This window comes from Rattus norvegicus, chromosome 4 (genome assembly GCF_036323735.1).
Source record: "Rattus norvegicus strain BN/NHsdMcwi chromosome 4, GRCr8, whole genome shotgun sequence".
Lineage (NCBI taxonomy): Eukaryota > Metazoa > Chordata > Mammalia > Rodentia > Muridae > Rattus > Rattus norvegicus.
Window position 1 is genome coordinate 160,787,247 of NC_086022.1, and position 72,089 is coordinate 160,859,335.

General features: G+C 43.1%; 2 long non-coding RNA genes across 3 annotated transcripts; one reads left to right on the plus strand and one right to left on the minus strand.

The window, feature by feature from the left end:
* Positions 1-2,726: 2,726 nt before the first annotated feature.
* Positions 2,727-50,682, minus strand: LOC102546745 (uncharacterized). 2 transcript variants are annotated; one of them, XR_005503895.2, is made up of 5 exons: positions 50,604-50,682; positions 42,949-43,074; positions 33,088-33,214; positions 32,809-32,951; positions 2,727-3,761 (listed from the first exon to the last, which is right to left on the minus strand). It is a non-coding gene; the product is annotated as an uncharacterized LOC102546745 (long non-coding RNA). The 2 variants fall into 2 exon arrangements; XR_005503896.2 differs by lacking the exon at positions 32,809-32,951 and having other exon boundaries at positions 50,604-50,680.
* Positions 50,547-52,899, plus strand: LOC134486842 (uncharacterized). Its single transcript, XR_010066267.1, has 2 exons — positions 50,547-51,031; positions 52,203-52,899. It is a non-coding gene; the product is annotated as an uncharacterized LOC134486842 (long non-coding RNA).
* The last annotated feature ends 19,190 nt before the right edge of the window (positions 52,900-72,089 follow it).

Genomic DNA, 72,089 nt, shown 5'->3' on the forward strand with positions numbered 1-72,089 from the left:
TTGTGAAGAACAGCTAGCTATTCACAGTGGCACATACTAAGTTCAACCTGATGGTCTCAATGACTTCAGATCAGTAGAAATTGCTATCAGAAGCTCTGTGTGAGAAACAGGTGCAGCTGGGCACAGAGGGAAAATTATTTTTTTACCACCAAGAAAGTTAGAGACTTCCTTAAAGAGATACTTCTCTGTGCTTCACAGAGCTCTATAGGTTATCATGGAAAACTGACTGAAGTCAAATCAAACATTAAATCATCAATATCGCATGTTCCTAGAGATTAGTAATACATGTAACATGTTCAAGGCTCAGAGATGTTCCCAACAAAGGTGCAAGATTAGTGCCTAAGACCAGAACTCTTTTCAATATGCAATAACATATTGCTGCTATTCAGAGTGCAGTTTGTGAAACAATACCTTGGGGTTAATCATCTTATAGTTGCCCTGTTAAAATGCTAGGAAAGGAGGCTGGTGAGGAGACGCCTCAGGGGTAAAGAACATATCCTGCAAAGAATCCAAGTTTCATTTGCCCCTCCACCTGCGTGGCACAACCTCTTTGACTCCAGCTCCAGAGGATCCAATGGCCTCCCATGGTCTCTGGTGGCACCTGCAGTCACTCATGTGCATACCCATACACAGGACTCTGTTTGCTGTGTAGTTTCGTGATAAACCACCATGACTAAAAACAACTCGGGGAAGAAAAGGCTTAATGGCTTACATGTCCCAATCACAGTCTACATTGAACGATGAGAAGACAGGGACAAAAGGGGAAGCCATGAAGGAATGCTCCTTACAGGCTTGCTCCTATTGGAATTGCTCGGCCTGCTCTTTTATACAATCTAGGACCACCAGCCCAGGGACATAACTCATTCATTCATTCGTTCATTCATTCATTCATTCATTCATTATTCATTAATTAAGAAAATGACCTACAGGCTTGCCACAAATATTCTGATGGAGGCATTTTCTCAACTGATGCTTCTTTTCCCAGGTAATGCTAGCTTATGTGAAGCTGAGGATAAAAACTAACGAGGACACAAATGCACACAGATATGTACATGCACATGCACATGCATGCACACAATTAAAAATAAAACAAACCTTTCAAAACTGCTAAGAACTCTTCTCACCACTCAAAGTTTGAAAATTGTGTACTTTAGATAGTTCTGTGGTAACTTCATTGTGGACAGGTAACACAGACTGATGGTGACCTGTGTTCCTACAACTGCCCTATAACATTCCCACCTTCCTGGGGCCCCTCCTCCTAGCTTTGCCTTGAAATGTATGCCTTGTGATTTCTAAAGTCCAATAATCCAGTGCAGTATTGAAAGATGACTATGACTTAGGCTGGAACCAAATCAGAGAAACTCAAGATTGGTCTTTGGAATTATTTTTCTCTTAATATAATAGAATTAATTCTTCTTGCTTGGAAATGGGGATGAGCTGCCTCCTGGTGGGCTTTAACTATTTTTATTGATGGATGATATATTCGGAGATTGAGAGAATCTTAAAAGAAGAAGCACTGTAGACAGCTCTCTCCTGGTGTCATAGTCTGGAGTTTCTGTGAATGAGTGTGGAGCCCCTGACCTCGGAGGGCCCCATTGAAAACCATGGGCAACTTCCAGACTTTGAAGATAGTATTAGAAGGGCACCCTAATTCCACCTACTTTATTTCTTTGAAATAAAGAAAAGTCCAGCTTCATTCACTTATAAACATAGAGCATGTAGGTTGATCACCATTCCTAAGATGGGAGGGGTGGACCTAGGAAGACTTCCAAATATCAAGGTTGAGATAGACAAAAAAAATCTGTCTTGGAAGGAGTTAATATTCAGTGGGGCCACTCTAGGTACCAGGGGATAATGAATTGCAGAGATAGATAGGCAAAGAAAATAGCCCTGTTGGTTATCTCTTATCTTCTGTACCACAAGTACTAATGAATGGAGAGTTGTTCTGTTACAGTATATGTAATAAATGCAAAGGCAGGAAAATAAACATAATGCTTTTCAAGATTCATTCACATAAGATAAAGGAGGTATATTTAAGAGAATAAGTGTCTCTTCCTGAAATTCATTTTTTCCATATTGAGAGATGCCCATTAGTGTAATACACATGGCTTAGGTATGGAGAGAGAACTTGGAATGAAAAACTGAACCTGTGTGACTTGTCTCTTCCCTTCTTTGGGACATTAACTGTTCCAAAACACTCAGTCTAGTTCCTACACATCAGAGGTAGGGGATTTTCTTCCTGGAGAAGGGGTACACCCCCACTCAATTACTTTCTTGTAGTCACTTAACTGGTAGTTTGGTGTTAGGAAGTCTGTTATTGCCACAGTTATAATTTCTGTTCCTTAAGAACTAAATTGTATAATAAAGACATAAAGACATCTGACTCTCTCTCTCTCTCTCTCTCTCTCTCTCTCTCTCTCTCTCTCTCTCTGTGTGTGTGTGTGTGTGTGTGTGTATGTGTGTGTGTGTGTATGTGTGTGTGTGTGTATGTGTGTGTGTGTGTGTATGTGTGTGTGTGTGTGTATTTTCATCTTAGGATAGGAAAATGGGAATGTTACAAACCAATCCACTAATTTCCCAAAGAAGTTGGAAACTTACTTTGTTATTTGCTTTGCATCTTGCAGAGGATGGGGTAGCATCTTTGGTAGGACCAAGAAAGCCTGCCTTATAAGGATCTAAGGGAATCCAATCAATGTTTACGAAGATAATTTTTATTGTGGTATAAGATACTAACATGAAAAATGGAGAACAGTGACAAAGGGGATGACCAGATGAACAGAACTCGTGCTCCTGGTCTCCGCACTGACCCTGAGTTCTTGGTGATCTCTACAGCCCTGCGTCAGCTACTGAATTAGTGATGTGCTTAATGCCCTGAGCCTGAACCATTTCAAAGTTGATCGTCTCTATGGGTCTCGAGCACTCTTCTGTTTTCAGTTCTAGGGGATGTGGAACGCAGTTCCTGAGAGGGCATTTGGGGAGCATCTACAAGTGACATTTGGGACTGTGAAGATGGCCATAAGCACTCCTAACAAATTGACCTTTTAGGAAATAAGAAATGGAATGCTGCTGGAGTATTTACTCAAGTTCCTAAGAGATCCCAAACATACCGGCTCTGATAATCTCAATCAAAACAAATGCTTCCGTGTCTTAAACAGATCCTTGTATGCAGAACCTTTCCCTTTACTAAGAAGGAAACATGGTTCGAGTGGCAAAGTTGTGTTGAAATTAATGGTGCTCAAAAGGATAAGCAATTCTATTTAGAAGTTCTTTCTGAAACACATCTTCTCTCCCAAAATTTCCTAACCTTTAAAATATGTGTGTGTGTGTGTGTGTGTGTGTGTGTGTGTGTGTGTGTGTGTGTGTGTGTGTTCATCTTAGGATAGGAAAAGAAAGTAATATTTTCTCCCCTGCCACTGCTTTGAAAATTAATGCATCGCTATTTATTAAGTAATGGCTGAAAGACGTTGTGTAAAATATCAGACAGCATCTCCTTTACTCTGTTCCAGTGTTCATCTGCCACTAATAAAAGCCTGAGCCTCAGGCACAGTCTTTTGTATTCTTGTCTTTGGAGAGAATCGCCCACACGCTTGCTTTACCCTGGTGATCAAATGTCATTAATAATTCCTCCTTTGTGCTATCGCAGACACGGGGCCAAGGCTGAGCTGCCGTAGGTGTTGGCAGTCTCCGTACCGCTGTCTTGCTCTATCGCCTGTTATTTACAGTGTGGAACTGAGTGCCCAGGAAAGATTCTTCCATGAGTTCTGAGAAGGAAAGGAGAGACTCTGTTAGCTGACGTGAACCCATGGCTTTAAGAGACCTGCTTGGCACCTGCCATTCTGAGAGCTCCACCAGAGGTAGCCATAGATGAAGAGGAAGGAAGAGGCAGAAAGCCAGGGGGGTGAGCGCTAAGGTAAACGTTTTTCTAACTCACCTGCTCTGGTTTATGGAGGACTCGTTTGGTAAGTCTGAGCTTCCCCTGGCCCCTGTGGGCTCTGCGTGACTCTCACACATGTTTTTCACTCAGTAGAGACTCACTGAAGGAAAGGATGGTCAGAACTTTTCTCTATGAAACCACAGGTTGGAGGCGAGGAAGATGGTTTCCAGTCCTGAGTTCTAAACACTGGAGCCCACGTGGTAGAAGGAGAGAATGGACTTTTACAGGCTGCCCTCTTATTTCCACATGCGTGCATGCCCTCCAATCTACCAAAATAAATAAATAATAAAAAGGAAAGAGTGCCTCCTGCCTAGAATTTAGAATCATCACGACCGTGGTACCATCATGCTCCTACATCTACTTTTGCTATTAGCAAGTGTCTGCTCTTAGGACAAGACTTCAAACAGTGTGTGGGAGTCTAGGGAAAAGGCTCAGCTATTTAGAGCATGTACTACTACTACTACCACTGCTACTGCTACTGCTACTGCTGCTGCTGCTGCTGCTGCTGCTACTATTGTTACTACTACTACTACTACTACTACTACTACTACTATTACTACTACTACTACACTACTACACTACTACTACTACTACCACCACCACCACTACTACTGCTACTACTGCTGCTGCTGCTGCTGCTGCTGCTACTACTACTACTACTACTACTACTAGTACTACTACTACTACTTCTGCAGAGCACCCAGGTGAAGCATCTATAGCAGGAGACACACCACTTCTTGTAACTCCATCTCTAACTTCTCTGGCCTCTAAAGGCACCAAAATATATACACATCCCCTGACTCTTGTTTACGCTAGTTAAAACTAATAAAAATAAATATTTAAACAATTTTCTGAGTGTGCTGAGACAACCCCAAGAGGTAAGCACCAGGGCCAAAGAAGCGACTCGCAATCCTGAACTGCAGCAAACCCTGACCTAAGCTGCCTGCTAATGGCTGGTGAGTCGCTAGGCTTCAGCAGAAAGATGGCAAGTAGACATCCATGTCGACTTACAAACATCACAGAGAATCACAGGATGTGTGTACTTCCAGAAGGCCACTCTGTACAACCTCTTCATTTTATAGAGAGGAACTGTTTAACTGTAATATCATATTTATTGTTACCAAAGGCAAAGCTCTCATGACGTGGGGGGATTCCCAGGATCCCAGTCTATTCCTATTTATTTATTTATTTACTCATTTTATTTATTTCTTTTAATCTTTTTTTTTTACAGTCTAATCATTATTCCCCTCCCGTACTGCCCTCTGACAGTCCTTCATCCCATTCTTCCATTCCTCCTCTCCTATCCCCACACTGCCACACCCCACATCCCCACCAGGCCTCCGCATTCCATGGTTCCTCAAGTCTCTCAAGAGTTAGGTGCATCTTCTCTCACTGAGGCCAGACCAGGCAGTCCTCTGCTGTATATGTGTCAGGGGCCTTGGACCAGCTAGCGGATGATGCCTGGTTGGTGGCTCAGAGTTTGAGCGATCTTGGGGGGTCCAGGTTTGAGATTGCTGGTCTTCCTATGGGGTGACCCTCCTCAACTTCTTCCAGCCTTTCCCTAATTTAACCTCAGGGGGTCCCTGACTTCAGGCCATTGGGTGGGTGTAAGTTTGTTCCTTTTTAATTGTGTCCTCCCATATTACCATAAGCTACATTCTCTCTAACTGGGTCATCATTCCACAATAATGAAAGAATCAACGCCATCTTGTGTAGTCCCCCAAACCTAGCCTACAATGTTTCTTTCATACTTACAATCTGTAGGGAGGTAGTCAAATGTCTCCTTGCCTGCACTAGGCCCTCAGTTATTGTCCTCTCACACAGTAGGCACTTAATGTAATCTCACATACTTGAATATCATCAGTCATCTTTTTTTTTGTGAAAAGAAGTCAGAAAACGCAAGCTGTGGAAAACGCACACCATTTGAAAGATTTGCCTTCAATGGAAAATCTAGTTAAACTGCTGAATCAAGAGATGTGGCGAAGAAGCTATATGTTGGTAACTGTAACATGATTAACTTTTAGCTTGGAGTTTGTGCTGTTGCACGGTATTTTCAATTTCAGTCATTTCATGTGTGGTTTGTTTTGAGCTCATCCCCAGTTTTACTGTGTTTGGGGCCAATTTGAGAGGAGAAAACAAAATCAGCTCAGGATCAACCAGTTTAGCAATGGTGTGAAGTCATCTCGGCACTCACCCACCATCGCACAAACACCGAGACAGTGTTACAGCACTGAATACGAGCCTGCTTTCCAGCGGGGCACTCAGGCACAAGGAAGTTAGTGAAGGCTGTACGGAATGGTGGCTCGGTGACGGGGAAGCATAGGAGGGCACAGTGATGATGAGCATTAGCCCAGGTCAGGATCGGAGGCCAGTGCCACTTTTACCAGCTTTAGACCTGTGACCTTAGAAAACTCTTGAACAGCATGAAAGCCCAACTTTACATCTTGTTGGTTTTTTTTTCTGAAAATACAGCCCTAGCAAAAGGCAAACAGTTGATCCATGGATGGTATGGCGGCCTTGTTTTGATGGCCAGAGATCACGATCAAACACTTTCTTAGTCGTTTACATACCCTGTTCCACCGTGTTCTTGTTCATTTTAAGTCTCTAGTTTACAGCAAAACCAATACATTTGAACTCTTGTCTCTGCCACTCACGAACTGTAAGACTGAACAATTTTTTAACTTCTCTTGGACTTTAGTTTCCAAATCTGAAAAATAGAAATGCTACTAAAGCCTACTCCATTCTGTTGCAAAGAGATCCGGTTACCCAGTGGGCTAGTGAGTTTGGACCATTCACTGGACACAACCCAACGTCATTTTGGAAGAGCATCTTAATGAAGAATTATCTAGATAAGGATGCCTGTGGACATATCTGTAGGGTATTATCTCAACTCCTGATTGAATCAGAAAGTTCACCCTGAATGGTAGGCGTTACCATCTCATGGACTCGTCTCTGGAATGTAGAAGACTAAAGAAAGCTCGCCATGCAGGCAGCAAGCAGGCAGCATAGGTGTGTTTATTTCTTTCTGCTCCAGACTGTGAATGAGATGTCTAACTGCTTTTGAGTTCCTGCTTTGACCTGGCCACAATAATGGACTGAGGCCCAGGACTCTAAACCCTTTCTTCTACTGCTTCTAGTCAGGATGTACTATCAGAGCAACAAAAATACAGCTAGAACGGGGGGGGGGTTGGGGGGATATGATTGATTTAGAATACATTTCCTTAATTTTACCTAGTACCCATTTTCTGACTTTGAGACAACACCTTCCTATGGCTGTGTTTCTGTTAATCTCAGTTTCATTCTGTTGGCCATCATGTATGAAGATCCACGCATAAGCCATGACAAAAGTGAGCTTTCACATGAAGCACCCAAGGAGGCAGACATATATGACAGACTACATGGGAACACTTAAGCTAAAGCAAAGCCACCCAGGGGGAAATATTTAAGTTCTATTTTCAGAGATTTTCCAGGGCAAGGTCCCAAGTACAAGTAGACGGAATGTATTGGTTATTTTTTATTGTGTAGATACTGAGAGCTTGTGAGGTACTCAATGCACACTTAGTAGTGTGACACATAGACAGACTCCCCTGCTTACATGCCAGTCAATTTCTTTAAAAGATGTATTTACTAAAGAATACATTTCCAATGGCAGACCCCACCGAAAGCACTATGTTAAAGAGGAAATGAATACTGCACAGCTGACTTAACCACACCTCTACACCCATTCAGTAATCTCTTTTCTTTGTACGTGTGTGTGTGTTCACATGTGTGTTCATATGTGCATGTATGTGTGTGTACATGAATGCACATACCAGAGGTCAACCTCAGGTGTCATTCCTAAAGACTACATCCACCTTGGGTTTTGAGGCAGGGTCTCTCACAGAGCTGGAACTCACTGACTAAAGTAAACTGGATAGCCAACAAGCCCCATGGATCCAGCTATGCCCTGTCTGTCTTAGCCTTCCCAACGCTGGGACTCTAACTACATACCAAGTCTGGCATTTTCCCCCATATAGATTCTGAGGACTGTCTAGTTTCAGGTCCTCATGCCAACATGGCAAGCACTTCACTGAATTATCTAATCAGTGAAATAGGACATTATTTTAAATTCCACCACGAGTCCTCTCCAATTTTTATCCAAAGTAAACTAGTCACCAAGACATTGCTGACTAAGGTCTTCTCACCAAAGATGAGTTTAGATACAAGGTGTCAGGTTTTTGACGGTAGACACTGGCCACTCTTAGAAGATTCTTCAAGTTAAAGACTCTAGCCAAGACAATCCTTGTCGGTGACATGATGCATAGCTCTTGGAAATAGTTCTGGCCTCTGCAGCATTATAGAGACTTGACGTGCTTCCTCTCCTCGACCTGGTCAATACCCCTACATTCATTCCCAATTAGCTTCCCAGTGTCCAGCCTGTACTCAGAGAGGGGCAAGACCCAAGTCTGAGGCTGCTTTCTTGCATTCAGATGTCACCATTGTCCCAGTGTGACCACTGGCTCCCCAGTATCTCAGTGACAGTGTGAGACTATCACTCTGGCCTTTTGTGGATTTGGTGAGAATTTCTGTTTTTTCCCAGTTACTCTGGAAACCTCTTCCCACAAATAAATATTTAGATAAGAATGAGGAACAAGCATCCTTAAAGATTGTGTGTATCTTATTGAATGTTGAAACTATTTAGTTATAAGAAAGTTTAGCTTCTCTGGAAGTGGCCAACCCTTCTCAGGAGTGTCCCTTCCCTGGCCAAGCAGGCGCCTTCCTTATCCACACTGGTATATAGAGCCTCCTCTCCCCCATCCTCTCTTCCCTTTCCTTTCCCCTTTGCTCCCTCAGCAGTCTTTTCTTCATCTTTGTGCCTCTTTCATCTTCTCCTCCATTTTCCCAATTCGTCTTCTCTATCTTTGAGGCAAAATTGACAATGAGATCTGTAGCTGTTTGATCCTCTGTGGTCCTTGAGACATTGAATGACAGAAGACTGTCCCTTGGCCACCTGTCACAGGTTAGGCCTGTGGCCAAGACCCACTTCCGGTGCTTGCTGGAGATGCTGAGAAGTCCTCCTGGCACGTGGACAGATGGTGGGTGATGGAGTCCGGATGCCGAGACTTAGGGTGGGTCAAAACAATGATCACTCAAGTGTAAACTGTGCTAATTGCCTGGGACAAAGGGAGAGCCAGGTCCCAGCGGAGTGTGTGTGAGGGTGGAGAATCGGAAGCAAGGATGGTTGACATTGCTCACAGATTAATGTCCAAGTCCCAGCCTCAGGTCTAGTTGTCTTTGTTTTACTTTTCCTTTTATTGATGCAGATGGGTACAGAGGTGGGTCTCTACCTTTTATCCCGGGGTATAGAAATTAATCTTGATGCCTTATAGAACTCTTCTCAACATCTCAAAGATGTTGAACAAACAACATCTTTGTTCAGGGAAATGTCCTTGAGTATTACAGACAGGAAGACAAGCACATAGATGACAGATGCTTAATACACACATACACATCTATATACATATACATTTTATTATAAAATAAATGAGAGAAATAGAAAATATGACGTGTATAACTTAATGAAGCAGTACAAGGGAAAGTTTTGCAAGTACTTAGACCAAGCCCTCCCTGGCGAACCAGGCTCCTGTTTGCCTTTTGCTTTCTGTGACCCAGGTGTGAATAGGTCTTATGGCTGTTAGTGATTGGACCCATCTGCTCTGAATTATCGATTAACTGTGGTGTAAGTGTTGTTTATGAAGGTTTGCTATCTAGTTACTTTAACTCCATTCAGTGTATGAAGTTGGGAGGGGCCAGAAATTGTGCTGCTGCCACTTCCAGCCTTCTAAATTTCAACAATTGATTTTTTTCTTATAAGTGATCAATGAGTGTGTCTCTGTGTGTGTGTGTGTGTGTGTGTGTGTGTGTGTGTGTGTGTGTGTAGGGTATGTAATCCATATTATTTAATGACGTATTAAGGCCTTGACTGTCTTAATTTTTTGGTTGGAATAGCATTTGTATCTTTTTGAGGGGGGGTCTTCCAGTTTAACACAAGGATGCAATCAGTGGTGGTCAGGTCAGAGAAACTAGCGTCTCCATGTCCTCAACCATCTCTGAATGCTGGAAAGCTTAAAGTGTTCTCTAGTTGCTTTGAATATAGCAGTGCTGTCATATGGTGCTCTACCACACGGAACCACGTCCCTGTGTCCAACTGCACTTGATTCCCATGAGCTACTCTCTAGCCCACTTCTTGTCCCCTAGTGGCCTCTGTTCTACTCCTAAAGTCTACAAAGTGGCTTGAAGAGCCTTGACAGTGGCACAGTCCTCTATTCAACACCCAAAGCTCTTTCTTCATGCTCATCTCCCCCAGGTCCTTTCTAGAATCCTCCCTGGCCCAGCTTCAACTTTCACCACAGTAAGTCATTTTATGAGTTCTCTAGACACATATTAATTTTTACCTGTTCTCAGATTTTATAAATGGAACCATATATCTTCTACTGATAAATTATTACTGCTTGTTTTTTAATGCCACAAATCAATATCAAATTTTATCAGCTACGTTTCCCGCTTATATGAGGCAGTTATATAATTTTTTTATCCTCTTTTCTTTTAGTGCCTTGAATTATACTGATTGATTTCCCAGTCCTTAACCTGGTTTGTATTCCTGGAATAATTCCCACTTGGTCACAAGATATGATTTTTTTCTATATTCATCTTTGATTTGCAAACGCATTTCTATGAAATTTCATTTGATTTTTAAGGATATGATGTCAGTACCACATCTATTGAAATATATTCCCCAGAATATCATGTCAATACAATTTTGTTCTGAGAATGACTCAGAAAGGAATAATTCCTGCTCTATATTTTGGGCTTATGTGAGGTCGGTGCCACACATTCTAAGCATGTTTTAGTAGGTTCATCATCTTAGCTCAAATCTTATTTGGTCAAAAGATTTTTACATTACTGATTCAATTTATTTAAAAAAAGATATGATTACTCAGATGTAAATTTCTTCTCACAAGTTATGTTTTGTAACTTTTGTTGTTTGTCTTCTGGAGCTGAGGATTGAACCCAGGGCCTTATGCTTACTAAGCAAGCGCTCTACTACTGAGCTAAATCCCCAACCCCTGTAACTTTTACTTTACAAATATTTTTCCGCTTTATTTGTGACTTACATTTCCATAAAATTACATGTAAAAAGATTCACATTTGTCCCTTAAGTGTGCATATGGTAAGAATTGATCAGAGTTTGTTTGGGACATTTGTAACTCATCTTTCTTTTCTATGATTGCAATAGATTTAGCAATAAAGAAATTTGGGGCAGGTACTTTCTTTGAGGAAAATTTTAACTGAAATTCAATTTCTTCAGTATATTTAAAAATTGTTCTTATGTGTTTCTTCCTGCATTAACTTTGATAGTTTCTTCCTTACATGAATTTGATCAGTTCATTCAGACGGTTTAATGTATTAAAACACCGTTTTTCACTGTGTTCCCTTGTGTGTTTAATGTTGGTAGTTCCACACTGATGCTTCTTCCTTAATTATCTTTATTGGCAAACAATACCATATACTTTTATTTATCTTTTGATTGTCTATGTCATGCTCTATCAGTTTTATCAATGTTTACAAATGTTTAGCTCTAGACTTATTTATTTTCTCTGCTGTCTTGTTATTTTCTTTCCAGTGCTCCTTTTATCTAATGTTTTACTGTTTTCTTCTTACTTGTCAATTTAACTAGTTAATAAAGTCATTGATTATTTATTTATTTATTAATTTATTCATTTATATTATGATTCAAGGGATTGAGCAGAAGGTCTCAAGCGTGGTAGGCAAGTTCTCTCCCACTGGCCAGCATCCTGATTTTCTCTTTTCCTTTTCACTTTCTGTGTAAGCAGCATGAGCTCATTGATCTGGCTCCCTTTCGTTGTATGACCGCTGTGTAGTTACAGACACCCTCATTGCAATGAGGAAGGTGGAGGCATAGAGGGTGACTGTTTCACCGGAATGATTGTTTCCCTGAATTCACTCTATCAAGTGCTTATTTTGGAATCTCTAACAGCCCATTCAGGTGCCTTTCCTCTAGCTGAAGCCTCTTCCAGAAAGCTCTTCACATGTGCCTTAATTTTGCATTTTTCTTTTTCTTTAATGTTCTCCCCATTTGAGCATTTCTACATATTCATTGGACACACTAAGCCTTTAATTATAGGAGAAGGTAAAAAATAATGTTAAGTCTATCATAGTTTCACTCCCCTCATGAAAAAAAAATCCAACCTTATGACTTTAAATTCCATATTTATAGGCTGATTGGCATGCCAGTCTTTTTCATAATTGCAGACAGTGAGTTTATCATAGTGCTTTGAACAAAGTATGCATTGAGGAATAAACTGTGATAGACCCTGTTCCATGATAACAATATAGTAGACTCTTGACCGAGTCTCGTGTCTAGGCCAGTACATGGTTAGTAAACTGTGAGCTGGAGCTCTTCCCAGCTCTGCAGCAGAAGTGCAGTGCAGAGAAGCCAGCAACTGACACGCAGAGACTCAGGCAGATCAAGTGCTAGACGCTGCTGCTCGGCCGACCTGACTACAGTCAACTAAAATCCTTCCATCAAGGAAAGTCTCCAGAGAGCTCTGCTCTCCAGGAAAAGCTCCCAAATGCAAGCTATGGCTCCAGTCTATAAGGTGGCTAAGGATTCAGAGAGAGAACCAAGACAACATATTGATGGGCAGGCCTGATGGGTGGTGATGGTTTGAATCCTGAATAAAGCTTCTTAGAACTGTTGTGCCTTCAACAATTTCTCTCATGTTCCTTGTTTTTAGTTTTCTCTGCTTGGAGACTAGGGGTAATGGCAACAACCTCACAGATCTTCAGGGAACTCAAGAAATAATGAATGAGGATGTTTCTGGTTCTGTAAAGAGCCTTTAACCTCTTGTTGATCTGCAACTCTGGCAGGTGGTCTTCGCTTTGGTCTACTCACCATCGCTGTCGATGCTCTTCATGGCGACCACGTTATAGGAGCATTTATAACATTTGAGCAGAAGGGGTGATTACTTGACGGCTGCAGTAGCTGGCATTGTTGACAGGCAGTGCCGTCCACCATTTACTTTGTGGAACTTGAGAAACAACTTTAGATCAAAGAAGTGGCTTTGGGGATGTTTTTGTGCTTGGAAGCAATTAAACTGATGTTGGTCAGCCTGTGGTCACCGAGGAGTTCCCCGATTCACGCACACACATGCAGAGGGTACACAGCCTTTCTCCAGCCTCCTTAACTCTGCTGATGGCCTGGCATCCCTTTCTGAGAAGGGAGTGGCCCAGCAGCATACTCTCCGAAACACCCCCAACCCTCACACCCCCCCCCACCAAGCATCTCAGTGGAAAGCCACATGATGTGCCAGCAGGATAGCAAGCAACTGAAAGTCACACTGGCCTGCATTTGCATAGCTTGTTATGGTTGATGGACTGGATCGAACGCATGAACGGAGAACAAAGCAAAGCCGTTCTTTATAAGGGCCATTCCTGAAGCTCACTCATCTGCCAGACCCTGGCTTTCAACTCTGCTATTGAGGAGGCTTTGCAACACATGTTACCAGCTATATCTGCACAGAGGCAAAAAGCTGACATAATAACTTCATCAGACACTTTGACCAGACCACTGAGCTAGCTGCTTCTCATGTCTTCGCTGGATCGTCTCTGAGATGGAGTGTTCCACCTCCCTTTCCACTCTCAACCTCCATAAACAGCAGCAGAGAAGAAAGACTCATTACTATTTTTATTATGAACTCACCTCTTAGCAAGAAAAGAGGACACATGTTATATGTAGAAAAATAAAGCTTGAAACAGATAAGCATGCAGCTGTACACACTCGGGCTGCCTTTTGATGGAGGCTAAGACAATGCTTAGAACCCTATCTCTACTCTTGAATTCCTTGTTGCGTTCTTACTTCTGTAGTGCTTTGAATCTGTTTCTGCATCGAATATTGATCAGTCATTACTACCACTGTAATTTTGAGTACACAATCATTACTACTAGTAGTTGTAGTCTCACCATCTTTTCTTCTCAGTAAGAACACAGATGCATGCAGAGAACTATGTTTATGACACCCAAATGTTCAATGATTTTCCCTTGACCTGGAAGGAGGACATTCTACGAACGTTCACAGCTTTCAAGGAATTCTCAGACATCTTTGGAAGTTCCTTGCTTTACATTTCGAAGGCATTTCTTTCTTGCAATTTAACTGGCAATTGCCTTTCTACTTTACATATTGCTTGTCACTTACTGAACGAGCCCTGATTCTGCAGTGTCCCAGGTTAAAATTAGCGCCCAGTGGTCTTACTGCATTTTTCTAACTGTCTGTCTGGTTCTTACCACCTTGTATGTAGGTCACACCATTTCCCTTCAGCAAACACTCACAATACAACCTTGACACACTTCTCTACTTCCGTAATGCACTATGAGTGGAACTGGTTTATTTCCTTTAGGGTATCATGAAAACGTGTATATTTAAGGTAAAAAGATAAAACAAAATGACCTTCTTCTATAATTATTTGTTTGCTTGATATGCAACTTTAAAATAGTTTTCAGTGGGTCTCCATACTTCTGTGGTTTTCAGATTTGTGTTGTGGATGACTTTTGTAACATGCATGGTCTTTAGAATTTAGCATTCAGCCACTGTTTAAAAACACCTTCAGTGACTTTAAATATTGTATGATAGTTTCTAAACTCTTATTCCCAGCCTCCCAAAGCATATCACTCATTATCTAGCACAACTTTGTTTTGAAAAGGTAGGCATTTCGTGTCTCTGGAGAACACACTTGACTAAAAGATCCACTTTCCTTTCATCAATGGCACCAAGTACTACACTTTCCATCAAAGAATCAGCAAATTGAGAAATGATGAATAAATGACACTCAGCGTGGTGGTGCACACCTATAATCCTAGAAATCAGGAGGCTGGAAGCAGGCACATTGGGAGTTAGAGGTCAGTGGTCAGTTTGTACTACATATTGAAATCTTACTCAGATGAAAGCAAGAAGAGAGTAGAGAGGTGTCGAAAACTTACAGATAGATTTGCACGGGAGTTTGCTGGTGAAAGAAGAATGCAAAGCATGATGGGAAGACAATTCTTGTTCCCAGTGAGTAAGCTGTTGACATTACTTTACATCCTTGACCCCAAAATTTAGATGGTACCTTGAACACCATCTGTCCCCACTCTGTTTTGTAGACGAGAAAGTGGCTCAGGGACAGAAAACAGCTTCTGCAGGGTCACATTTACAGGGAATTTCTAGGACTCTGGTCCAGATTTGCTGAGATCTAGGTGTCAGTTTAAGCATGGAGGCACTCATTCCCTGAGTTCCTGGCTCCTTTTCTAGGCATTTCTCTCAGTCAGAGTCCTGGTGCTTTGCTATTATGCCTGCCCTCAGTGGCAGCCCACGACCAATGACTGGTGGATAAAAGGCCACAAAGGCTGTCCCCTGCTTTTACATATTTATCTCTGAAATCTCACTGAAATCCAAGAGCCCCCTGCAAGGGGACTGTTACTTCCACTGCCCATATTTTGCAGTTCAATTTCTGCTCAATGGGTGTCCCTTTTACCCCATTAGACCTCCTACCCATAAGTCTCAGAACTTGGTTCATGAAGAGCCTTGACAAGGTGATAATTAAGCAGGCTGTCCCTCATAAATGACGGATGGGCAGGTATGCCATACTGTGGCTCTATTTAGCAAAGTATAAGGGGCACCTCTTCTTCCCTTTCCTCTCCACATTTCCTTCTTTCCTCCAATAGGGGGTTTTCTGACTAGTTAGCCTATTCCTACATTTGTGATCTCTTTTTGAAATCTTCCTCAGAAAGCATTTGTTTGTTTTTGTGTTTTAATATTTCCATTTAGTGTGTGTGTGTGTGTGTGTGTGTGTGTGTGTGTGTGCATGTGTTTACATGTAGAGGTCAAAGGGGGACTTGTAGGAGTCAGCTCTCCCCACTATGTGGGTCCTGGAGACTGAATAGTTGTTAGTTGGGTGGCAAGTGTCTTTACCTACGGAGGTGGCTCACCTAGTGTTTGTACTGGTATCATTCAGAATTGCTTTTACCTCAATGGAGTGGGTTTGTCAACGTTGGTGTATGTAATACTGCTACCTACTCCATGTAATGCAAAGAGTCCCACCTGCCTTCCAGGGCCAGACTCTCTCCTTTTAGTTGATTTCCTCTTTGCATTAATGTGTCGATCCCACAGAACCAGAAAGTAAAAATGAAATGTGTTGTTCTTCATCTTAATATAGGTCGCTTCTGCTAAGCCTTTGGTAGTTGCCCATGACCACAGTCTCTTCCCCGGCGTGAGAAAAAACACAAACACAAACATTTATAGACTTGGTGCCTGGGCAAGAATCCAGGAAGCTACAGAATCATAGGTGAACTCTCTCTATTGGGCACTAAATTACTTCACTCATTTTCCAGGCATTTCTGTAGATAGCCACCTTTGTCCAGAAGACTCTGGGGCTTCACCCTCAGATTGTGTAAATCTGTGACTCCATTTCTCTCTAGCAAGCCTTCATATGCCTTTCTCACCACCCGAGCAGAGAGAAATAATTAGCTGTGGAGATTGCCATCCTGTGCACACATGGACATGACTTCTTACTCTAAGTGCAAACTCTCAAGCTGATGGAAGCAGAACTGGTTAACTGCCCAACACACCACCCCAAGGCTTGCAGGAACCCACTGGCCCCCAACTCTTCCCCTCGAAGCTGCTTTCATCTTAAAACTCTCCTCCACATTTTCTTTTCTCTCTTCCTTTCACCCACTTCTTCTCCATAACTCTGTCTTCCTAACAAGTGTGTTCCTTGGAGGACAGGGACCAAAGGAGTTACCTTAGTATCTTGTCTGCACTGTGCCTACTCACTGCCTCATATTTGCTGCACATTGAATACATGCTCAGAGAAAGGACTTAATGGGCAGAGGTATTCTCCTCTGACTTCTCTGGAGTACTACTCAGCTATCAAACACAATGACTTCATGAAATTCATAGGCAAATGGAATGAACTAGGAAATATCATCCTGAGTGAGGTTACTCAATCACAGAAAAAACACACGTGGCATGAACTCATTGATAATTGATATTAGCCAAAAAGCTCAAATTACCCAAGATGCAATCCACAGACCACAGGAAGCTCAAGAAGAGGGATGACCAAAATGCGGATGTTCCCACTCCTTCTTAAAAGGGGGAAATATCCATAGGAGGGGATATGGAAGCAAAGTTTAGAGCAGCGACTCAAGGAATGGACATATAGAGCCTGACCCACATGTGGCCCATATATATACAGCCACCAAAACTAGATAAGATTGATGATGCTAGAAAATGCATGTTGAAAGGGACTGGATATAGATCTTTCCTGAGAGATGCATCCAGAGCATGTCCAATACAGAGGTCAATGCTAGCAGCAAACCACCAAACTGAGAATAGGACCCCCTTGGGGGAAATTAGAGGAAGTATTGAAAGAGTTGAAGGAGCTTGCAACCCCGTAAAAAAAAAACAATGCCAACCAACCAGAGCTTCCACGGACTAATCCACTACCGAAAGACTACACATGGACTGACCCAGGGCTCCAATTGCATATGTAGCAAAGAATAGCCTTATTGGGGCACCAGTGGAAGGGAAAGCCCTTGGTCTTCCCAAGGTTGGACCCCCAGTGAAGGGGAATATGGAGGGCAATAAGGGGGATGTATAGGGGGAATACCCGTATGGGGGGGAGGGGAGGGAATGGGGGCTTATGGACAGGAAACTGGGAAGGGGAATAACCTTTGAAATGTAAGTAAAGAAATATATCTAATTAAAAAAAAGAACAGTGGGAAAAAGGGGAGTACTTAGTGAATATTTAGAAGGCAAAAATTAGATTCTTGTTTCCGGGAAAATATTTCTCATCAGTGAACACCATGAACATTCAAAGTCATTCATCGAATGGTTTACTGTTCTACTATTTACAGTAGCCTAGATGGGACAAGCCTAGTTGCCCATCAACAAATGAATGAATAAAAAAATTGTCTCATAGAAACACACACACGCACACACACACACACACACACACACACACACACACACACACACACACACATGCACACATGCACGCACTTTAAATTAAATCATTTTTTAAAAAAATGGCATGTTAAACTGCTAAACTTCAGTTCCAAGGCTTCCAAGTATAATCACCAAGTATAAACCTCAGTGTTTGCAGCAAAAAATGTGGGCGCTGTCTAATGCTACATCAAACATTCTTGCACATAACACTTCATGACCCGCTAGGTCCTCAGATGCTTTAATTAAAAACATTGGAACCCACCCCACACAGTCTACAAGTAGCCCCAGAAGCCTCTTTTCTGATCTCCAACCAGATGTGTGGTAATCTCCTATACAAAGGTAATGGTCTCACTGGTAATCCTTTCAGAGGCTGAACTAAAACCTGTTATTCATAATAGTACACAGGCTTTGATTGTCACTTCTCACCTGAAATGTGTAACCCAGCAATCATTTTTTAGAGTTTGCTGCGGAGTGATAGGATGAACAGCTGTCTGCATTTTCTCTGCCACGTTTCTAGTTCCCATTAACTTCTACCCCTCAGACTCATTTGCAAAGCTCTTGAGCAAAGTGTTCATTGCCTGTCTATTAGTTCGGGATTCCAATTAGTACTATGTTGTGTAGTGGTTTCCTCTGAGATTAAAACCTTCCATCTTGGAGTTTCCTTATTAAGACAGAGAAAGTGGGATGCTCTAAGTGAAAGTAAAACATTCCGTCCTTCAGGAAGTGCCTTAAGCTTAGAAAGTAAACAATTCAATAGCTTCAGGAAGGACCTAAAATTAACAGGATTCACTAGACCTTTCCCTCCCTAAACATAGAAATATGTTCTCAGACAAGATAATATTTGTGGCAGAAGTAGAAAGCAGCCAAGCTTCTTGAAAGAGGCTCAGACCTACTGCGCTACCCACAAAGTTGGACTTAAATGGTATCTTGCTTTGGTCTGTTGTTGGTTCTCTATCTGGTTCAAGCAGAAGTTTGCATCCCTAGGAATGCTCCCACACAACATAACTGTGACACCAAATCAATTTTACTGCTGTGTGTCAATAGTCCTTACATTGTGAAACAAGAGTGTCTCATCTGGAATTACAGAAAGAAAGATCTCACAGCAGCCACACAAGTACGACTGCAAGCAACAGCGTTGGATATAAGAAATAGGGAAGATGAATCATCACGGCTTGTTATGAAAACATTCGGGAGATTATAGCAAAGCATAGGGGTTCATATCAATATTGCAATTTGCATTGGATTTCATATATTGGATGTGGCCTTTTATGACGATGTATTGAACAAATAAGGAGTTGGTGGGATTTTCTTATAATAACTGCCCTCTGGATTAGCTTGGCTGGGTTGGTGTAACCAAACATCACATATTAGGGGCATAGAAACAGATTTATTTTCTCATGGCTATCAAGGCTAGAAGCACAAAGGTAAGTGCTGGGAGGGTTCATTTCTCTGAGGCCTCTCTGCTCGGCCTGCAGAAGGCTACCTCTCTGTCTGCTCACATGACTTTTCCGTTGTGTGACTGTTGAAGTCTCTTGCTATTCTTCACCTTGTTTTACTCAGGACTTTCCTATGAGCACATTCAACCTCGGTGACCTACTTACAGTCTGTTTCATGCTAGAGGTTAGTGTTTCCATCTGGAAATGAAGGGGACACAATTTGGTCCGCAGTACTCTCGAAGCCTGGTATTGTGCGTGAAAACCATGGAAATGAGAGGGCTAAACTGAAAACCCATAGAGTCGCTGCCACATCTCTAATTCCAGAAATAGGTCCCAGAAAGTATTCGACTCCGCTGTCAATCAAGAAGTTGTTTGTGCCCAACCTTAATGTAGGATTTTTATTTTTCTCTTGTTTGGGACCAGGTTGAATTTTCAGATAAGTTCTCTGGTCTGACTTCCAAGCCTGTATCAACTTTCCCTCTGGCTCAAATAGTCTTCTTTCTACTGCTTCCAAGATAGACCTTGCTTTAACCTGGTTAATCCAAACCAAATGGGATTAGGAAGCACCATGACTTTTTTTTTCCTTGTCTCAATTCAAACAAAGCCTAAAGCGGTGGAATGGCTTACCATGGCAAAATGACTCTCTGGCAGAAACAGTCCTTGCAAAGTATGCTAAATCTTGGCTGTTTTTTAATTATTCAAGCAAATCCAAACCCAGGCAATCTCCCCATCAAAATAAAACTGCTCGGCAGCAAAATCACTCACTGTAAATCATGTTAGATCTTTAACTTTTTCTAACTATTCTGAAGTGGAAACCAATTTATTCCCCCAATTTAAATGTTTTTATTCTATCTCTTATAATGTTTATTAATTTTTAATAACTTCATATAAGACATTTTTATCATATCTATCCCTCTCCCAACACCTCCCATATCCTCCCTGACTTCTCTATCTATCCACCCAACTTTATGTTTCTCCACCACCTCTTATAGACACAAGTCCAGAAGTCCAGTCTGTGTTGGCTGACTACTCTTGGGCATGGAGTCTATCCTGGAGTCTGGTTTGTGTATGAGGTATTACATATTAAAGAAAGCAGACTTTATCCCTCTCAGAAACAATCAAATGCAAATAGTCCTCAGCTAGGAGTTGGAATTCGATACCACCTTACCTTTGTGTTGGAATTCTGTCCGTCTTGAGCTTATGCAAGCTTTGCATAATACTTTCACAATCACTGTAAATTTACCTATCCATCTGTGTGCTGCTGTGTCTAGAAAATTTCCCTTGAAATTTTCCATCACCTCTGGCTCCTACAGTCTTTCCATCCCTTCTTCTGCATTACTCTCCAAGCCTTGAAGGGAGAGTGTGGCACAGACATCCCATATAGGGCAGAGCAAAGTTTCCTTTTCTCTGCAGGTTTACCAATTGTGGGCTCTGCGTTAATTTCCATAAGAAAGCTTCTCTGATGAGGATTGGGTGATGTACTAATCTCTGGTGACAAATAAGTCACTAGGAGTAGTTTTAATGCTGTGTCCATTTACCAGTACAATAATAGCAGGTGTTTCACTCCAGCCCATGACCAATCTAGCCACTGGTTCTTGGTCTCATTGACAGGAATGTATGGGATCTATCTCTTAGAGAAGGCCTTAAGTCCAACCAAAATGGGGTTGGTTACTTCCATAACATTTACGGCACTATGTCACCAGAGGTCAATTCTTGTCCGGAAGGTCTTTGTTGTAGCTCACACCTGGATGAGACCGATGATTGTTTTCCTCCTCTAGTAGTGTATATGTAGTAACTGCCAGCACTTTGAAAGCTAGACAGTAGAAATGAAGGATCCATTTGAATGCTAGCTAGATTTCTCCATGTTCATTACTCAGATACCTGAGGTCTTCCGCAATCGGGTCTGTGGTAGTTTAAAGAAGAATGGCCCCCATAAGCCCCTATATTTGAATGCTTAGTCATTAGGGAGTGGCTCTATTTAGAGGGATTAGAAGGTGTGGCCCTGTTGAAGGAGGCGTGGCCTTATTGAAGAAGGTGTGTCACTGGGGCTGGGTTTTGAGGGTTTAGAAACCCAAGCTAGGTCTCCAGGTTCTCTTCCTCATATCTAGCTGATCTGCCCAAGTCTATCAGGAAGTGCTGCATTGGCTTGGAGAACAGCCTAGAAAGGAGAGGATTCACTGGGCCAAATCCAGCCTTTCTGAAATAGTCAATTTGGCATATCTCACTGAAAGTAAAGGGCTCATAAGGAAGGCTTCTGAGATGGTCCTATATGACTTAGCCCATTACAGGAGTTGTTTTATGAGTGGTCCTGACAATGAAGCAGCAAAAGATGGATTGAAAAATCCTGTTTTCACGAGGCTCCTCTAAAGGGAGAGAATGATTATAAAAGAAATAAAATATCACATAATAAATTAAATAATGGAAGGTTCTATGGACATTGTTCAGCAGGATAGGATAGGAAATGAGGGCAATCAGGACAGGAATCTCTGCAAGATAAGAAGTGAAGTCTGTGTCCCTCTTGGGGACACAGAAACCTTTCATTGTGCTTGACTGTTAAAAATTGCACATGTACCTAGGATCTTAACCTAGAGCTAAACTGTTGGACTTTGCTCATGGAACAGTTGACCAACTACTGTACGTGCTGTACCAAATTTGTTATACAGTCTTCCTCTACTCCCTCTAAGTATGATGCTTTCCATTTTCCAGAATTTGGTATTATCTCACTACTTGATTTATTTTACTGTTTTTACAACCAAATTTATTGGTGTAAATCATGTCTCCAATTTATTACCTGAGATCACACTCTCTGGACAGAGTTGGAAGTACCTGCATGTTTGTATTGTCTCGTCAACTTGCACTTTCTATAAATGACTTATCTATTTTCTTAGCATGTTTTTGTTTGGTTGTTTTTCTTCTAGGATATCTGATTCTTTTCTTGAAGATTTTCACAGCTTCTCGCACACTGTAAGCTGTAATCAGCCAGGTGTTTTATGATGTATTCCTCTATTGGGCAACTGTTAAGTTTGCGTTGATTCCCCAGTTCTTCTTTCTTTTATAGCATGCTTAAAACGCTTTGCTTGATACGAGAATATATTGTGAATCTCCATTTCTCTGTAAACCCATTCTATAGCTTCAAGATTCACAGCTAGGCATTTAATTGATTTGGAATTTGTTGCTATAAGAAGTGTAAAGTTCTGTTTTAAATTTAATCTTCTTAAAGGTTTTTAATTTTATTGTCACAAGCAATTACCCATCCTCTTATTTTTGATCCATGACAAACTGGGTTAGATTTTTCCATGACAAACTGGGTTCCCACATTATGCTTATGGATATCCTGTATATACTGTAAAATATAGATTAATAGATCATTCCTGAATCCTTTATTCTGCTTACTTTGTGTGTCTGTTCCTGCAGTATTATTATGCTGGCTTTAATTAATTTTCATTTGCAATGTATTTTAATGTCTTAAAGCAATAAAGAGTATTTTTTTGCTCATCTTTTTCAAAATACATAATCTATTTGATGGTTTTACTCTAACTTTTAGTGTTACATTAGTATATTCACCTAGGATTTACCCTGAAATTACCATCTTTTTTTGTATTATTTGAGGATTAGTTAGAATTATGTTTCTCTTTATTCACAAATGTCTTTTAATTCTCTGCTTAGTTTTTTGATGTCCTATTAAATGTATTGTTGTTTCTCTTCAGAGTATTGTTTCTCTCCATATATGTCACGTGTAGTTTTATCAACTTATAGTTACATCTGAGCTGTTAAGTTCTGATCTTAAATAGTATTTTCATTCTTATATTCTGTATGAGTCTACTTTAAGTGCTAATGACTGATAAAGCCATTTTCTAGTTTTTTTTGGGGGGGGGTGTATAAATCGTAAGCTGGCCTCAGACTCAAGCTCCTCCTGCTTCAGCTTCCTTAGTACTGTGATTATAGGAGTTAACATAATCTGCATGTATCCCCATACTCAGAAGATTGTGTGTGTGTGTGTGTGTGTGTGTGCGCGTGCGCGTGTGTTTACCCACTTGCACATGCATATGGAGGACAGGAGTCATTTAGGGTGTCTTCCTTAATCACTTTTATACCTTACTTTTTGATACAGTGGCTCTCTGTCAGCCTGGAGCTCACTGATTGGCCAGCCAATACCAAGAATCCTCCTGTATTGACCTCCATGATACAGGAATTACAGGCACTTGCTGTCATGATGCAATGTTTTCTTCTTTGTGGTTGTGTGGATTTGAACTTGGGTCCTAATGCTCATACAGCACACACATAACCCACCTATTTCCCAAAGCAACACTCAAAGGTTCTTACTTCACGTTTTTCACATCTCTTATTTATCTGATTCCAGAGGCTGAAAGTGACTAAAGCTGGCGGATTTCTGAAGGCTCCCCAGGCCTGAGCTGACATCTGTGCCCGTTTTGCCCACTGTTCCTCTACAAGGCAATTATCTTCACTTTCCCACGCCCACATTCTCCGTTATGAAATTCTTCATTCTGACCCCAGTGCAATGGAAAGCGCACCCGAGACATCTTGGCAACACCATGAAATGCTTTCGAGGCATCATACCTGGGCACCATGAGCACCAGTCTTGTAGACATAGACACACAGCGTAGTGGGTGATCCCTCCACTCAACTCTGCCTTGCCTGGACCACGCTCTCCCTGCTATACCCAGTTCTGACTGCATCGCTTCTCTCTGCCTTCACAGGGATCTGCTGGGGTGCCCCTGGCATTTCCATATGTGACTGACTATTGAGTAGCTTCACTTTGCACTTTGTGTTACTTATATGCTGACATTTCACCTTCTACCTGCCTCATACCACTCTTCCAGCCTGACCCATAGTGTCCTGTCACTCATAGAAAGCCACTGCAATATCCTGTGATGAACACTCCTGTGGCTCTCCAGGAGAAGCCTGCACTCCTCAAATGACCCACAAATCCCAGTCTCCTCCATTGTCCTACTGTCTCCAGTCTGTAGTCCTTCTAAGTCATGTTTTCTCATGTCTGGGTATCTTTTGTGTCTTGCTGTTCTCTTTCTATTGAATGCAACATTCTCCAACTTTCTTTATCCTTTAAGCCTCCATTTATCCTTTTAAATGTCAGCTCTTCTTGGCTTTTCCTCCCTAACTTGGGAAGTTACTAATTCTTTCTTTTGTATTTCAATAGTCGAGTGTTTACATTTGCATTATTGTCTTACCACGCTTTTGGCTAGCACTGTCTTTCCAGTCTGTTCAGATTAATGTATTTTCCCCATACAGTAGGAAATATTAAACACCCTAGCAAGGGTTTTCTAACCCGCATTTTGTAACTGCTTTCCTGGATATAACACACAACGCACACAGCCTTTCTATTTACAATAAGCCGTATGCAGCACAGTAGCTAGGCAGGTGCTTATACTTCGTGCTGTTAGAATCTACTTCCCTAATGATAACCCCGAATTATTACTTCCTATGTTTCATCTCGGCCGCTCCTAGCTCCAACTGGGCAGTCCTCAGAGCCATGTTTTCCTCACTCTTAACCCACCTTCTCCTCCATGTTCTTTCTTTATTCCATGGTGGCTCCTTTCTCCTCCTTCCCTCCTCGTGGTCTTCTCTCTCCCCCAAACTGGTGAAAACTCAACCCCACCTATTTCTCTTCTGCCCAGCTATTGGCTGTTGGCATCTTTATTTACCAATCACAATTACCTGGGGTCAGGGACACTCAGCATCTTACAGGTGGACTCTCTGATCTTTGGAGTAACCCATCCTGGGGGCCCCAAATTAGCACTAGAATACAAGCAGCATTGGGCCACCCCACCACATCCCTTTAATTGTTTTCTTTTCGGGGGCTGGGAAGACGGATCATGGGCAGGGATCTAAGTTGTGTTAAAAAGAGTTTGTATAACACGAACCCTATTTAAAAGGATGGACTTGGTGGTTCTATGTAAGACAGTTCATAATGAAAGCCTTTAATAGAGTACCCAGAGGTGATTACCATGCCTTACACAAGGGTGACATTAGTCCTAGTGGGTGCAAGATCCCAGAGCAGAGCAGTCCAAGATGAGTTTGGGTAGGAGTAGTGAGAGAGAAGAGACATTTAAATTGGCTCAGAAACTTCTAGTGTAGGTGTCAGGAGAATGACAGGTTATGAACAGGGGAGTATGGAGGAAGTGCCCTTGAAGGAGAGCCATGTTGAGTTCACAATTATCAAGGACCTACGACTTCTAAGTCTCACTGGTATGCACCCATGGGAGCCTAGCCAGTGCTGGAATGCAGAATGAGCAAAGAGGAGATGGCAGTTTAAGATGAGAGGCAGGGGTGTTATTCTACTAGAGAAGACACAGGAGGAACCTTCCCTGAGAAGCTGCTCTGTGGGACACAAAGCAAACAAGGAGAGAGAGGAAAAAGGGTCAGAGAATTGGCATGAAGCAATTTAATCATCCCGGAGCTAAACTTCAAAGAGTAAAATGTCAAGAATATTCAAGTTGAAGTTTGTAAGATGGGGCAAGAAGCTTCTGATTTGGTCAGGAGAGGGCCTTGGTGACCTTCAAGAGAGCCATTTCTGAACAGGTTGAGGGGGCAGGGACACTGCCGGATGTGAGGAGAAGGTGGGCGGGAGGAAGCGGAGGGGGCAGGTGCTGTCCATTCCATGGAAAATTTGGCCTCGTGGGAAGGGTAGGCAGGCTGAGAGGCGAAGAAGTTATGCTATGTGTTAGAGAGGCAACTGCCCTGCCTCTTCTTCGGCACCCAAAGGGCAGACCATCCAAACCAAGTGACACCCTGTTCTCAACTCTGTCCTGTTTCCCCTGTTCTCTGATACCCCCAGGTCCATTACCTTGACTCAAAGACTGCTAACTCTCTGGCCCCTTTCTCTTCACTCTGTTACAGCTCCTTTGTACTGAGAACAAAACATCTCAAAACATTTTCTGCATCTTTCATGGTCAAAGATGCAAACATGCACAAATTTCCCCATGCACAGCTCTCTTTCGGTTTCTGTCAGGTAGCTCACTCTCCTACACTGCCTCTGTGACTTGTCCATTCTTGCCTTCCCTCCCAGCCTTCTTCACTCCAGGAAACCATTGTGCTCCTACCTCAGGGGCTGACTGAATCACACCCCACAGCCACTCTCAGCTCCACTTTCTAGAAATTCTCTCAGGTCCTTTACTTTCTATGCTGAAAGCTGGTTTGGAATGAGTTTCTTTGACAATACATAGTTCTTTGTTTCTTCTATGTAATAAACAACATCTTTTGAAATTAGGCCGTGGGCAGGAATCGTGGAGAAATCTGCATCCTTCAGCCAGAGACTGAAACTGGTATTCTTCTTTCTTCTATGTGCAACTGGAACTTATCCCAAAATTCTATAATGTTCTCTCTCTCTCTCTCTCTCTCTCTCTCTCTCTCTCTCTCTCTCTCTCTCTCCATATATATGTGTAAAATACATGAATTTTTTATACATATACCTTATACACATAGAGAGAAAGAAGAAAGAGAGAGCAAGAAGGAGGAAAAGAAGAAGGAGGAGGAGGAGGAGGAGAACAAGAACAAGAACAAGAACAAGAAGAACAAGAAGAAGAACAAGAAGAGGGAAGAAGGAAGAAGGAGAAGTGTTCTATCCCCCTGTAAGTTCTGTGAGAGTGCCCTTATGTGTTATCTACTTATATCCTCTCAAGCCTATGGCAGACCTGTGTCTAAAGACTTAAACTGGGATTATGAAGAAAACGAACCTCCAATACAGGAGTGGGCTGAGAGGGTTGAGGACATGGGATGACTGTGAAGAGAAGTTTTCCATTGCTCAGAGTGGCTCGACAGAAGGTGGTGGGACCTCCCTCTGTTCTGGAGTCAGATAGGTGATCTGTTGGTAGCATCCTCCAGCAGGGTTGGAGCCGGGGGGGGGGGGGACTGTCAGTGTCACAGGGTAGCACTTGGTGCTATTTAATCCAGCATTTAGCAAAAGAACCTTGTGTTGCTCTTTAATTGTTTCACCTACAGCTATCTTTTCATTCCAACAAGATTGACAGTAACCAATGGTGACTGCATGCCCTACTGTGTGCCAGAAGATCTCACATAGCTGTAGGAAAACCCACAAAAGCCCTGTGTGGTTGATTTCATTCCTGGCATTAGGCTTTCAAATGAGAAATTGAGTCTTTGAGTAAAGTACTCATAACTAATGTTAGGACAAAGTCAGAAGCAGAACCATGCCATTCCTGCTTGTTACAGAGGTTCTTTGAAAGCAGAGCTGGACTGCCTCCCACCCATATTAGTGTCAGTCCCACCCCCATCCTGTGGGGCTCAGGACCCTGTAGGACCCAGTATTCCATACGACATAAACAGTAGGATCCAACCTATGGCTCACTATGCACACTTTAAATTGAATGGCAGGCAAATGTACCTACTTGCTGCTGGGTGCGGAGGAAGGAAAACACCATTCTCTTGTTCTGCCAGTGCTCAGTGCCAAGCTAAGCCCCTGCAGGTGCCCAGGCAGAGCTATAAATACTCGCTTCATTGTTCTTCTTGTCGCTGCCAAACAACACCAGCTCCTTCCCTGGGGAGCTGATAAATAAATGAGAGATGCCACCCAAACAAAGGCAGGCTTTGTCCAGGGCCATGCCCAGGTGACTCCAGTTATTCTGTGGCCTTTATGGTAAAAGGAGACCTTGATCATATCTGGCTACATATACTCAGCATAGTGCCTTGGCCAAATGGAAGGTAGTGGTAACCGCAACCGACCCTGCATGGCGGTCTTCAATGAATGCCGCTCAGATTGGCCTCCTTATTGCCTGAAACGCTCCATAGCATCCTCTTAGTGACCTGTGGAGCAATGTGTCCTTTTGTTTTAGGCGTGTAAAACTCCTTACTCCTTAACTAAACTCTATAGTTTACAGAGAAGTTCTGAGATCTGTAATAAGACAACTGGTGTATACAAGTGTGTGCATGCATGTCTCTCTGTGTGTGCATCTGTGTGCATGTACGTGCATGTGTATGTGTGTGTATGTGTGGGCATGTATGTGCATGTATGTGAGAGTGTGTGTGCAGTGTAGTATTGTCTTTCCTCTATAAATCAAAGTAGCCAGACTCAAGGAGAGAAATGACCTACCCAAAGACATAATAAAGCCAGTGAAGGCTGAATTTGGACCTAAACCTTCATCTTCTGGCTCCAGGTTCAAGCCCATGCCTGGTTTTCCTTTACTAGCTCTCTTAGAAAGAAGAGTTTGGAGCACATCAGTAAGCTGTGCCCTTTTGATGAATCTCACCATGGGAATCCTGTATGTCTCTGATCTTCCCAAGGGAATGTTGGCTACAACCGGGTCATCCCCAAGAGAAGCAGACCTCTTAACATCACTCAATAAATAGAAGAAATTTCTAGCAGAAATTTCTATGTTTCTGGTGAAATCACAAAGGGTCTCAGAAATGTCAGAATGGCATCGAGCAAAGAAATAACTACCACTGAACTCATATCTGAAGTTCTGGGAACCACTTAGAGGAGAAGGATCTATGCTGCCTTAAAAATGGCTGTTATCCCAGAACCTGCTTTAATTTCTAGGAGAATGTAAATATCACCTGCTTTGCATATATCAACAGGGTAATAAGATCAGTATTAAAGTAATCTTTGCAGGCTGGAATTAACTCGATCACATACCTAGCATGTATGGGTCCAAAGGTTCAATCCTCAGTACTACAGAAACCAAGCAAAGAGCAGGAATCCTCAAGTTTATTTTTGAGATACTGATTTACATTTGGCCAGAGTTAGCTCATGCTAAGACAGGCAGCTTGGCCTGACTCTGCTCTCTGGTGAACTCCAACTTAAGGAAAGCCTCAGTCCTTGGAAAAGATCCTTTCCATAGAAGTGGTATCCTGTCTGGTACCTTGAGTCCTCTGACTTGCCACCAAACAACAATAGAATTGCTTTGGGAGTTATATACAGGGCAGAATCTGGCCTCAGCTGGTACTCCCAGGAGCTAATTTTGCTGCTTTTTCATACTCAGGAATCTACGCTTCCACAAACTTCCAGTGTGTTCTCCTAACTCTTGGAAGCAGGTGTTTGGAAAGGCTGGGGTAGAGAGTGATGCCAAGAAGGAAGCAGGACCTGAAGGTTCGGTGCCTAGGAGAGCTCTGTCCAAGGGCACTCCCACACATTGCAACAGGTCGTTTTATCCCCTCCAGCCAAGAAGGGGCCATCTCCACTCATTCATTTGATCCCTAGTCATTCATCTTGCTACTTATTTTTATGACTGTCTGTGATGCTAGGATTGTTTTGTCAATGTAAATAGACCATTGAGCTAGGCAGACAAAATCCTTCCCCTTGTAGGACTTGCGTTCTATTGGGAATATCTTCTGTGTCATACTCAGGTCTAAATACTAAGTCAGAAAAGCTGGGAAATGGTTGTAGGCAGCAAATCTGGAGGGACAGAGTCATCTAAGCCCCTTGATATAAACATGGAGTTGCAGGAGTTAGAGTTTGTCCTTCTGGGTTTAGGCCTTGTTTGGTCCAGTATTCTCTCACTATGCTCTCATTTCTCCCTTTTGGAGTGGGAATGTGCCCTTTGTGCCATTAAACGTCAAGCATGCAATTTGCTTTTTTTTAAATTTTACAGGCAATCATAGCTAAAATATTGCCTTGAGTCTCAGAATAAATGCTAGTCTATTTGTCTTTAGACAAAGTCAAAAGGCTTTGGACTTCTGAGCGATTTTGAGACTGTTAAAGACTATGGGGATTTTTGAAATTGGACTAAGTTACTTTGTGTCATGAGAGAGCCACAAGCCTATGGAGGCCAGGGGGTGGAATGTGGTGGTTTTAATGAAAAAATGTCCCTCATAGGCTTGGATCTTTGAATACTTGGTTACTAGTTTTTCTCATTCAAACTACCTTAGAAATGCACATGCAATAAATTGTAATGTTGCTGAATGCTACAAGGTTGGGGGAATGCAGAACAACCTAACCAGGACTGAGCATTTCAAAAAGAGATGGTAATCCTAAGTTCGAGCAGTGAGGATAGGTCTTACTAGAAGGGGAATTTGATTGAAAACCTAAACCATGGGGAGGAGTAGAGTTTGCAGATATATAGGGATGACAACCCTGCAGGCAGAGGCAGCAACTGGAGGTATATTTCTAAGTTAGGAGCCTGTGTGTTCAGGCTGTGGTACAGTGTTTGGCATGGTAGAATGGAAGACTAGGTTGGTAAAAGAGAGCCGAAGCAGGTGGTCAGAGGTCTTAGGAGAATCAACCTTTTTAGGCCATTGAGAACCATTGTCATTGGCTGTGCTTTTCCCTTCCAGAAAATAAGAATTCCTTGAAAGAGGCCTGCAGTCTGATGGAAGTCTATTGCAGGCCACACTGCAGGCAGGCAGTTGGGGAGCAATGTCGATGCAGGATAATGCTTTTCCAGTACTCTAGAAAGGGACAACAGAGACCTTGAGTGGGGAGGGGATAATGTGAGAGGGGTCCATGTCAGAATCTGGGAATCTCCTGCCATACTAAATGGAGACTATGAGGGAGAAAGGGCAAAGTTTCCATTATGAGGATCTGGGAGGGTGGTCTTGCCATGCCTAAGACAGAAGACTGGAGGGGGCTCAGACTGCTAGCTCCATTTGGAACTTGAATATTGAGAGGCAATGTGCAGTAGAAAACGAGGTCATGGCCCCACTGCCACCCAGCTAAATGGCTGGGTAAGTCAGTCCCCTTATCATTGCCCTACTCTCGTCATCTGCAAGATGTAGTGCTGACTCCTGCATGGCAAGTTGTGGGGCCTCAGAATCATTTGGAGGTCTTACAATACGTGGAGCTTGACTGGACTAACTCAACAGAGGTTATGGCTACTATTCATGGCAGGGCTAGACTAATGCTGAAGAGCGATCAACATTTTCCAGTCTCCAGAAGGCAGAGGGTATGTGTGTCGGGCAAATACCTTCTTTGAAGTTTGAAAAGGTCAGCCCTATGCCAGCTGCCTGTTACAGACAAAAGACAGCGTGGGTTTTCTCCACCACTGCTTCTTTGTGTCTTACTTGCCTACCTCCAACAAAAGACCTGGGGCCAACCCCCTTCTGGGACCACTCCAGAAAGAAGTGCTGCCTTACCAGAAGACATAAATCTCTTGGATGCAAAGAGAAGCCAGCCCCTCCTGAAACTCACCCACGGGCTCGCCCAGATGATATGTATGGAAAGGATTGTAACATTGGAGTCAAAGACTTGGGTTTGATTCCTAGCGCTCATTAGCTTTGCGGCTTTTACCGAAGGTATACTATTGTTTTGAGCTTGTTTTTCTCTTTTGTGGAACTAAAGATGACAGAACACATGCTCCAGGCCTGTTACAGATGTGAGTCATGCCCTCACATCTAAATTCTAGCTCTCTATTTCCTAGCTGTGTGGTCTGGTATAAGTCACTTGAAACCTATGAGCCTCAATTTCCATATTTTAACATGGAATATATAATGTTGCACATTTCTCAGTGTGGTTGTGAGAGTAGAGTGAAATAAGCAAAAAATGTTTAAAACAATGCACTGCAAAAGATTCTTTTCAAATTTTGACAATTGTAATTACAGATCAATGCATTTTATATATGTGGCATTATGTTTTTATGATTGCGTTAGCCTTCGGAAAGTTCCTCAGTCCCTGTTTCTGTCATCACGGAGTCTGTGCCTCCTAAGGTAACTCATAGGAGCAACTAGAGTCACTCAAATCGGTAAGCATTTGATTTGGAACAGAAAATGCAGTGCATATGTAAAGTAATCTTAAGAAGATTTTACACCCAATTTTCCAATGGAATGAAAATGCACCCCCAAATTTTCTGCTTTTGAATATTGAGCTGTTGGATTTATTTTATTTTAGTGCAGGGGAGTGCCACTCTTTGTCTCTGGACCGTCTCCATGTATTGTGATTGCTGTGAAATGAGGGTGTGTATGTAAGCTGGTGGTTTATAAATGACATCTGTTCAGGCTGAGCATTGAAAACATGTGGACATGTGTCAAAATGTATCTCGAGAAACAAAAGAAGTATCTGAACAGCGTTGAGATTTGCAGCCCCAAGAACACTAACAACAAGCATTGTAAAATTGGACTCATGGGTTGCCAACTATGTGTCTTGAGGCCTGATTAATCCGTGCTACAGACAGATGTATATGACATACCTCCCGCAGGAGGCCACTGAATGCAGATGCCTCTTTGCTCATCCAACTTGTTCTTCAACTACTGAATTTACAGCTTATGTAATAGGGGCCTGGGCTGTCCTAGATAGACCCTTGGAAGGCTTAAGTAGAAGATATCTGTTTCTGTAGGTCAAGTTATGTGCACTTGGCTGGAACTTGGCTCTGCTGCCAAATACTCGCATCTACCAGCTATGTGACACGGAGCCAGTTGTTCACGTCGTCTGAACCTGTTGAACCTCGACTCTGCCACATATAGACTCATAATCTTACCGTTTATTCCTTAGGGTAATTGAGAAGGCGGTGAACACATTCAAACAGGCAGGCGACAATCATGGAATGTAGTACAATCTTGTTTGCTCTTTGTCCTAACACATTTGTGAAGAAGCTTTGTCTGGGGACAAATAGCCTATAACCTAGAACATAAGGCCATCAGAGAAACCAAGGTTTGTATTTACTTATTTTATTTTTTAAAAATAAAACTACCTCTTTAACGTTTTGGTCTGTTTGTCTAAAGGACCACCAGGGAAAGGAGAGAAAGTAGTTACCCACCTTTTAGCCACACGTCTACCTTCTATGATGTATCCTATGGGACAGTGGGTCCTGACTCAATCTATGCCACTCATTCACGGAGCCCCAGGTAGACCAGTGCTCTCTGTTGGAGTTGCCAATTTCCCTTCTGTGAAATAAGAAAATATTTAGAAAAATCTACAAGGTCCTTGCAAGCTGCAGCATCTCATTGCTGAACTGTGTACTCCTGTATCATTACCTCATTGACAGAATATTTAGTCAATCTAATCAAAATAATCAGCTGCAACTGTGACTCATTAAAATGACTAAATCCTTGGCCTCCACAGGTCTACATGCCTTAAACACTTCGGCAGATTTTTAAAAGCAGAGCAACCTGAGGAGTCTCCCCTCAGTCACTCCCAATGGCCTGGTTCTTCTGCTTGTCCTGTAGATTACCTCCATCATCCTTCAAGCAAGAAGCATTTTGCCTAATGAAGAGAGAAGGAGGAATCTAGGAAATCCAGCATCTGATCATTTGATGGAAAAAGAGAAGTGGAGTCTTGGGCTTTCTAGTAAGTCCTGGGTCCTCCAGGCAGGCAAGAGAAAGCTGTGTGTAGGAGTTGGAATGCAGGTGGAAAGAAGGGCCTGAGAATTCCTTCAGCTTCATACTCTTCTCTTTCTGAGCCTAAGCTATATGGATGAGAGGGTTTATGTCTGGAACTCAGTCCTCTGTTTTCTACTTCATGTTTCCCATGGAAAGCTTTGGGTATTTTTTTGTTTGTTTTTCTGAAATAAGAAACTGACTAAAAAAGACATTCATTATGCATTTTGTTGCCATTAACAAGTGCCTTCTTTTCATCATGCAACAGGGGATTCTATGCATGTATGTGCCTACACTAATTTAATTCAGGAAGTATTTGTCTCAGTCTCCATAAAAGTCTGGTTCAATTATGAGATTTGATGCTCCAAAGATGTATACACTCTTTGCTTGTTGGGGAAGTCCAAGTCCAAACATGCACATACTTGTAAGTCTGTGCTCACGTCCACACGTCCCCATGCACCTGCACAAAGATACTTATTCAAGATTCATGAATGTTCACAAGATTCCATTGGAAGTTCATGTGTGTGGATTCCATAACATATCAAAGGCAATGCGAGCTGCTCAATTTCCCAATGGCGGGGTTCTGAACTTTATGACCATAGAAATCTTGGTGTCATATCTAGGGCTGGAAGTTATACAGTGTGGTTCTTTGGCAATAGAGTGCATGAGGGCTTCTGGGTTCCTTGATAATAATATACAGCAGCTTTCTAATGACAAGACAAGACCAGTTATGTTGGTTTTGTAGACAGCACAAGGAGCAGCTTGCAGAAGAACATAGCTTTGGCATGCAAAAGTCAGAGGAGCCTTAGTGTGATGTCAGTAAATAGCAGAGGATTGCCAGGAGGAGCAAGTTTACAGTGAATGTTCTCTGAACTATGACTTTCATTAACTAGTTTAAAGACAAAATGTTCTCTCCAGCAGGAATGTGATACCAGGTTTCTACCATTTTGCAAATGGAATTCTGAACTGCAATATAATATATATATACATATATATGTATATACATATATATGTGTGTGTGTGTGTGTGTGTGTGTGTGTGTGTGTGTGTGTGTATTGAACTGTGAGATAGTAAGAGCGAAAATAATGACTTTCCCTTAATAAGAGTGTAGGATTCATTCACTTTTGGGGTCGTTTTTACACGTGCTCCACTGTGTGGAGGTGAGAAGAGGCCATATAAATAACCCATCTGAAGTGGGAAAAGGCTACCTAGAAAACAGAGTTCAAGTCCCCTGGTGCCCTTCATCAATCCACTCAAAATTGTCTGGACATAAACATTGTATCAGGCAGTGGCTGGACTTGCAGGAGATGGTCTAAAGATAAGTAAGAGAGGATTCTATACTGTTCTAATCAGAGGACCTTCCCTGTAGATCAGCTTCAGAATATCCATGACTGACAGACTGGCACCAGAACCAAAAGATTGCTTGCCTGTCATCTGCAGTTGATTAGCCATGCCTGCCTAAGGTAAGACCAGTGTCAGGCAAAGGGTGCAATAAATCCATGCCGTGCTTTGCTGGGTTCTTAGGAGGCAGAAGTGATTTCCTAGATCACTAGCCACCTGTGAAATATCAAAAGACAAACTGTAAATTTCATGAGTTTCTAGGAATCTTATGGTAACCTTGTAATTAAGAAAAGAATAATATTTTCCATTTTGTCCCATCATGGCTAAGATTGGGTCTCTCTTTACCTAGCACATAAACCAAAGCAATCTTTCCATGGTGATGGGAAAAACAGTGGACCTTCCACGATTCCCATCACGATTAACCTCCTGGAGATTTTGCCTTCCAGCAAGAGTGTGGGATGAGGCCTTGGCTGACTTGTTTACTTTTCTTCCAGGCTTCAGCTTGGAGCATGAAGAGAAAGTAGCAAGAGAAGGCTTAAGGCTTCTTTTTTCCTTAAGAATACATAATTAGAACATTCCAGCCTTCCCTAAGATGTGGTTTTGACGTATGAGTTCCTCAGACAGTGAGCTAATGAGGAGAGAGAAATTTCTGCCTTTTCAGGGGGCTGATCCAAGAACACATCAGCAGAGTTAGATTGAAGACCTCAGGCCCTTTCCTGGCTACATGGGTCAGGTCATTGCAGTGTGATGACTTACTGTTAAGTTTGTATGTGCCAGATGGCCTGGTGTTCCAACAGAGCCTCGGCAATAGTAAAATTGCCTTGTTGAGTAGTGGAGTATGTTACAGCACACAAAGAACTTTCATGTATTATCTCATTTGAGCCATGGAAACCCCAGACATAAAACAATGCTAGTCTCATTTCATGGATGAAAAAGTCCAGAAAAGCTTCAATGATTTTCCAATGGCTATATACTCACTTGGTGACTAACCATGACTTAGCCTTAAGTCATCTACCTTAAAAGGTCCCTTTCACTTGATGTGCACTCCTGGCCAAAGAGGACTTTTTTTTAATTGTTAGGGCTCTAGAATTATATGGATGGGGCATAGAGCTGGTAGAGATACTGATCATTGAGGAAGAGGAAGCAAAAATGAAGTTCTGACCCTAAATTCTGAAAAGTACTTTGAATATTTTGTGATGTACTGAGGTTACTGCATCTTGGATGGCTGTGTTGTGGCTGGCCTCAGTATGGGAGGAGAGATAAGGTGGGGTTCATAGTCTCATGCAATGTGGAAAGGTCAGAATTCTTTCTTGGAATATTATTTATTAACTGCATCATGCTGTCATTTCTAAATTGCTCTCATAGAGGTAGGTCACTGTGGCCCTTTACCATTCAGCAGTGTGATGTGTGCTTTCCATATAAAAGGAAGGTTTAAAGATAGTAATAAATATAACCTTTGCTATAAAGAACCTTACATCCTGATACACACATACAACACACACACACACACACACACACACACACACACCTTATTTGAAGTCAGTGTTAACTCATAACATTACAAGTGGGAAAAATTGATGCTGTACATCTAACCTATGAAAAATATTACACATAATTCTTTAATTTCACTCAAGGAAACACCAAAATATAAATTTAGGCTAATTAAATTGTTTCTTTGTTCTAGGATATGAAGTATTTGACACAAAAATAACAAATTAGATGTTAGAAATAATTTTCTTTAAGAAATGAATGCTTACAAATGACCTATGAGAGACATTCCTTAATACAGAGTAGTGTAGGAAAACTATGTTACATTTAATCACTTGAAGAAGTTAAAATGAGATTGTGGTGTAAGAGTTCAATGTTAATCATTAGACATAAATGAGCAGAGGCAAGGTTCCTTAGCTACATTGATAATGGAGGATGAGGTAGGAAGGGAGCCATGAAGAGAGCTCTGTTCCTTTTAGATGTTCAGTGGTGGCATCCTTAGACGCTGCCCATCGCTAGACCCTTTGAGATACTTTACTCCGTAACTCTACTTGTTTTGTAGCCACTTTACCAAGCAGTCTTTTAGTCAGTGATTACTGTCTAAATGTCTTTTCTACAAAAGAAACCTGACAGGTCCAGAGATGCAAATGAACATCTGGTCTACCTTGAGGAAATATCTGTTGTTGTGGATAAATAGACGTTGCATGTTGTCCTTTATTCTCTATGAGTTTGGGGTGAGTCATTATTACCTAGTAGATCCTAGGGCATTGCTGAGACTGACCTTTGGTGCTTTTACAATTTAATTAGAGACATTAAAACATACATCCGAACCCTCTCAGAAAATTCTGCCTTGCTGCCTTCTAATGCTTGTTTAGGGTGATATTCCAAGCCTGTTCAAAGTATAGTGGGTTAAATCATGGTCATTGTGCTAACCACAATTCTACAGAGCAGAAATTCTGACAAGACTCAGTGAGTACACAGTTATTGGTGTTAATTGTATGTGATGTTCATGCCTAGAACCAGGTGCCTGCCAGGAGGCTGGGGGTGAGTCAGTGATCCTCCATTTGGTCTCTTTTTTCTGCACAGTGGTCCATGTGTCTTCAACAAGTCTCCAAGAGCACAAAAATAAAAGTGTCTATATCTCCTAAGGCTTAGTAGTAACAGAATCCTTAGTCTTGGTAGTAACAGAATCACTTCTGCTACATACCCTTGGTTAAAGCAAGTAAACTCCAACTTGGATTTAGTGAGAGGTAAAATACACTAAATTCTCATGGGGAAAAAGTATAGTAGATGGGCTGGGAAGATGGCTCAGTTGGTAAAGTCTTTGCAATATGAGCGTGAGGACATTCAGGCTTTTCGCCTCATACATCTATAGATATAATTTACTTTAGAACATGGTGGAAATCACAAATGGGCCCCATTTTGAAAGTCCATGTTTGAAAAAACCCTGCCTAATGGGAAAAGAGAGCATGTAGGAAGGTGTCTAGACATTCCAGCAGATCCATGTGTTCTGGTAAAAGGTATTATATATGTTCTACTCCTGATGAGACATACTCAATACAAAGTAGGTCACACATACACTAAACCATCCCTACTGAGCTTTGCCCAAGTGAAGATTCATAGTCATGAACAAATGGTGATTTTAAGGCATTGTGCTTTGGGGCAGTTGATTATATTAAAACAAACAATATTAAAATGCACACAGATGTCTTTTCCTTAATATTTTGAAAAAGCATGTTTAAATTTGTAACTTCAAGGCAAGGCCTTGGCCAATCCATTATTAAATGAAATAGTGCCATAAAAATCAGATGGGGGCAATGATGCAACTTACTACAATGATAGGAGCTGAGCAGAACAACAAAGACAGAGATGTACATTGACAATAGCCTCAGATAGGCACATGTCAACATACTAGCAATTTGGGATTGCTTCTCTACCTTCCATCAGATCAAATCACAGAGATATGATTCTTGAGGGTTCACTCCTAATCTTCCATCATTTTCTTCCAGTCCAGCAAATGGCCCCTGCCCTGGTTACAATTATTGTTGTCCTGTGTGTTTCTCTTTGCACTAAATTGTTAGGGCCTCCATATTACTGTGAAAAAAAGACCATCAGCTGTCTTCCGGAATTGCTACCATCATAACTCTGTGATTACAGGTGACTTTTAAGCGTGTATCTCACTCAAAATTAAAAGGCATCTGTGCATGTTAATATTGTTTGTTTTACTGTAATCAACTGTCCCAAAGCACAATGCCTTAAAATCACCATTTGTTCATGACTATGAATCTTTTAACCTCTGTAGCTGCTTGTAAGGAACCAACTTTGAGGTAGTAGGATCAAGTCACTGATAGCCAAAAATGATTCTTGTTATATATGGTGGTATTTGTTCTGTGGCAGTAGAAGAGGGTAAAAGGGGTGATATGAAGGAGTCCAAACTTGTCCTAAGATTAAGAGATGTAGCTATGTTGAATGGCCAGCCGATTTTATATTAGAACAGAATCTAATATGAGCTCCTGTGTATGAGACTTAAAATCTATATTATAAATAGTGTTTCAAATACCCAACCTGGACATAGACTAAGGTTCAGGTCAGAAGCAAAGCAACAATTCTGTGAATATTTCCAGAACTGTGCAGAAGGATGACTTGTTCCAGGGTCTTACAGAAAACAGGGGGACTAGAAATAAATGGTGGAGAAATAGCAACAAGACTGTAACAAGTACTGGAGTAGAGCTACTGTTCCCCAAGAAGCTATAAACCTGAGCCCGTATCCCAGTATTTCCTAGACAGCTTCACATCTGCTTTCATGCCATATGTGCTTGCATGATTTAATACATTCATATAAAATCTAGGAATCACAAACGACAGAAAACTTTTCCAGAGAGGCTCAATTTGCCTAATATCACTATTTTCAACTGCACCCATTTTCCTGCAAACAACATAACATTGTTCTCTTTATGGAAAAGCAAAAAAAAAAAAAAAACCAAAAAAAACAAACAAACAAACAAAAAACAGAAAAACAATTCATTGTAACTGTGTCGACATTTTCTTTATCTGTTGTTCTGTTGTGTGGTCCCTAGGTTGGTTCCATAACTTAGCTATTGTGAAGGTGCTGCAATAAACTCTGATGAGTAAACAGCTCTATGACAGTTTGAGTTGAACTCCTTTGGGATGGTATAGCTGGGTCACATGGAAAATCTGCAGTGTCGCAGGATTTTTGTCTGCCATCTTCCCAGCCCAAGTCATAGTCTTCCTTGCTTTAACCAGGGGTATAAAGCACACAGCAATGGTACGTGTTTTCTTAATGACTGTCATTCTGGTCTGCATTCTAAGCCTACCCTCAGCTGTTCATCCAGAATTTTCCTTCAACTACTGTTTTCTTTATTTTTCCATGTTTTTAGCCTCTTTTATTCCCTTGGCTCTGCTCTCTGACACAGGCAAACCTATGTCTCTGTATTCTTCATAGTAGTGGGTTTTTTTTTTAAATCTAAATCCTTTTTCGACTACAACTTTTCATCCTTTTCAGGGAAAGAAAAACCAACCCTCATGTTACTGGAATAGATCACTCCATTCTATTGCTCATAGCCCGATCATCTTCTGATCCCTCCTGTGACTGGAAATCCCTTCTTTATTTAGTATTGTGACAGCAGACTCCTTACTTGGTTTCAGGGATTCATGCCTTTTAGTTTACCTTGCACAGCTCCAGTGATCCTCATTCACCTATGCAGAGCAGTCACCTCTGCTGTCTCCTTAAATATCCAGTTCTCAGGAATCAGGCTATGATCTTATCATACCCTTCCTGTAGTTGTTCCAGGATGACTCTAATGCTCACTGAGTCAAGTGTTCCATGAATGTTGAGAAGCACCATGTCCCTATCCCCAGTCCTGAGAAATATGAAACCATCCCATACTCTTTTTCTCTTCTTTTCCTACACTGAACATGCTGCCAGCTTCATCTGACTTCATCCATTTAATGGTGTCCCAGCCAACTCCTTTCTCTGCGCCCCTTGTTCAGATCTTTGTTCATCCTTTCTCTGCTCACATTTGAAATTCATCCTTCCACATTAGTCTTTAAATCCGCTCTCCAGATGAACGGAGACCATTTCCTGTTGGTGTAAACATGCAGATCTTCTGCATAACCTTTCCGTGGCTGGCTCTAGAGCTCACCCATTAGCTACAGAAATCACTCTACTCCCTTTGCCCAGGAGAGAAAGTGTGCTTAATCTCACCTTCTGTCACCTATGTCCTGACACCGTGTGTCCCATATTGTCAATCTGCTGACCATCTCTTGTGCTTGCCTTGTTTTTCCTTGCCTATGCCTTTGCTGATTAACATAATGCTGTTTTCTCCCTTTCTACTGCCCAAGTCATTCTTCTGATCGCTGAGTTGGATTTATTGTCACATCTCTGCTCCCACAACCTCTCACATTTGATCTGTCTCTTTCTCTCATTCACTCCTGTTGCTCAGAAATAGCTATACCTGCTTTGCAGGTAACTTCATCGGTCTGACAGCATGACCAGTTCCTTCCTAAGGGGGATGAGTTGATCAAATGGTCTAATAACAAGAAAGGAATGTAGGCACAGAAGTCTCTTAATCATTGTTTAAATGAAATCGAAATGCTCAATGACCTCAGGAAATCACTGTCCCCTACTCTGGTCTCAGTTTTCACTTATAATTAAGCAAGGTTGTACATGTTTGTTAATAAAAAGGTATTTCCCTCTATAACAGCCATTCATTTTGTGCATTTCTGGCAGAGCAGACTTGTCCTATTAGCTCCTTTTTTAAATTTTGCTGTTGAGCTACTTCAAAGGTTGAAACAGAAGGATCTCAGTTCAGATCTTGCCTGGCCTATAAAATGAGTTCCAGGCCAAACTTGGCAACTTAGTGAGAACACAAATGAAAACAGAAGGCAAAAGAAAGGGTGAAGATAGAGCTCAGTCAGAGTAATTACCTAGCAACCAAGAGGCCCTGTGCTCAATCCCCAATACCACACACGAAAAACAGAAAACTACTTTATACTATCGCATCCTATTAGTACAGACACCATTGAAAACCTTTTGAATGTCCTAACACTTTTGATAACACATGTACACTATAAGTGGCAAATCCCCTTTACACATAGAGAAATAGAAGTACATATGTGATATGAGCAGGACGAAAGCACACAAACCCACACGCAGTATCTGATATGAGGATGTGTGCTCCCAGCCACCCATAAGCACTGAAGGTAAGACGAGCCTCCTAGAGAAAGGAGAGCTGAATATTGGCCTAATATCAGAGGGAAGAGGAGTGGAATTCATTCCCTGATGCCCACAGAAAGCCTGCCTTAGCTCAGTACCTGGAGAAGCAGTCACTCTGCGGCATGTCAGCCATTCAGGGTTCTAGGGTTGTGGTTAGGGACAGGGGAAATGGGGAGTTTGTAAGACTCCTCATTTGTGAGAGGCCTTGAGCTTAATGAATTCTTCCTGCATTTGTCATCATACCACTAATTAGGCTACATTTTGTGGGCTTTAAAGTGGCTCTGGCCAGAATTTCCTAGATATTTTATTGTAATTTAGCATTAGTCAGGCTTGAGTTAATGGACACAAGCGGCTTTATTCACCCTGGTCTGGGCCTCCCAATTGCTATTATATCTTTTGATATTCATCCTCCTGACAGTAATCAGTGAGTATTGATTTAGACATGGTACATCTCCATAGGAATTCCATTTTAATTCAACATTAGCATGCCATTAAAACCTAAAGGAAAGGGCAGGCGAAAGTCACCTTAAAGCATTACTGGCTGGAAAATTCAGCTGTTTCAAGTCATCCTGCTCCACTTGGGGTAAGACGAAGACCAGGACACATGGAGTCACCTCTGTTTTGACTCACTGCAGGCCTGTGGCTGCTTTATGGTGTAGCCTCTTGGTTAGTTTGAGGAGTGTTGCCAAGTAAGGATGGTGGCTTAGAGTGGGGGATGCTCCTTTCTAACATTGCCCACTGAGAATCCTTTCGAAGCCTGCATCCACCTGCAGCACCCTCAGAGAGAGATGGAAACAGAGACAATATTCCTAGCACTGACCTTTGGCACAGTAGGAAGAACAATGGAGTCTAACTAGGACGCTGTCTCATACTGAGAAGGCTTTGTGTCCAGAGAGAAGGAGTCTCTCACAGAGGCCTCTATCCTTTTGACATCACGAATGGTGTCTTTATCTCTACAAGTGTTTAGCCACATTTATGATGATTCTAAACTACACATGGCCTGTAGACTGCAGGTTGAACACCCTTGCATCTGGGAAAGGAGTCCGAATAAGTCACGTGAACTACCCCCTTACTCTTTCTCCGTGATACCAATAGGCAGGTTGCTCTTCCTGCTGCTCTTGATTTATTCTCTACTTCCTGCTTTGAGTAACTCCATATACTGTGCTCATCTTCACGCTGTCAATCCCAAGCCCTCATCTCACTCTCTCTCAAGGCCCATGTTTATACTTGTACCAACCATGTCTCATGCATTTCTCACTTGAAGGTCCCGGAATTCATTGTGTACAAAACTGACTTGGTTATTTTCTTGAGAAGTACATTCTTGTAAATCTTGGTTTAACTCCTTGTCAATTCCTCCATTGCCCTAGGAAAGACCCAGGAGAATTTCTTAGACTCCTCCCTTTTTGTGCTATGTATTGAATCATCTCCCTTCAAATTGGCCCCACCCTCAAGTACCCCTCCTTGTGAAGTTCTGGGTGCAACAGGGACAAGCACTGCCAGGATCCCTTTGATTCATTGGGTGTTTGATTGTGACCTGATTTTTGGTTGTTTCTCATTCAGAAATCTTTTATTGTTGTCAAATTTTTCATGCATGCCCTACTTAGGGCCACAACCCATAGTTTAAGAAACATAGATGTAGGAGCTATAAAGATGACTCAGCAGTTAAAAGCACTTCTTGGTCTTCTAGAGAACTGAAGTTTCATTTCCCATATTTGCATAGAGTGACTTACAGGTACCCATAACTTTATCTCCAGAAGATCTCACACCCTCTTCTAGCCTCCAGGTAGCACACATGTAGTGTACATATGTAGAGAGAGAGAGAGAGACAGACAGACAGACAAATAGACACAAATTGAGAAAATAAAGCTTTTGGTTTTCATTCCTTGTTCTCTTGTTTCCAGGTGCCACATATGTAGCAGGCATTCAACACTAATTATATGTATTACATATAAGTATATATAGATATATATGATGGATAGATAGATAAATAGATGATAGATAGATAGATAGATAGATAGATAGATAGATAGATAGATAGATAGATATGGAAGAAAGTATCAGTTGGAGAGGAAATTCAATGATAGTAAAGTAGGAAAGTAGCTTGAATTGGATGTCAAGCATGGAGAGGCTATAAACAGTTCATCCCTAGGTTTGCCATTTGCCTCTAGAGACCTTGACTATAAACCTGATGGAAACGGACAGGCAGAGCATTTGCCACACATTCAGCAATACACAAATATCCAGAGTCCCCATGACTTCAGAACCACAGACCCATTTAAAAGTCTTATTGAGGAGAAGAGTGCTAGAAGGCTAGGTACTGAGTAAACAACTGGCTGTGTAGATGGACCTCTTAAGTAGCCATGACAGGATTAGCCTCCTTCTTCACTGCAGTATAAGGCACATGGGGACAAGTAGAGAATCTTTGCTTTCATCAGGAAATCATCACAGAGCTGGGATGTAGCCATCACTCATACTCGTTACCCCAGTGAGGTTCTTTCTGTTTTCGTTCTACCTTCCCAAATACCTGGGACAAAAGAACAAATACTATTGATCTGATGCCTTATATGCACTATCTTGAATTAACAGCAGTGTGTCCCTGGAAGAACACTGGCCTAGGCATCACAGAGTTCCGGAAATGAAGTCTGGCTCAGCCAAACACATACTCCATGACTAGGTGAGGTCCACTCCATCTCTCCTGCCTAAGAGGTCTGGAAGTCTTTCGGGCTAATGGTTCTTGGTGAAAGAAGTTAATGACTAAGCCTTGTCCTGAAGCCCAGAGAGTTAAATGTATGTGTGATACTAAACAGCAGGAAAGCCAAAGAGTTAACGTGTAGCAATGTATTCAAATGCCTGGTTCAATAAATCTCAATTGAACATAATGAACTGATTAATATTAATTGCCTTATCTTTCCTTTCCAGGCATGGGGGTGAAGGTGAGGCAGAAAGGGAAAGAGGAAAGGAAGCAGGAGGGACTGAATTACTGAGTAGTGTGATTCAATTATCTCCAAAAGATCCCGAACAAGCACGAAATTACTGCTAATTGCAAGTACCACCACTGATAATGATCACAATCAATCACCTTGTTTGGCACCATTCTAAACAAGACTGTAACCATTCTCACAGCTTGGCAGCAGGAATGGTCGACATTAGGAGGCCTTGCCTAGGATTCCATATTCTGAATGGTGGAGTAGCAGAATCCAAGGACTCCTGAAGATTGTTCAATCCCTCTCTCACATCCAACCCACCACTTCAGTCTTCCTACAACCTATCTCTATAGTCTACCCATAATCCACCACTGCAGTATATCTACAACCAACCCTTCATTTTTACCCACAACCTAATACTCCAGTCTCCCATAGCTCACCACTGCAGTTTTCCCACAAACCTCCTCTGAGCCTATCCATAACATACCTCTTAAGTCTACCCTCAACCCACCACTGGTTTTTTCACAGTCTTCCCCCGAGCCTATCACAACCCATTTATTCAGTTTCCCTCAATCTACCTTTTCATTTTATCCACAGCCCAACACTGCAGTCTTCCTGCAATCAATATTTTTTTGGTCTAAATACAACTCATCTTCATAGTCTACCCACAACACACCTCCATAATTTTCCCACAACCTACCTCGACAGCCTACCCAACACAAGAACAACCTTACTTATGGTTACCTAAACATTTTTTAGCTTAGGCATTCGGAGTGATTATACTTAAAATTTTATTTTTGGTGACCAATCTTATGATGGAGTTTATACAAGAACTGGGGCCTACAAGCTTGAAGAGCAGACACAGATACTAGAAAGCACAACTCTGTTTCCGTCTCTGTGGATCAAACCAGTAGGAAATGAGACCTTGGTGTTCCTGTCTATGAGACAAAAATATTGTCTTTTTCCCTATTGGTCTGTTACAGTGGAACTTACATGGGAATTCACAGTCTGTCTTTGAATACATTGCTGTCTATTTGTAAGACAAAGGTTATTCTGGTCTTTCTTCTGTTATTTCTAGGAAAATCTCTGATAACCATTGGTTTCAGGACTCATTCAACTTAAAACAATCCTATGCAAGCTTTGAAATGTATACATCTGAGAAGTGTTGCCATAGTCACCACAGTCAAACAAAGGTCATCCCTCACCACTCACATGTACGGCATCCCCTCCTTTCCTCCTCCAGGAAAGCTTTGATACCCAACTAATTTCTTCCTACTAATGTTACATCAAAAACTCACATATCATTGTAAAACTTAGAAGTGTCTACCACATATAAAAGAAATAACTACACAAAAACAAAGAGATATATACTTGTGCCAAGTGTCAGGACTGTTTCTCTTGTTTTTTCTTTGTCTTGGGTTTTAATTTGACATTCTGACTGTCAGTGCAGGCCTCCATGGTGTGTTTGCAGGAGGGTTGGGATTACAAATAGTTGAGTTGTATAGTCAGCCTTTATATGGGCTCTAGTTTCTAACTCAGATCATCACGATTACACAGCAAGCTCTTTTACTCACTAAGCTATCTCTGATCCTGACCAAAAAGGAAGGAAGGAATAAAAAATAAATAAATATTAAATAAATAAATCACTTTATATCCATTTCAAAGGTGCTAATATAAGCACAAATGACCATTTTTAAAGATAAAACCTAGTTAGAAACAGTAGCCTTTTGTGGAACTCTCAGTATCCCTAACATCTATCTTGAGCTCTGGAGATAATCCCAGAATCTGTGGATAGGATTTCTAAGCATCAAGTCCAGTCCTCCCAAAGCCCTCACTCTGCCAACCTCAACTCAAGCCTGTGGTCATAGCCATTGCACACAGTTGTCATTCTTAAGCCACTAGGAAAATTGTGGTGATGGAAAATATCTGGGGCTTTACTGCAGACCCGATCACAGCTTCTCATGCAACGAGGGGCTATGATGTCTGTCTTCATCCCACCCCAGTTCCACTCAGATTGTAAACCTATGCCCCTGACACATTCCAACACATTGCTTTCAGATCCACTGTCTTTACCTCAGTGAAGGTTCCCAGACTTCAGCGACCAGGAATTACCCATTGAGTCTGTATGACACGAGCTGAAATCCCATCCAGAGAAAGCATGGGACAGAGAAATCTGGACTTTCCCAGAGGCTCAGATACATATGTGGGACCCACAGTGTGGCTCCAGCCTGGAGAACTGGGAGCCCATGCTCTTTTGTCAGGGTTTGGAGCCTTTTGTTTGTAGAATGGGAGAGCACCATCCTTTCCCTGTAGTTCTGTTTATCCTGGGGATAACATGCCTGAGATGTACTGACTTTTAGATCCCATTCCCAAAAGAGTACCTGAGTATCTGTGGGCAGTTAATAGACACTTGAGAGGGAGAAACATTTTCTTCAGTGGTATAATGATTACTAGGGAACCCATGTTCCAGCAAATAACCCTTTTCCCAGGATTCTGTGCAGAATGCCAAGGAAGCACACAGGTCAGAGAAGAGAAGCAACACATGAAGTCAAGAGGAAAGTAGTTGGGAAGAGGAACAGAGGTCAGTGGGGGAAGGTGAGAAAGCATAAGGATGATGTATGCATGACAATTTCACAATGAAACCTATTATTATAGATAACAAATAAATGCTAATAAAAAGAATCAAAGCAATATGCTGGGATGCTAAGCCTCAGGAACTTGAGTGTGACTGTGTTGATCAGCTCAGTATTTGTGAGAGGTCATCAAGTTCAAATGAGGTCATTAGAATAGGGATTACTCAGTAGAACCAATGTCCTATAAAAGGAGGTGGGAAATTAGGCTCAGGTAAACATGAACAGAGAGAGAACATGCTCACCTATTGCTACTCGGGAGTGTCAGGAGCCAGCAAGAGTGCCAGGAACCAGGAGAAGGGCATAGAGCATGTGGTCCAGCATTCCAAGCATCCAGTGAATGAATCTCCGTGGCTTAAGCCACCTGGCTTGTGTCCTTGTGTTGTGTCAGACCCAGGGAGTTAATACAGTGCCTACTCTCCCTGAGCAATTGGACCTGGAAAATCAATCTTCCTACCTGCCATGCTGAGTCGGGCTGTGGAGCCTTGTCTGGAGCCAAATGCAGTCAGCAGACTATGTCAAATGAAAAGGGACCAGGCACTAGTCCCTGACTCAATCCACAAAGCATGGAGATCTGTTATCAGAAGATGCCTGAGAACAGTTTCCTCCCAGTTCTGTTTGTTTGTTTGTTTGTTTGTTTTAGTTCCTCTGAAAAGAGATATCTACTGTGATGCTCTGAGGCATGTTTACCACATAACACCAGCATCAGATCTGAGACATAGCTTGCATCCCAGCAAGAGCTGGGGAAGACATGACCAGTCAACATCACTGAGCTCCATTTTAGGCTACACCCTCACCTTGCCTAAGGAAGGTTTCAGTTTTATGTGGAAGTTCCAGAAATTGAGGCACAGAGAAGGGAAATATTGTATATGGTTACCCACCCCCAGTGAGGCAAATGTCAGGTAGGGTGCATATAGCATGTAAAACAGAGATCCATTTCTGAAAGGTTTGAACTAGGTCCCGGCAAGAAAAGAAGGTTTCTAGTGCCTACAGAAGATGGGGTGGGGGTGTCTTTCAGGGGAGGTTGGGGTTCCTTCAAGGATAGCTGACATTTGTCTTGGAAAGAGGGTAACAGGAAGCTGAGATCAAACTCTACACCCCATCCTTGTTTCTTCCTGATTTCCAAAGCTGGTCACCACAGGGATGAGCCACCATCTTGTGGCAGGCTGAGTGGCATCCTAAGATGTCATTGCTAGCACCAGGATGACCATCACATGACTTTCTATTACAGTGATATATTGTTTTACAATCGATTAAATGGAACTTTAAACCAGACAGGAACGAACAAACGAACAAAAACAGACTATAGAAAAGTTCACTGATTTTTTTTTTGAGGACCACAGCCGGTGCCTGAAATCCAGGAGGGTTGACCTGCTTTGCTTTCCCTCACCAATAGGGGACAAACTGCCCCCCTCCCTCTCCTGCTAAGCTTGAGGTTGCTCTAAACTGTCCTGCAGGGTCCTCTGTCCTGAGCCCCACCCTCTTTGCCATGTTAATTATCTCCAGGCTCCCTCTCCAGAGGAATTTAGAACATGCAAGGTTATTTGTGGAGCCTTTTGTTTCTGGGAGATGGGGGCTTACACAGCCCAGAAAGAGCAACACTTGCCTACACAGACAGTACTGCCTGGGCTATTAATATCCAAGCACAATGGCTTTAGAACGAGGTGCAATGTGGCTTACCCTGGCCATGAGGCTTCTCAGCCCCAGAGACAGGGTTATTTTACAGCAGCTTTGCTAACGCCCTTGAAGTAAGCCTCTTGCCCCACCTTCTGATCCAGCGTGGAAAGGGAGGAGGGAAGGAAGGGCACTTGGGGCTGTAATTGCCTCCCCTACCATGCATACATACACGGGAGATAAGAGCAAATAGAGACTCAAAGTCTCAAAATAATATTCAAATAGGGCCCTCTCTTTCTTCTCTAAGGCATGCCAAACGTTCTGCACTTGCTGTCTTCCTCTGTCTTTGTATATAATGGGTAAGCATTTGCAATGTGTGTATTCATTCAGACTACTTATATTATTGCCATGTGCCTGAACCTTCAAGGCTCTGATGATGCTAAGATGTAGATACATTGGTCTAGTTCATTCCCAAGAGCTCAGCATTTGTGAAGAAAGTCTGATTACTTCTGTCAACACACTAAGCAGATGGGCTATAAGCAGGCAAGAGGCAGGAATGCCAGCATAGTCTTGAAGGGGTTAATTCACCAAGACTTCAAAGAGGAGAAAGTCTTAGGGAAGAAAGGTTGAGTGAAGCATGAGTATTGGAGAAACAGTTTAGTGAGGCAGGGAGGGTAGAGCGGTATATAGAGGGAAGGTCAAGTTTGAAAGCAAGAAGACAAGGATTATGTTGGTGGCTCTTGTGATTTGAGTCTAAAATGGACCCAACAGGCCCCTAAATTTGAACACTCATTCTCCAGTGGGTGGTATGTCTCAAGAGACTACGGAACTTTCCAGAACTTTGCAAACCATATCATATCCACTATTGGTCCCAGTCAGCTTTCTGGTCTGACTATCATGTGAAACTCATGCATCCCTCTTCCCACAGAGCCATTCCATCATGATTGTCTCTCCCTGCCACCATGGGTGACTGTACTCCATGAAACACAGAGCCAAGAAAGACCTGCCCACATTCAGTTCAGTTGTTTCTGTCACACATTTGGTCATAGCAACCTGAAGGTCAGTGGAAACCAGCTGAAGAGCTTTGAGTAAATCCCAGAAGTAGACAGGGTGGAAAAGGACTTAAAGGTTACTTAATGTTTCAGGTCTCAGTTTCTAAGGATAAGATTGTCTACTGTGTGCCCTTATGTATTCTCACAGTTCGGTAACCTGTAGCATGGAAAAACCTCAAGTTTGCCGTCTAGCTGTCTAGAGTCCCTCAGAAACCCTGCTGCTATCTCTGCTTTCAGAAATGAGGGTGTCAGAATGATGGCTGAGGCAAAACCAGTATGTGGACAGTAACAAAAAACTGCCAGTTGTGACTAATGAGTCTCCAACTGTTCATCTGCTTGGGAGCTAGAAGGCTGAGAAGGGCCCTCTAATTGGCACACTAGCCTTGGGGACCCGCTTGTTCATTTGTGAAGTTTAGGAACCCACTGACAGACCAACATGTTATTAGTGCAAATTATCCAGTCACCTGGAACCCTGACTCTTTGTTCCAAGAAAGATTAAAGGGCCCGAGGGACCCCCCAAAAATTGAACCATGAAATGTCATTAGCTAAGTCATGGTCCTCACAGCTCCCAGAACTAATTATAGAGCTAGGAGTGGCTGGGACCAGACCCCTCTGATATAAAAAGATTTTATGAAAGGCAAAGTGGGGGGGGGAGGCCACAGTAATTCTCACCCTATTATATTCCTTTCAATTATTTACAGGAGTAGACACTGGTGCTGATCCTATATAGAGCCTGGAATCCAGTGAGGTCACACGGGCATTCTGGAAGCTAAGGAGGCCATGTGGAATCTGGGACACAATGAGGCAATGATTCAGCTGCCCCTGCATTCCACACCTCCCAGGGTCCCCTCTCTGTTCCCCTCCCTTAGCACCCAAGTCAAGACAGACCCCATGGTTACAATTAGCTCCATCCCTGCTCAGGAGATGTGAACATTTTCCTTCCGTCAATGGTTTTAATAATATGGTCACCTTACTCTCCTAACTGAACCCAGTAGGGAAATGAAAGCTGGGAATCCAAAGGTCATAGTAGGTAACACCAAGGAATGTCACGGCCAGGTCACGTGGTTGTCATTTGACTGCTGGGAAAAATTAAGCCAAAGGTCTGTATCCTGGAGGATCAGGAGCTGTTTCTCGTTACCTAGCATACCTTGTATTAGTTAGGATGCAGCCTATAGGAGTTACCTATTCCTGGCTGATAAAATGCAGTCAGTACTTCATAATCCTCAGGTCTTCCTCAGCCAAAGTGGCCTATGGTGCATGTACCAGGTACTGTAGGCAGACTATGGAGAAGCTTCCTAACAGACCAGGCTTTGCCACATCAAGACCCGATGCCAATATCATGGAATCCATTCCATGTTTGACTCCACCACATGTGGCCATAGTCTTGTCTTTCTCTCTCTCTCATTCCTCCTCCTGTGTGTGTATCTATGTGTAAGTAAGAGAACAACCTTAGGTATAGTCCTCACCTCCTATCTTGAGACAGTGACCTTTATGGTCTGACTAAGTCCCAACTTTGTGTGTATCTGGCTCCTCAGGCTTGTATGGCAAGTCCTTTATTCATTGAAACTTTTCTCTGCCCAAGCATCAATAACACAAGTCCCATACTAGACACTGATATATATATATATATATATATATATATATATATATATATATATATATATATATATATTTAAATAATGTCTTTAAAGTCCTGACCCAGTTATGCATACTTCAGAACTACCTTGACCCACAGGGTGGAGGAGAAGTTATGATGGATGATTGGTGGAGATGGACAGGCGCCTGCATCATTTCCTCAGAGTAGTTTAATCTCCCTATGGGTAGTAAGGGCTGCAAACATCTGGTGGGCCTCTGGCATGATCTTGAGAGTTCTATGCAATCAGCAATGGTGGGCCAAATTACAATTAACTTTGCCAATAATTTCAAGTAGGCACACATGCATGCAACGGACATGCACACGTGCATACAACATGCAGACCCTCCATGTAGGAGTCTTGTCATGTGTGTCCATCATTAGGAAGCTATCCAACAGAGAGGTCTGGCTGGCATGACAGATTCCTTGGCAGTGGTAGATTGTGTCCATATTCTGACATGGCCAAAGATAAAGGTCTAAAGGCCCCACATTTCTATTTTTACTAAGGGAATGATCAGTTTTTCTCCTTTGACCCTCTTCTGTTTGTTTGTACCTATCCTCCTTCTCTTATCTCTGTCGCTTATCCATCAAGCTTTCGACTCTGAAACCCATTGACTGACTACATTTTTATCTTCCAGTGTGATACTCTTTCAGTATGTTAGAAACAATGACGATCCCCATGGTTGCAGCCTGGCAACACTGGCAGGGCAGCTTCAGGAACCAGGTGACTCTGATGGGAATGTAGGACTTCCTTCAAGTCCGGCATTGGATGGCATTTTATCATTCCAGTCATGAAGGCAGAAAATCAGCAACAGAATAGTGCTGTCTGTTCCATTCAGTTTTCCTCATCTAAGCACCGACTCAGATTCATCAAGCCCAGGGACTGCTGTGCAGAAGACTTTCTGCCATGCAGCCTATCAACGAGTTTGTCTTCCTCAATGATGTGGTTTGCCCTGGAGTTATCTGTATTTTGATGCTAATTTCACTGCCCCAAGGACAGCTGCCTAGTCACATACTCAGGAATCAGGTGACTTCACCAGAAACTTCTCCCCATTGAATTTGTAAAATACAGGTGAGGGGCAGGCACAGGATATAAGGAGGCCTGTCATTGGAGGAGAAGGAAGGATGGGCGGGAGAGAAGTTTGAAGGAAGAGGAGGAGACTGGAACGGAAAGGAGGAGAGGAGAGGGAGAGAAGCCGTGGCAGGACAATATGGCGGGTGACTTTAAGATTCCACGCTGTACCTTTACGGGTTGTTACAAATGTTCTTAAGGGATGGATGGTACTGGGCTTTGTACGTTTAGGTGGGCAATTATATCTTACCAATTGGGTCAAAGATTATTGTGTTGTGTGTTCTTTTATGTGACGATTTGAGTGTAGCAAAGTGTGCGGTGGCAGGAGACACTGGGCCACCTTAGAGTTGGGATGTTTTTCCGCCAAGATATCTGGCAGATATCTCCGGGCACTGCGGTGCTGGATCTAGTGAGGTAAAAGACAACAATACTTTTTTTTTTATTTTTTATATATTTACAACAACATACTCTTGTAGAGGACCATGTATTATCTCTGTCGTTGATACTGCAATAGTCTTCTACCCATCCCTGTCTGGCAAAGCTTAATTCTTCCTTTCAGAGTGTTCTGTCAAGACTCAACATTCCTTGTGCTCCTGCTTCTCAAACTGTCTCATAGCAGAGCTTCAACCTGATATTCAGCCTCTCTACCTGACCCTCCAAAATCCCATCTTGCATTCCTTTTTCTTTTACTCCATATTTTAGTCCAGCTCCCCACGGAAGTGCATCTCCTGCATCTATATTACCTTTTGAAAGGCTACCAAGTTCATCTCTATTTGGGAAAATTATACAAATTGTCCAAGATCTATGGACATTGTCTTCCCTGACAGATTTCCAGCTCAACTCATTGTCCTGCCTAAACGGTCTCATATTTCGAAACAGCACAACCATTTTGAGCTGTCCATGTGCATTTAACACAATCTTACCTCATATTACTCATTTACTCATATTACTCATATTACCCTTTGTTTTCTACTGTGAGCGCCATGTCCCTAAGCATCAACCATGTGTATTATTCATGGTGATTTCTTTCAGGGCGCTTGTCTATCTCTTAGCAGAAAAGTTGCCCTATAAATATACGGGCCACTGGATTGAATATAGCTCAGCCTAGCATGAAAGTTTAACCAGGCTATTATCCAAAGTGGGAATCAAGAGTCGATTGGACTTTCCTGAAACTTGATCGGGCTCATCTCTAAAGAATAGGTTTTCCTGGAAAAAAAAAATAATAAAGGGAGAGAGGAAGCATGCACGTTCTCTGCAAAATGAACTGTCACATGGCAGATCTCAGCCAGTTTGTCCATCCTAAAATACAAAATTGATGTGAGGCACCCCTTCTAGTTAAAATAGTTGTATAGAAAGACACAGTGCATCCTAGCTACATTTCCCAACTGTTTTGTGACTCCTTCCACTAATCAGGAATCTCCACTAGAAAACGACACCAGGTACATGTCACAGAGGTTGGCCTACTCTCAAGCATGCTGGTGCCTCCCAGGCTCTTTGATCTTCTGTGCCCGTTGTCCCCTGAAAGCAAGCCTTTCCATTCTGTATTTTTCCTCCCAGATCACCCGATACTTCCCAGCAGCCAGGTGTCCCTTTCAGAATGGAGAAGCTGATAACCTGTGCTTTTGGAGCTGACCTTCTGCCATGCTCTCTTGCCATGGGTGTAGGGGGTAGGATTCTTCCCACTGTGTGCGAGAGCCAATCAAACTCGTCTATCGACAAACTAAGGAGGGTCCTGGACAGGATGGACGTAATGGAGGCAGCAGGAGAATAAGTAAATTAACCCTGTGGTAGAATTATCAGAAGATGGAATCTCGCTTTAATGGAGGAGTTTTAGATTGACGGGGGAAAGGGGAAATCTAATTAGTGCTAGTCCTCTGTAGACGTCATGTGAGTAGTTACCTTCACAGCTTTATTGTAAATGCCTTGGGACAAAAGCTATATTTTATGTGACCTTTGTGCTTCGCACTGTGTCTGCCCTTGAATCGAAAATGTATACACCTTTGTGGCTTGACAGCTCCTACAATTGTTTCTGAACGGGACATTTTCTTAGCTTTTGCACTTGATCTCTCTCACTAATTAAAATAGCCAATTAAAAATAGTGGCTCAGAATGTGATTAGTCACTACGGTCCTGTTCATTACTCAGTGGACAAAGTTGGCTTGCTGCCATTGTTCGGATATTTGGGGATCCAAAGACTTGTGATCCAGGTCAGAGAGTACAAGGATTCAACAGACAGCACCCAGGGATAGAAACTCCTCAGCTGGGGCAAACATCTCAGAGGCATAAAATGTTTACCTCCATGGCTGGCAAATAAATTGATAAACATCCTTTGGGTGTGTGTGTGGGGGGGTAGATTTTGCCTAAATCCATCTTAATTTTGATTGAGTTCTTTGGATCTAAGGAGAAACAGGTATAAGAATGCATAACTGATCTTACACTGCTCCTCTGATTCAAATGAACAGTTCCTAAACACTGCCACCACAGATCAGCCCTGAGAGACATGGCAGTGGGATACGGCGAAAGGGAAACAGGGGGGGCTGAGGCTTGGCTTGAATTAATGACCTGTTTGTGATGTTCATCTGAGTACCAACTTATTTCTCCATGTTTCCCAGAACACAGGCAGCCTTCCCATGGCTTGGGTAAGCCCTGTCCTTAAATTCACCCACAGCAAGTAGACTCAATCAGAGTGGCAGTCAGTGACCTGTTACATCATTTTAGACAGTGAGATGGCTGTGAGACAATATTCACCTTGTAGAACACATAGTGCATTTCCACAGAGAACTCCAGAGTCCTCTAGACAGCCTCGATTAAGATCAGAGTATATATGTACCCCTAGTTTAGCTGGCCCTTGGTCCTCCCTCCCTAGGATCAGAGGCAAAAACAAATTAATACACTAATTCAGGCATCCTTCCGTCCACTTTGCAATTAATGGGATGGTGAACTCTCACATTTAAAATGTCTTCCAAGCCAGTGTGTGTTTGCAGCAGAAATTACTGCGAGATGCAACAGGACTTGCAAACCGCACCTTTGCCAGTAAACTAAGAGGGCTGGTTTTTCCCTCCAACAGATCTAGTGAAGGGCCCAAGCAAAGATTTCTCTCAAGCATGGATTCAGAGGAGGACTGAATTTGGGACATGTACAATTGTGCTGGGTGTAGTTGTTTATTATTGTATAATCCGGGACAAATTTGTTTCTTTATTTGAAGGATATGAACCTAATATCCACTTCACCCTGGCATGAATATTAAGTGGGAATAATGCTTGCAGAAGTGCTTGGGAACTGGTAAAAAAAAAAAAAAAACATGCTTCCAGTGAGCTGCCCCCACCCCAGCCCTCCTGCATCTACTTAACCCACTCTGTAAGATCTTAGAGTCAGATTCCCACCGTATGGAATTATCCTCAGCACAGCAGATGGGTTTACAAGTGTCTTGGTCTCTTCGTGTAATTAGCAGCCAAGGAGTCTAAATCTTGCATTGTTTACACGGAGAGTGTTTCTTGCCCGTTCCCACGTCATACCATCTGACACTGTTACCTTTTATAACTGGTGAGTGCAGTTCCTTAACTTTGTGGGATCCTCCGCATACAAACTCTGTTGGACCCGTTCCTTACTGTGGATGGCTACTGTTCTGTAAGATGAGCTCCATGGCTTACAGAAGTTTCTTTATTCATGTTCATTATTTGAATAGTGATTCAGGAAGCCCTCTGAAGTACGGAAGGCAGATGCCACAATTCCATTTACAGGTGAGGAAACTGAGGCACAGTCTGTCTTACCTGTGGATGTTGCTGTAAGAATTAAATGGATCAAAGTGGGTATAGTACCTTATGCTTATAATCACAGCACTCGAGAGGCTGAGGAGAAGGGACTGTCATAAGTGTGAGACCATCCTAGGAAACACAGTGTATTTATAGCCAACCTGGACTGCAAAATGAGACCCTGTCTCATAAAACATACAAGCAAAAATCACATGGCTCGTAGGATTACCAGTTAAAACTCCTTTTTCTTTGGCTGAGTTGTGCTTCCTCCAGAGAATAGTATCCCATACCAGAAAGAGATTCACAGCAAGTTAACAAGGAGCCAGAGAGCGGAAATGAGTTTAAGGGGTTTCCCCAAGACGATGATGCCTGGACCATTGTCCCATGCATCTATGTAGAGCTGTCTATATACACACCCTGTGTGCTGGTGAGGTGGGTGACACGGGGGGTCTGAGAGGCTACCTCTGATCTTAAGGAACTCATTCTGAAGCCGGGAACATGAGGCTAGCATGCAGGATAGTTTAAATAAATAAAGATGATCTTCCAGGAGTATCACAGATCTTACCCTTTGATGGAAAGCCTGACCCCCTTACTCAGGTTCCCAAAGTATAGGCCACAGTTTGATTTGAGCCCAAGCCTCCTTTTAAATGATCCCATTCTCAACTCGCACGGCAATCGCCGGAGTAGGTTCCTTGGCTTGGAGGGCCCGTCTTTATTTTTCAGTGAGTAGGAGAGTGTGATAGTAAGCCGTCCCTTACTGTGAAAAATAGATGAACATTGAAACAATTGTTTCATGCCAGGAGCATGTGGCAAATCACAATTTCCCTCCCCATGGCTGGGAAGAGAAAGAAAGAAGGGAGAGGGCAAGCAATGAATCTCACCCTCGGCGATCTGAAGAACTCCCTGTAGCTTCCATTTTCTTAAGGCAACACCATTTTCCAACAGCACTTCACTGGAGACCAAGTTTTTACTACATGAGCCTTTAAGGGAAACATAACTTTTGCAGTAGAACAATGAAGAAAGAGTAGCAAGATTTATGCCCTTCGGTAGTAATTTTTTGTAGGCTATGGAGTCTTCTTCACAGAAGATGGCTTTTTGGAATTGCTTTCAATTTTTTCTCACTTAATTAAGCCAGAACTTCTTTTAGATTCTCTCCTCTACAGAGGAATCAGCTGATGAGCTTGGGTGGTTGAAGGAGCCTGTGCCTCCTCTCCCTCTGTCCCTGGGAAGAACAGTCTTGCCCAAGACCTAACCATTTTCACAAGGTACTTGCTCTAGTCTCATAAGAATTGACCTATCAAGGCAAGGCAGCCATGTTGCCTGTTCCTGCTGCCCTATTTACCTTGCTCTTAGACAGAGGCTTAATGTGAGACGGTCTATGGAGAATCCATAGACTGGAGCACAGAACTTCAGACATGGGACCTTCTTACACTGCCCTGAGTAGAGTAGAACAGTAAGGAGCCCCTCTACTGTTCTGACATAGGCTGCTAAAGCAGATAGACAGTTGTCGTGTCTGTATAGTCTGGACACTTCCCAAAGTCTTAGGAAAACCACAGCAAAGGAGGATTTTAGATCTGTCATCCAACTTAGGACTAAGCCTAGGAAATGTAATGTAATGTAAATAAATGTTCTTGGGAGAACGGATCTTGCAAACCCCTAATAACAGGAGGTACCATGGCACTGATGGCCAGTTGTATTCCCATGGCCCTTTAGCATGGTATTTGGAGAAGGCAGAAAGAGCAGGCTCTGAGAGTTTATTCTTCTGGGTACCCTTTTATGACCTTGGACCAGTTAAGCCTGGAAAGCTTCATCTGGCTTGTTTCCCCAGGAAAGTGTATTAGTTACAATGTGTGGGGACAATTAGGCCTTTGGCAGTTACAATGTGTGCAGACAATTAGCACTGCTCACTAGTCATCGTCAGTCTTATCCCATGTCACGTGAAGATATAAACACAGTCTAAATAAAACAGGATTGCAAAGATCAATATAGAGAACAAGGTCAAATAACACAAACCATGAAGGTGTAAAAGCTGAAAGTTGGGCTGCCATCTGTTTGTGACATCATGGCTGCCCTCCGGCATCTGGAGTCTAAGATCATCAAAAAGAGGACTAAAAAATTCATCATGCACCAGTCAGACTGATACGCTAATATTTAGCAAAACTGGCAGAAACCCAGAGCTATCAAAAACAGGGAGCAGAGAATATTCAAGGGTCAGATCCTGATGCCAAATATTGGTTATGGGAAACAAAAAAACCAAGCACATGATGCCTAGCAGCTTCCAGAAGTTTCTGGTCCACAAGGTCAAGGAACTGGAAGTGCTGTTGATGTGCAATAAATCTTACTATCCTGAGACTGCTCACAGTGTTTCCCTCAAGAACTAAAAAAACCACCCATTGTAGAAAGAGCAGCACTCTTGGCCATCAGAGTCACCAATCCCAACGCCAGGCTACACAGTGAAGAAAATGAATAGATGGCTTGCATGTGTGTTTTGTGTTTAAATAAAACCACAAAAACTGAAGGAAAAAAGGTGAAAGGTGAGGGTTAATCTCACCTTTACCTCTCCACTGTCTTGGGAGCTAACCTGGACTTTAATGCCTCTCTCAGTTCCCTCTTCTGCTGACACTTCCTTGTCTGCTGCACAGAGAAAACCTATGAGGGACAAACACCAGTTCTCATGTTAAGAGCTCTAGGACAGGTTGGAGAGGTGACAATTTTTAGTTTTTGGTGAATCACTGTCCATTCTCCACAGCCCATCTGTTCATTTTTTTAATTCGTACACACACACACACACACACACACACACACACACACACACACACAACCTACACACAAACACAATTGGTAATTTCCCCTATTACCCTCCCTTCTCCTCCTCTCTTTCCCACTGAAATTCTTTCCCTCCACAAGTCCCATTCCTCTTTAGCAATTTCAGACTCACTCAGTTAAGGTTGCTTGCAAGAGCATGAGTAAAGAGTTACTTACCAGACTACAGATATTAGTGACAAGATCACTGAAGAAAATGACGCCTCCTCTTCTGGAACCCATAGACTGCTCATTGTCCGGTAACAGATGGGGCGACCTCACCAGCCCCTCCACCATGCAGGATGAAATGTTGACAGGGCCCTGCCTGCTGTAGGTCTTCTGCAGGTGACAACAGCTGCAATGAGTTCCTGAGTGAGTACAGCAACTGTCTCATATCTTGAAGAAACTGTTTCACAGCACACACACACACACACACACACACACACACACACACACACACACACATGTACACACACACACACACACACACACACACACACACACACACACACACATTGGGTAGCCTTGGCTCTTACACTCTTTCTGGCCCCTCTTCTGTGGGCCTCAGAGCAGGCGAAATATGTAAGGTTGAACATTCAACTGTCATTTTTTTCTGGGTACTTTGACCAGTTGTGAGACTAACCATCACATTGCTTCTCTGAGAATGCTGAGAGCAGCTCTCACCTCCAAGTGTAAGCAACCATTTTAGAGGCTGCTTCATACTATGCCTGTTTAGCAAAACAACCATAGAAGGTCTTCCCTAGCAGCATGGGCCTGGTTCTCCTCCTTACTACCCAATCTCTCAGTGTTGTGTGGGTGGCATTTCACCATCAAACACCAGAAAGACACATTTATGACATCTGTAAGAACGCAAATACAATTCTGATCTGAGAGATAGAGGGGATGCAAAGAAATTTAATGATCCTCTGGAAGGAGCCCAGCTCCGTGCACTCTGGTAGCCATGGGATTCTGTCATTAGTGTTGCTGTGGGACTCAATGCAGCCATCGGCTTTCAGTGACTCTGCTTTGAATCTGTCTACTCCCTTCTATCCATGTCCATTTCCTTTCCTTAGACAGGTGCTGTCTCCTTTAAAGATTTTCTTGAACAACTGCCATGTTTTTTATGTGGACAGAAGTCCCTGAATGTTCCTTTTAGTCAGTCCAGGAGTTTGCCTGTCATGGATACTAGTACTAAATCCCTCACACCAACCCACCTTGCACAAGGAGAATGTCAAGGCTATGATTGTAAGCTGGTGGGAGTGGTGTCTATGGACCATTTGGCCACCCCTTGCAACAGTGGTTAGAGAAAGACAACTATTCCCATCTTGAACTAAAAAGATTGTGAATGAGGCAGCATCCTGGGGCCTCTGATGCAGAGTTTTCATGCCTTGGTTGGTGAGTATTTGCTACAGTTACATGTGGCTGGAAAACATGGGCCAAGGGTATGGAACTAATTTGGTTCTTCCAACAGCTGCCTCATCACCTTTGTGTAGGGCAATCGGTCTATGGTGGTCCAGCCATGTAGGGCCCTCATGTAAGCTAACTCTGTAGTCCTCTTCTTATAGTCTATCTCCCCACATCACCCAAAGAATCTGAAACAATTTGTGACAAGTAACAGGATTTCAAGAACCGTGTGAAAAACTAACTGTACGGAATTCTGTGTTTTGGAAATCTGCTTTGCAGTGAACACTGAGGTGAGAGTCGTGATTCTAGAGTCTCAGCTAAGGTGTATCAATTCCCACAAATGTGTTGTTTCCATATCAGGGCTGATGCTGAGAAAAATTAACACAATTTGACATGCTAACTCCTTATTTCACAGCAGAGGCTGCCATGGCTCAAGGGAGGTGGGATTACCTCAAGGGAGGTAGGATTATCGAAGGTCAGGGAGGCAGTGATAAAACTGTGGCCAGTCCCCAGTGTCCAGCTTACTCGTGACCCTGCTTTCCCTCCCAGTACTCTGGAGTGCATTGGCAAACAATGAGCAGCAAATTAGAGAAGTGAAAGGGGATAGGGCCTTGGCACACCTAGGCCCTCAGGGAAAGTTCTAGAAGGAAAGGATATATTTCTAATGCATCTTTCCCTGTTCACCTGGAGTCATGCTAATCTCAAAATAAACTCTGTATCAATTGGTGACTGAAAGGAAAGCTGGCTATAGACTATAATCAAGGAGAGTTTGAACAATGGGACTGGGGTGGACATGTCAGGAGAAGATGGTGGGTCTTTATGCTGAGGACATCATCGAAAATGCTCTCCTGCATAGAAGACTAAGAACTACTTGGAGAAGTAGACGGTGATTGAAGACATGATCAGAGTACACATGCACAAGAGTGGTACAAACAGGATGCTCAGCCTAACACAAACTCTTTGGCTGGTGTCCCCACATCCAGAGTACACCTCTCCAGCCATCCCCTAGATCAACTCCATCTTCTGTAAATCTGCAGAGGTTCCGTGACACACAGGCACAAGGAGGTCTTTAATCCTCCCTTCTTACCTTCAGGCAAGAGGAAAGGATCTTACACCAAGCTGAAGCCTGCAGCAGAGGTGGGGAGTGGCTCTCTGTGAATGTGGCACTGCTCCAGCCTCCCCTACACAGTGCTCTGCCTGCTAATTAACGCAGCCGTCCTTCCCCACAGGTGGGGAAGTGGCCTGTGACTGCTGTCTGGCTGTCTGAGGCCAGGAAGGCCTGACCCTGCTACCCACTCAAGGGACACACTTTGGGACTGGGTGACTCCTCAAGAGAAGACCCCTCTGGTCCAGCACCAAGCCTTCCTCCTCCCTCTTGCAGTGGGGGAAAGAGGGAGAGGGCAGGCTGTGTATGGCAGAGAAACTCGGGGGCTGGTTTACGGCAAACAGAATGAGCTGCTTACGGGCTGGTGGTGCTGCCAGCAACCCAGATGGCTCAGAACCTGCTGCTCTTGCTGAAAATTGATTTTGGAGGCAGTGAGGGAAGGAGGAGGGTGGGCAGGGGAAGGGGCTGCAGGGCAGGGGCGGGGGGTGGGTGGGAAGGGTTGCCAAATAGAGGGTGGAATGTATAAGCTCTGATAAAGCCCCCGAGCCAACATTCTCTGGGCAAATAGGGAAAGATCTATGCAGGGAGGACATTTGGTTAGGATTTCTGCCTCTGTGTTCTATTTCCTCGGTGTGTGTGTGTGTGTGTGTGTGTGTGTGTGTGTGTGTGTGTGTGTGTGTGTGTGTGTGTGTGTGTTCTGATATGCGTGTGCACATGTGGAGACCACAGGTGTCCTCCTCTATACCGTTTTAATTATTATCATTATTATTAATTATTATTGTCATTATCATTGTTACTTAAAATTATTTTAATTAGGATCTGACTTTAAATAGACTGAACTTGTGGTTCAGTCTTCTGAATAGACTTGCTGGCCACTGGTCTTCCAGTCTCCATCTTTCAGCACCAGGGACACAGGTGTGTGTCCAAACCCAGACTTTACATGGGGGTTTGGGATCCTAACTCAGGCCCTCTTTATTTGCACAGCAAGCACTTTATCCACTGAGCCACCTTCCCTGCCCTCTATTTCCTCTATTTCCTGCCTTCTGCCCTTCTTCTTTGGACTTCATGGATATTCCTGGCTATTGTTTTTGTATTATAGGGTAGAGTGGCGTGGGAAAGTATCCTGCGTGGGTGACTTCCACGACCTCCGCTCAGTGTAGTAACCTGAGGATACTTAAGCTTTGATCGCCTGGTTGCGGTGGCTTCTTGAGGACTCTAGATTCTACTCTATATTAATATCTTAAATTACTTCCATTAACAATAGCAGCATATGCTCCTATGACCCTCCATACCCCGCCCCTGCTCTATTATTCCTCCAAGTCATAATGGTCTCTGGCTCCTCCCACCAAGGGAGCAAACACTGATGCTAAAGTGACCATTCTGGGCCATGATTGTCACAGAGTTCATGAGATGGTAAGAGAAAGGGACAAGTTCACCCAGTTCACATGAGGAGCAACATACAATGGGCTGAAGAGGGAAGTAGCCTTCCCCAGTCATGTAAGGTGAGGCTTTTCAGTGGAGAGCATGTCAGAGGCAGGATTGAAATGCAACATGGCTAGATTGGGAATGGATTTTGTTGTTGGGGTTTGTTGCTTAGGCAGTGAGGGCCCAAAGCCTGGAGTGGTAGGTTCAGACATTTCTGTTCTGAGTGAGGGTGAAAGGAAATGCAGATGACCAGTCACAGGCCTGAATATGGCCACACTCAATATCTGTGCTCCCATCTGTAAGATCATGAAAGCACCCGGTTGAGCCAGTCCAGGTACATTGCACTTGGCCTTCCGAGTAGGAAGACTGTTACACAAGGTAGGAGCCACAGAAGAGTCCCATCGACTGTAGATGAGACTAACCAAGATACTGGGCAGGGGGTCAAAACGCCATTCATAAAGGAGAGGAGAAAGAGATGACTTTATCCTTTCTAAACGAAGAAAATGGGCAGGAATGGAATGGGGGCAATAGACCCTTCCATCCAAGTGGCCAGGAACAGTGTCACCTTTCAGACAAGGGTACCCAGCCAGGCAAGCATCAGCCAGCCTTGGGTACACTTCCAGATCTCAATGGCTCCTCCAAAGAACCAGGCAGAGAGCTGAACCCTTCTAGGTTAGAACCAGAGGGATCAGAATGAGAGCTCAGCTATATGCAGTCCATGGCTTTCCCCATTTTACGTGACACGAGGAGTCACAGCACAACCCTGTTTGACATTTCTCACTGCTAAGATGATTGAGTCTGCCTGAACTCTCACGGTGGGAGGCCTAGAGCCCCAGAGCAACAAGGACCATCACCCCCCAAGACACTGGGGACTGGAGAGCTTGACTCAATAGCATGGCTTTCTTCCTTCTACTTATTCTTGCCTAGACAAGATCCTATAGTGTTAAAAAGTAACAATTATTGGCCCTAGCTAAGCCCACAAGGAGGAACACAGCCCTCCTTTGAATGTGTGTGTGTGTGTGTGTGTGTGTGTGTGTGTGTGTGTGTGTGTGTGTGTGTGGTGTTTGTAAAAGGCATGATTAAGAGTTATTAACAGTTACAGAGCTACGGCAAAGCTTGGGACAGGCCACTCCCCCAGAGGCAGGCTGATGCATGTCTCTAGCGCTTGAGTGCAGGCAACAATTTTTAAATCTGGTCCAGGGTGTCAACTTCAATCCTAACTAGTAAGTATTTTTCCCTCCTTTTGGGCTCAGCTCGATCTTGGTAGGAGAAAGGAAGGAGGACTCTACAATGATCCTTCTGCTTCGTTCAGCAGGCACTATCCTTCTTATACCTGAAATGACTTCCCTCCTAGCTGCTTAGAGCCCCCGAGAGGTTTTTCAGGAGCTCAGTGTGCATTCAATCGGTCACCCAGCTTGTGACACTCATCCATGCTGACTCCAAGGGCCACATAGTAGAGACAGAATCAGGTGTGCAGACAACTAGTTTGGGGAGTTTCTCATCCACTGCCCGGCCCCTGATGAGGATCTGACACCTGGAGAAAACATTTGCGCCAATGTCTGGCAACCTGGCTGAGGCCGAACATCACCCAAGCCGGACAAGTGAGATAGAAGTGTCTTTCTCAGCTCTGCTGACCAGAAGGTCACAAACAAACAGCCTATGTACCTGACTTCACTTTCTAGACATTTTGCACCCTAGTGCAAACCAGGTTATTGATTCCATGGCTAAATGATTCTTCTAGAACTCTCCTCTAGATTCATTTGATGAACACACCCATGGTTGGCCATAATGTTTATGGTTACCCAGGAACGGAGAAAGAGGACACAATAGTGTTGAGTTTCCTTTGAGGAAATGGGCATCCAAAAGATGCCTTCCAGAGTATGACGCTGAGATGACGGGTCCTGAGAGGATCTGGCTTTCTGGGAAAATCAGCTATGTGCCTCTCCATTCCCTCCACAAAATACCATGATAGACCAGCTTCCCACTTGGATTCATAATGCAAGCAGGTAAAATATTTGAGAGACTGCCATAGAGAAAATGTCAATCCTGTTATCCCAAATTTTCAAAGAACCCCACTGTTCAGTGTAACGCACTTGGAGATGGCGCCCGTAGACAGTCTATGCGATCTAAATGACAGAAATAGAGCTCTTATATAAAGAGAGCATGGAACTCACCTGACCCTTCCACCACATGAGGACACTATAGGAAACACCCATCTATGAACTAGGAAGTAGGCTCTCACCAGACACCAGATCCTGTGGCATCTTGATAAGGGCTTCTCCAGGCTTCAACATGTAAGGAAGGTATCGCTACTGACTCTGTGCTATTCCGTGTGTGGGTTTCTGTGATAGAATCCCAGGCCTACCAACACAACAGATCTGTCACCCCGTGTCTAGCAAGCCTTAGAACATGCTTACTCTTCCCTGACTCAGTTTCTCACAAAACCCCCTTGCAAGCTGACCTTGAATCTGAGCTCTTCCTTAATTCACCACTTTCTGCTGTCATCCATATTTCATATGCAGCTCTTTGGGAAACTAGAACTCCTCTAGATGCAGGGAAGAGGGTTTTCCTGACAAGTGGCTGAAAAAGAATTGGGGTAGAGGGGCTGAAAAGGGAGTTAAAGAGTAATCACATTTGGGTCTTATCCCTGAGTTGTTGAAACTGTTTTTAGCCTTTTCCATAAAAGATGCCAGCTCAATGATCCCCTAGGAGAGAGTGAAGCATCTACGCACACCTCAGCCTTCCAAGGGATGGAGTTCAGGAAGAGCTGGACAGCAGGCATCCCAACACTCTGAAAAAGCCACAGCAGAATAGTTGGGCAGCCTGGGGCAGTGGGAGGGGACTAAAGTGGGTTATCCTTCACCCTAGTTTGCAACACTTTCCACTCTGAGTAGCCATGGAAATAAAAGAATCATCTAGAACATCCTCGGTTTCTCATTTTAAAATACCAATGATGCCATATTAAAAACACTCATTCTGAGGATCTGTTATTGCGGTCATTAGATGGTTTCTGAAGGTGAGAAATCTTTACAGTCTTCTAGACCGACCACAAGGCTCTGGCATCTTCTGCGTGTTTCTTTTGACATATAACTAGAATTGCATTTCAGATTCATGTTTGGGTTCTGGTTTCCCCAGGAAAACTTATGCTGACACCCTTTAAACCTTTCTAGACACCCGAGCAGCTGGAGAACATGGCCATCCTGTTAGGTGGATGGATAAGCCAGAGCCTGAGCCAAAGTCTTTGGAACCAGCAGAGAGGATCCCAAACAGAAATCATTGGTGGGTAAACCACATCCTAATGTCCCAGCTTTTCATTGGATCAAAGTGTCCTACAATTATTACTTTTGTGCAAATCTGAAATGCACTTTAAAGCCCATCTCTTTCCCCAGAAAATTCATTCATTCATTCATTCATTCATTCATTCTCCGTGTGTGTCTGTATGTGTGTGTGTGTGTGCATGTGTGTGTGTGTGTGTGTGTGTGTGTGTGTGTGTGTGTAGGTGCCATGTGTGTGGAGGTCAGATGTCAACCTCAGTTCTTGCGTTTCAGGTGCCATCTACCTTGTTTTGGAGGGCAGGGTCTCTCACTGGCCTGGTTAAGGTAGGTTGAATGGCCAGAAAACTATAGGGATCAGCTTGCTTCTGCCTCACAACTCTGGGATGAAAAGAACATACCATCCAAAATAGTTCTCTTATATAGGTTCTAAGGATTGAACTCAGGTCTTGGGGCATGCACAGCAAGTACTTTACCAACCAAGCTATCACCTGTGCCCTTAGATACATTTTTGACAAAGGAAAGAAAACCAAGTGGCCTCGAGGAAGGATCTGCACCAAATCCATGTCTCAGCTGTTGTGGTGTCTCTAACATTGGTTTCTTTCATGTCTGAGGCAGATCTCTTTCAGAGAAATTCTCTCACAGCACCTGCTGCAGAGACTCTGAGATTTACAGCACATCTCCGGTCTTCACATTTGATTATAGCTTCAAGTCTTACTGGCGATATAAAGCAGTTAATTTTTCTGCAAAGTGTGCTCTGTAGCAGGGCATTGGGCTAGGGAAAGACCCACCAACAAACAAAGAATGTGCGCTGCTGTCACTGAGGACCAGTAGCCAGCAGAGGTGCCTCCACCATGCTCTGTTCCTCTTGCGTGATTAGCATGCGCTCTGCGTCCCTCAAGACGGCATGAGCTTCAGTGTATCTTTGAGTGATCTACGAGCTGTCACTTGCACTATTAACAGGCATTCTTCATTTTAGCAACCTCAGCATATTTAGTTCCTCTTCTCTATGATCACTGTTCTGGCCTTCATTAATAACCACTTCCAAACTCTTCCTGAGCCCTCCCGGGAAGTTTTCTCGTGTGCTGTCTTCATGGCCCACCAGGGCAAGACTCTGGCCAGGATGATGAAAGGCCAACTTCTGTCCTGGAAGGAAAGCTGCTACCAGGTGGCTTGTGAAGCTCAGGACATAGGACAGTTCCCCTCCATCTCAGTGATCTTCCATTGACTTCTGTTATTGAGCAGTTTGTTAGGAGACAGACGTGTACGAGGATCCTGTGTTTTGGAGGGTGTCCATTGCTGAGAAAGGTGTTGTCAGTTCTTTGGATCAGACTGAGGAAGAAGAAATGGATAGAGATGGAGCAAGCTCTGCCTTGTTGATGCCTTTGCTTAGCACGAATAAGGAGGTTCAAATAACAACATGCAGAAAAGGGTCCCAGAACAGGGATTAACCTGCTACTCATGGATGATTTTAGGCGTGACAGAGCCTGTTGGAACATTTCAAAGAATGTCAACAAGTAATAATGAAACCTCCCCCATTCTCCATGCTCTTCCAATTGAAATACTCTGTCTAGTGACTCCCTGCCAGAGTCTCCCATCATTATAGAGAGGGAGCCCTATGCTCCCCACCATGGATTTCTCTTATACTCCTGGTTCCATGGGCTTTTCCACTTACTATGAATGGATGATGGGATGCAGAGGAAACATCCTTCTAAACTGTTCTGGATTAGTTAACTCCTGCATGTCCCCACAATGGACTTGCCAGCTGTAGTCTGATCCAGACAATTCCTTGGCATTTGAAGCTCTCTGTTCACATCATATTAATCCAGCCTTTGTTCTGAAGAGGCTGCTGCCATGCCCACACTTGGGTGTTCTGTATTGGGATGGTTCCCTTTCATCTCTCCTGTCTCAGTCAACCAGAAGCCTCTCTATCTTCCCTGGGGAGCCTTTCTCCTGGATTCCATCTCACCGTCTTCCTCTTGCTAGGTTCCTACAACATAAATGGAGTGTTGTCCCTTTCACTGCCCTGTTGTGATCAGTGCTGTAGCACACCTTGGCTGCCCTTAAGACAACACAAAGGGCAGGTCACTGAAAACCTCATAGATGGGTGTTCTATTGGTGACATGGGAGAGAAGAATTCAGAGAGAGAGAGAGAGAGAGAGAGAGAGAGAGAGAGAGAGACAGAGAGAGACAGAGACAGAGACAGAGACAGAGACAGAGAGATAGAAACAGAAAGAGAAGACAGAGAGACAGAGAGATAGAAACAGAAAAAGAGAGACAGAGAGACAGAGGCAAACAGAGAGAGACAGAGAGTCAGAGACAAAGACAGAGACAGACAGAAAAAGACAGAGAGAGAACCTGAAGAAGAGCCCATGGGTTAGCCCAGTTGCATTCCTCACATCCTCCATTGGAAGGTAGTGGCTGAGCCAGCTGTGACCCGCTCAGAACCTCTAGTGGCCTCAGGAACATAACTTGAGAGGGCATCTGCAGATGACAACTCTGTCACCCTGCTTTCCTTGTCGAAGGAATCAGAGACACTCTGTGGCACTGCATTTGATCTCCCTTTCTAACTCCAGCTATTTTCTTTGCAAACAATGACCAAAAAAGAGATAGATATATCCATGAACCAGAGGGAAACAACAAGCCAATTCGGAGCCAACTTTGGTCAAGGAAATGGTACAATCTCCCTGTAATGTGATTAAGTCAAAATTACTTCCAAACGGAGATGTAATTATGACAGCAACCTCTTTGGGGGCAGACTGAGATTTATTCTCTTTTGGAGAGCCAAGACCGGATTTAGCTTTTCATGAGCCTGGGGCAGCAAAGATATGGGGCGACTGGGAATGTTTTCTTTCATAGAGAAGCATTCCAAGCAAAGAAGAAAGCTGAAGATGGTCTAAGGAAAGCTGTGCTGACAGGGTAGCCTGGGAAAATGAGCTGTGGTTCCAACCCTTCAGGTACAAGGAATGGGCAAAAGCACCAGAAGAACTCTCCTCTGTGACCAACCCTGGAGAGTCCATGGTTCTGAGAACAGATTCAATGATATTACTGTACATAGGCCGTGTGCAGAATGTTTTCAGAACTACTGCACTAGCCAGTGTGACACTATATTGATGCAAAGATAAAGGGGATCCCAAAAAGGAGCTTCTGATATGGAATACTTATTAGGAGCTTGGAACTAGACCAAACATGTACCACTTATGATCTCATCCTTGCAAGAGCCCAGTGGCTTGTGTGCTCTGCCCATTCTACAAGAGGAGAAATAGCCTCAGAGATGCAAATTGACTCAGAGCACCCACTACATAAAAGACAAAGTCAGGATGCTGTGCTGCGCCTACATCCTGCTATCTTGTGCCTCCTGATCCAGTCCTTCAGACCACATGGAAATGGGCCCAAAGTTCTAGGTCTTCTTGTGCTATGTGTATGCCTCCATCAGCATTCATTAGACTTGACTCCAATTGCTTATTTGCTTTTCTTTTGCCAGGCAGACAGCAAGTGGTCTAAAGTCACTGGACTCGGGCATTTAGCAAGATGATTGCTCTCCTGTGTGAGGCCCTACAGAAAGAAGACCAGAGAAAAATATCTGGGTACTATTAATTTAAGAACACTCTCAGGGTTGTGCTAATGGAGGAAGACCGGCAGGCAGACATCCAACAATCAGCATTTGTCAGATCATGAAAAGAAAAAAAAAAGAAAAAAAAATAAAGAAGGAAAGACAGAAGCAAAGGAAGGAAGAAAGCAAAAGAAGGAAGGAAGAATCTTTGGAGTGTACATTGTAACTCAGAATTCATGTCCCTGAAGGGAAGAGAGCTATAAGCTGCCTTTGGAGCAAGATAGGATAGAATTTTAAGCTTTCAGGTCTTCCTGATCCTACCATACAAGGGCAAATCTATAAGGAGTGAACAAACTAGTGGCACAGCAGTCAGAAGCTGGGAATTTGGGACGCAGAGCTATGTGAGAGGGGCACTGAGCTTCCAAGTACGGATAAAAGCTTGATACTGAGCGTGACTTCAATCATGGTTTCTTTTCTCCTAAACTGCCTGCCCTTCCAGCAAGGGTAGTACGTCTCGCCTATTTTTCATTTCCCCATCTCTTTCCTATTGCTATTCCTAGACACTTTGGATATCTAACATTCACACCTCACTTGACATAGTAATTGCTGACCAATGTATGGAGAACCCAGGACAGTCAACTAGTAAGGAAAGTGACAGTGCTTCTCATACCCTTGAGGAGGTTTCAGCATCCCGTAGTCTAGAAACCAAGCATGCCCTTGAGAAAACTCAAGTGCACAATCCATCTCTGTGGGAGTCCTGAAAATATCCATCCCTCCCCATTTTCTTCTAATCCAGGCTTAGAACAATAGTGGTGGGAGCAGTGACTTGTATGCAGGTAGCCTGTTTCAGGTCAGTGGTGTCAAGTATCAGGTGTTGGGACTAGGGATAGAGACATAGGTTTGAGAGGAAAGCAGGACCAGAGTTCATGGCTTGTCCTATTAGAATTTTCCCATTGGAATTATCCACCTGGGGAATCAAGTAGGGAAATATAATCTGCCATCTTCTTCTTCCACATCTTGGAGGATAACCATGCTATAGTCTCTGAATTCTAAACAAGAATCTCAGGTCCTACAGAGTGTTTATTTCCAGGAACTGGTTACAACAGCAATAGGCCTAGGTCATGTGGTAGAGGACTGGAGGTAGCCAGTGAAGGTTCTGTAGATTGCTTGAGAATCTGCCCATGGCTGAGACTTCCACTTCTGTGTCTGGATCTGGAGTTCACTATGAACAGAATGGAGGAGAGCTTGCCCACTGACTTGGCTGATTTAGAGAAGCTGAAGGGGCTGCCTCACAGAAGAAGAAGCCAGATTGGTTGACTGACACTCTCCATAGAGGCTGTGTTTGGAGATTCAGCCACTAAATTATTTTTCAGAGTTTCCAGGGTTCTTAAGAAAGCCTTTTGCACAGCCTATCCTTTCTGAAGTCCCAGCCCAAGAACCAACCTTATATTCAAATCCAGCTACCCCCTGAAGCAGACCATTCAACCATTTTCCCCTCCCATCTATGGGTCTCACTGTGTACACTGCAAGAGGGTGGACCAGCCTTGGGTGTGGGGGGGAAAAGGGAGGTCTGTATCCCCAGGCAAGTCCACAGAGACTGCCTCAGCTTCCTAAAACATTGGCAATTGGGAGCAAGAGCAGGGAGGTGGCTCTGGTGAACAGAGAGTGGATATGGTCAGTTGGAAGAGTTAGCAAAGAAGAGAACAAAGGGGTGCGGAAGGTCTCATTGGAGGAGACACTGGAGGATGCTAAAGCCAGGTCTTCCTCCTGGGGTGGCAGGGGATTACAAACCTTTTGAACTGGATAAGAGCCAAGCTGCCCCCTGTGCCTAACAGCTTTGCTTCCCAGCAGGGGTTTGGCAACAGGACAGAAGCTCTTCTTCCTTTTTCCTGGCACCATTAGCCTATATCAATGGGTATCTTCCTCTAAGACAGGAGTCAGGAAACCCCCTGAAACAAAGTCACTTGTGCGTGCATGGTCTCCGTTCTGCCAGAGTTACAGTTGATCCAAGGATGCTGTAACCTTCTCCTACTCCACTTCTAGCCTCAACCCCTGACACTCGAAGTATCTTTTCTAGAAAACGATCATAGCTTCCTATTGTCCTCTTTGTTGATGTCTCTTTAGTTTTAGTTACTTTTCAG